Source organism: Lithobates pipiens, unplaced genomic scaffold (genome assembly GCF_037356315.1).
Source record: "Lithobates pipiens isolate NorthernLeopardFrog02 unplaced genomic scaffold, aLitPip1_a1.2 Scaffold_1, whole genome shotgun sequence".
Classification (NCBI taxonomy): Eukaryota; Metazoa; Chordata; class Amphibia; order Anura; family Ranidae; genus Lithobates; species Lithobates pipiens.
In genome coordinates this window covers 134,565,321-134,622,088 of record NW_027507685.1, presented here as the reverse complement: position 1 = coordinate 134,622,088, position 56,768 = coordinate 134,565,321, and the positions used below count along the sequence as shown (strand labels likewise).

At 43.6% G+C, this 56,768-nt stretch overlaps 1 protein-coding gene across 3 annotated transcripts; it reads right to left on the bottom strand.

Annotated features, from left to right (window-relative positions):
• Positions 1-15,799: 15,799 nt before the first annotated feature.
• UAP1L1 (UDP-N-acetylglucosamine pyrophosphorylase 1 like 1) lies at positions 15,800-56,419 on the bottom strand. Of its 3 annotated transcripts, none has more exons than XR_013272334.1 (10): positions 56,039-56,419; positions 46,393-46,597; positions 36,623-36,798; positions 33,290-33,462; positions 27,101-27,294; positions 26,612-26,752; positions 23,241-23,426; positions 23,063-23,129; positions 19,340-19,502; positions 15,800-17,456 (listed from the first exon to the last, which is right to left on the bottom strand). XR_013272334.1 is itself a non-coding variant. In XM_077477242.1 (9 exons), exons 1-9 carry the CDS (start codon positions 56,310-56,312, stop codon positions 19,434-19,436), a joined length of 1,485 nt encoding a protein of 494 aa, XP_077333368.1. In that variant the 5' UTR covers positions 56,313-56,419; the 3' UTR covers positions 15,800-19,433. The 3 variants fall into 3 exon arrangements, 1 of the variants encoding a protein (XP_077333368.1); XR_013272336.1 differs by having other exon boundaries at positions 15,800-16,810; XM_077477242.1 differs by having other exon boundaries at positions 15,800-19,502.
• Between the last annotated feature and the right edge of the window lie 349 nt (positions 56,420-56,768).

Here is a 56,768-nt window from a genome sequence, read left to right as displayed (position 1 = left end):
TGGGTACTGTACAAATGTCACTGGCAGGGAAGGGGTTAACACTAGGGGGCGATCAAGGGTTTAAATGTGTTCCCTCGTGTGTTTTCTAACTGCAGGGGGATAGGACTGCATGGGGGAGGAGACAGATCGTTGTTCCTACAGTGGTGTGAAAAAGTGTTTGCCCCCTTCCTCATTTCCCGTTCCTTTGCATGTTTGTCACACTTAAGTGTTTCGGAACATCAAACCAATTTAAACAATAGTCAAGGACAACACAAGTAAACACAAAATGCAATTTGTAAATGAAGGTGTTTATTATTAAAGGTGAAAAAAAATCCAAACCATCATGGCCCTGTGTGAAAAAGTGATTGCCCCCCTTGTTAAAACATACTATAACTGTGGTTGTCCACACCTGAGTTCAATTTCTCTAGCCACACCCAGGCCTGATTATTGCCACACCTGTTCACAATCAAGGCATCACTTAAATAGGAGCCACCAGAAGATCCTTAAAAGCTACACATCATGCCGAGACCCAAAGAAATTCAGGAACAATTGAGAAAGAAAGTAATTGAGATCTATCAGTCTGGAAAGGGTTATAAAGCCATTTCCAAAGCTTTGGGAATCCAGCGAACCACAGTGAGAGCCATTATCCACAAATGGCGAAGACATGGAACAGTGGTGAACCTTCCCAGGAGTGGCCGGCCGCCCAAAATTACCCCAAGAGCGCAGCGATGACTCATCCAAGAGGTCACAAAAGACCCCACAACAACGTCCAAGGAACTTCAGGCCTCACTTGCCTCAGTTAAGGTCAGCGTTCATGCCTCCACCATCAGGAAAAGACTGGGCAAAAATGGCCTGCATGGCAGAGTTCCAAGGAGAAAACCACTGCTGAGCAAAAAGAACATCAAAGCTCGTCTCATTTTCTCCACAACACATCTTGATGATCCCCAAGACTTTTGGGACAACATTCTGTGGACCGATGAGACAAAAGTGGGACTCTTTGGAAGGTGTGTGTCCAAGTATATCTGGCGTAGAAGGAACACTGCATTTCATAAAAAGAACATTATACCAACAGTAAAATATGGTGGTGGTAGTGTGATGGTCTGGGGCTGTTTTGCTGCTTCAGGACCTGGAAGACTTGCCGTGATAAAAGGAACTATGAATTCTGCTGTCTACCAAGAGATCCTGAAGGAGAATGTCCGACCATCTGTTCGTGTACTCAAGCTGAAACGAACTTGGGTTCTGCAGCAGGACAATGATCCTAAACGCACCAGCAAGTCCACCACCGAATGGCTGAAGAAAAACAAAATGAAGACTTTGGAGTGGCCTAGCCAAAGTCCTGACCTGAATCCTATTGAGATGTTGTGGTATGACCTTAAAAAGGCCGTTCATGCTCGAAAACCCTCTAATGTAACTGAATTAGGACAATTCTGCAAAGATGAGTGGGCCAAAATTCCTCCAGGACGCTGTAAAAGCCTCATTGCACGTTATCGCAAACGCTTGGTTGCAGTTTTTGCTGCTAAGGGTGGCCCAACCAGTTATTAGGTTTAGGGGGCAATCACTTTTTCACACAGGGCCATGGTGGTTTGGATTTTTTTTCACCTTTAATAATAAACACCTTCATTTACAAATTGCATTTTGTGTTTACTTGTGTTGTCCTTGACTATTGTTTAAATTGGTTTGATGTTCCGAAACACTTAAGTGTGACAAACATGCAAAGGAACAGGAAATGAGGAAGGGGGCAAACACTTTTTCACACCACTGTATATACTAGGAACACACTATCTGTCTCCTCTCCCCTGCCAGAATGTGGATTTGTGTGTTTACATACACACATCCCTGTTCTGGCTCTGTCAGGAGCATTCACGGGTTCCCGGCAGACATTGCGGCCGCCGGGCATGCACATCGCCTCCTGGGACACGCTGCAGGCGCCTGCAATATCGAGCCGACGTACCATGACGGCGATTCGTGCGGCGTTGCCAACCTGCCACAATACAACTGTGGGGGCTGGTCGGCAAGTAGTTAAGGGAGGACTCACGTGCAGGACATGTAGCCTCCAGGTCAATACAAAGAAGATATGTAGGCTTATTAGTAATAAGTGGCCATACTCCCCCTTTTAGAGTGTGGGCCACAGGCAGTGACATCTGATGGGTTTTCTATAGACACCTGGCTCCAATTCAGTCCTGCAATCCCAGTGCCTGGCCAGGAGAAGTCCTCCAACACCAATTTAATTTATAGCAGTAATGCTGGCCATACATTATACAATCTGCTAGTACAATCTCAGTGATCTCCCATAGGCTCACTATGCACATTACAATCTTACTCTCCAATCTTTGTGCAATCAGTTTAGAATTACTAAAACAGAGTATGAGTGTACCCTGTACTGTAGCTGATAACTGCTGCAAAGCTTCTTTCTTTGTTGCTTCTATATTATCCTTCTAGTGTGGACAGGGTAAAACTGAATATTTATTCATACAGAAGTGCAGCAGCCATCTTTAGGGAGACCACTTTGCAATGCTTGTCTAAGTAGTGTCTCCAGTGCAGGGGGCAGTTATCTTGGCTGGGTCTAGCTCAAACCTGGAGAACAGTGATTGGCTGATGCAACAAAGCAATGAGAAGTTGGGGGATTGTCCACAGAAAGCTAACAGGGGGTCAGAAAAAGACTACACTGCTGACTGAATGAAACCCTGCCATAGCTAACCACCACCGAATGAGACCTCAGAGAAGCAAAGAGATGGCTTATTCCACAGGACCTTGCCTCAGAGACCAGGAATCTTCTCCATGGGGAGGGTATGAGGCGTGACTTGGATGCCTGGTGTGATCAGACTGTACTGGAGAGCGCTCCTACTGCTTGTAAGGAGTGAAATAAGGAACTGTCTCAGGAGGATTGAAAGAGAGAAATCACAGCCACTTCTCCCTGTCTGAAGACTTGTACTGAATCAGAGCACATGTCCAGAGACCCAGAAGAGGGCAGCCTGGGTCCAGCAAAATTTAAAGGGACCCCAGCTTTGCTGGCCAACATTTTATTTCCACCAGTGGGATAACACATGGACTGTTATAGCAAGTTAGGACTATCTTTATATACAGTTACTAGGTAACACAATTCAGTTTGATTAATGACAGAATACTTTACTATACTTATAACCATATCTTATAAAGTAACGGTATTGTCTTATTGTATGTATAAGTACACTTGCTACATCTCTCTCCATTTAGGCTATGCTTTGAAATACCTCAAGGTGTGTCGGTAAGTCCTGGGTGAGAGAGTTATTGGGATTTTATGTGATAGACCAACACAAAGTGGCACATAATTGTGAAGTGGAAGGAAAACGATAAATGGTTTTCAACATTTTTTACAAATAAATATCTGAAAAGTGTGGCGTGTATTTGTATTCAGTCCCCTTTACTCTGATACCCCAAACTAAATTCTAGTGGAACCAATTGCCTTCAGAAGTCACCTAATTAGTAAATAAAGTCCACCTGTGTATAATTTAACCTCAGTATAAATAGAGCTCTCTTGTGAAGCCCTCAGAGGTTTGTTAGAGAACATTAGTAAACAAACAGCATCATGAAGGCCAAGGAACACATCAGATAGGTAAGGGATAAAGTTGTGGAGAAGTTTAAAGCAGTGTTGGGTTACAAAAATATCCCCAGCTTTGAACATTTCACAGAGCACTGTTCAATCCATCATCCGAAATGGAAAGAGTATTACACAACTGCAAACCTACAAAAGATATGGCCGTCCACCGAAACTGGCAGGCCGAGTAATGCCGCGTACACACGATCGAATTGTCCGGCAGACTTAGTCGGGCAAACAATCCGGCAAACAATCCGCCAGACTTTCTAACGAATGGACTTGGCCACACATGGACACTCCGAAAGTCCGGCGATTTCTAACGCGATGACGTACAGCACATACGAAGGGACTAGAAAAAGGAAGTTCAATAGCCAGTAGCCAATAGCTTCCTTCTTGTACTTGCTTTGAGCATGCGTCATTCTTAGTCTGCCGGACTAGCACACTGACGAACAGATTGTCTGCTGAAAGCCAAGTCCGGCGGACAAATTTTGAGTCAAAACTACTTTCTAAGTCCCCCGGACTTTACGATGAAAAAGTCGGCTGGAGCCCACACACGATCGAATTCTCCGGCGTAATGCGGATAATTCGGTCCCTTGTATGTGGCATAGGGAGAGCATTAATCAAAGAAGCAGCCAAGAGACCCATGGTAACTCTGGAGGAGCTGCAGAGAGCCACATCTCAGGTGGGAGAATCTGTCCACAGGACAACTATTAGTCGTGTACTCCACAAATCTGGTCTTTATGGAAGAGTGGCAAGAAGAAAGCCATTGTTGAAAGAAAGCCATAAGAAGTCTCATTTGCAGTTTGTGGGAAGCCATGTGGGGGACACAGCAAGCATGTGGAAGAAGTTGCTCTGGTCAGAGGAGACCAAAATTGAACTTATTGGCCTAAAAAGCAGAACGCTATGTGTGGCATAAAACTAACACTGCACATTACCCTGAACACACCATCAACACCGCAAAACCCTGGGGGGATAGAGACATCTGATCCCACATTCTCTCCCTTCCTACCAAGGCTGATTTGGAGAGGTTTGTGGGAGAAGGCCATGAAATAAGACATTGAGGCCTTGCAAGCAGACACAGTGCTCCTGGGAGGTAGAGTGGAGACCATGGAAACGCAGTGGGACGGGAATACCCCCACCCTGCAAGGCCTTACTGACCACAGCAAAATGCAAGACCGCAGGCTTGAGGTCCTGCTGGATCAAATGGACTGTTTTGAAAACAGGAGCCGCAGGGTTAACATACGCAACAGGGCTCTGCCAGAAGCCACAGGCCCGAGAGACATTGTACCCACCCTGCAAGGGGTCTTTAAGCAAATATTAGGCCGCCAGGCCCCTGAGCACATTGAGATAGACCGGGCCCTTAGAGCCCTGCGACCCCCCTCTGAAGATCCTGCTAAGCCCAGGGACATTATTTGTAAACTGCACAAATACTGTCTTAAGGAGCGCACCATGAACCAAGTCTGGGGAGTCGGACATGTAAATTTTGATGGAGCTAAATTAACATTCTTTCCGGACCTTTCCAGGCAAAAGCTTATGTAGCGCCACACTCTCAAGCCATTGCTGGCAGCATTACAGGATGCACAACTGCCTTACAGATGGGGTTTCCCATTTAGCCTATCCACTACTAAGGATGGTAAGCAGTCTACCCTGTTATGCAAAGCTGATCTACCCCATTTTCTGGAGTCTCTTGGACTGCCTCAGGTGGACATTCCAAATTGAAGGGCTTCTCCAGAGATACTTCTCCCAACTCGCCTTGAACCATAGCAAAAAGCTGCTGCAGACGCTGACGCGGATCCCCTAAGAGGCCAAACATCACACCCTCACTCTCCATGGAAGGAAGCCTGAACGGTGGTACTTTCTAAAGTTGGCATCTAAGACGATCCTGGACGTTACTTGATCCCCCCCAGTTGCTGTATCACCTTTTTTGATTTGGGGTGCACAATTTACACCTCATACTGATAGCGGGTCCCCAAGTAGACTCAATCCCCATGCCATATCACTTTCCCCCAATAGGTCAACTCCTTGGAGTTTTGTTCCCTTTTTGGGAAATGGTGCTGTTCGCTGGCCCTCACCATCTCCTCGTCTTGAGGGGGAAGTGGGGACTCCCGACCAGCTGGCACTTTGTTATGCCCTTTGGGCCCTTGGTTTTTTTCTGTTTTATAGTTTGTATGTCCTATGTTGTTTACACCTGCAATAACTATGGTTTGTCTTCTAGGCTCTTGCTCATGTGTGATATACTCTGTATGCTTCCCTCTGCCGGCCTGGTTGTGCTGTGGATCCCTCCTCCCCCCTACTGGCAGCCCAGTGACACCACCCTGTGACCCTCCACCATGGCAGCTTTGAAAGTCATGTCCTACAACGTGCGTGGCCTGGGATCTCCATGTAAATGTATTAAGTTGTGGCTTGAGATGAAACACATGGGGGCACACATAATTTTCTTGCAGGAAACGCAATTCAGCACTGACTCTGTCGCCCGCCTCCCCACACATCTGTACAACTCTTGGTACCTCAGTAACTCCCTCCATGCCAAATCTGGGGGGGGGGGTCGGTTGCCATAGCGGTCCACAAACACTGTCCCTTTGTCATAAAGGACCAATTAATTGACCCCGATGGACGGTTTGTGTTTGTTAAGGGCAGCAGACTGTTACACCCAATGGGCAGGGGCTATAGCTATTTTGCGGCCACACACAATGTCTATACTCATATAGACTTCCTGCTGATGGACCAATACTCCCTTGATTCCCTAGCTGGCGCCTCCATCGGCTCCATCACAATTTCAGATCATGCCCTGCGTTCCCTATTTATGGAGTCACGCACATGGAACTGGCACCTGAATGAAGGCATCCTAGATGACGCAGTAGCACATAAACGGGTTTCCGATACCATCTCCCAATATTTTTCAGAGAATAAACCAGGCGAGTTAGACATGGACTCGGTGTGGGAGGGACATAAAGCAGTAGTCCGAGGGGAGCTGATATACCGGGGGTGAGATTGAAGAAAGCGCGGGAGGGGGAATTACAGAACCTATTAACCAAAATGCGAGCGGCAGAACTAGTCCACAAACAATGCGTCACCCCTGCAATGGTGTCAAAGCTGCAATCCCTCAGACAGGAACTGGCCACATTGCTGGACACTAAAATCAGGGCCCGAATACGCCATGTGACACACAAATTATATGAATTTGTTAACAAATGTGGGAGGCTACTAGCAAGAGCCCTTAGACACCAATGCGATTCAGGACATGTACATAAACTCACCTCAATGACAGGAGCACCGGTCATTCACGCTTCGAAAATAGCCAACACTTTCAGGGATTACTATGCCCAGCTGTACCACCTTCCAGGTACCTTACCTGGCTCCGTGGAATCCCAACGGATCGACCGCATCCTACAATGCCTCACAGAGGCCCAATCACCACAGCTGGAGGCCTCAATTGGTGAGCAGCTGGATGCACCCATCTCCCTATCGGAAATTGAGGCGGTGATTAAAGCGAGGTTCCACCCTAAAGTGGAACTTCCGCTCTTCGGAACCCTCACCCCCTCCGGTGTCACATTTGGCACATTTCAGGGGGGAGGGGGTGCAGATACCTGTCTAAGACAGGTATTTGCACCCACTTTCCTGTCTCGGCGCGCTGTCTGCTGGGACACACACGGGTCCCAGAGACAGCGTGGACCATTCCTATTGCGCTGCACGACTCGCAACGCTTCACTTCCTGATTCTCTCACCGAGAATGGCGGCGGCAATGAGGCATTGATGGCACATATCACAGTCCTCCCAAAGGAAGGGAAAGACCACCCCATGCCGGGGAACTATAGGCCTATATCACTTTTAAACTCTGACATTAAGATTTTGGCAAAAATCTTGGCCAATAGACTTAAACCAATCCTCCCAACAGTCATACACCCTGACCAGACCGGGTTCATAATGGGAAGGGAGCCAAGGAGCAACTCCAATAGAGCGCTCCAACTGATTCATTGGGTGGAATCTCAGGCTACGACACACCCATGTATTTTGCTTTCCACTGATGCCCAGAAGGCATTTGACAGGGTGGACTGAACTTACATGAGAACGGTGTTGACCAGGCTTGGCCTAGCCTCCAACATGCTTGCATGGATATCCTCCCTATACAGTTCCCTGACCGCCAAGGTAAAAGTAAATGGATTACTCTCAGATACTTTCACGATTAGCAATGGGACGCGCCAGGGATACCCTCTCTCCCCTCTTATTTTTGCTTTGACCCTTGAGCTGCTGCTTGATAAAATCCGCCTTAATAAAGATATCAAGGGCTTTACAGTAAGGGCCAGTTCATACCACATGCAGTCCAGTGCGTTTTTTTTTTCTGCATCGAAAACGCATGGAAAGTAGGTTATAAGGTTTTCAATGGCATAGTTCACACCAGTGCGGTCAGTTCCAGTGCGTTCCAGTTCCAGAAAAGAAAAGTAGAACATGCTGCATTTTTTCTGCACTGGACTGTACTGGAATGCTGTAAAACTCATCAAAAATGCACCGGAACGCACCTAAATGCACCAAAAATGCACTGCAACACACTTGTCCTTATTTAAGGTTAAGAAAAAAGAGGGGGGGGAAAGAACTGGACTGCACCAAAAACGCACTGGAACGCATCAAAAACTTGCATGCAGAAAAGCACCTGGAACGCATCTGGACTGCGTTGCTATGGTGTGAACTGGCCCTAAGGCCGACTGAACATAAGCTGTCCGCCTACGCAGACGATGTCCTATTCTATGTCTCCGAGCCCCTGATATTGTTACCTAACATCATGGCAGAGCTGAGAGAATTCAACCTACTGTCCAACTTTAACCACTTCCCGACCGGCGCACGCCGATGTACGTCGGCAGAATGGCACGGGGCAGGCATATTGGCGTACAGGTACATCCATTTATATATGCCGCCCTGCCATCGCGTGCACGCCACCAGCAGCGCGCTCGCGCATCGGTCGGGATCCCCTTGAGTCCAGTCGCGGATCCCGCGGACTCGATCGCCGCCGGGATACCCGCGATTGTCTCACGGGGAGGCAGAACGGGGAGATGCCATTGTAAACAGCATCTCCCCGTTCTGCCTAGCAGCAAGTGACACTGATCTCTGCCTCATGTGATTGGAGCAGAGATCAGTGTTCACTAACACAAAGCCCAGCCCCCCACAGTTAGTAACACGCCCCTAGGAACACTTAACCCCTAAACTGCCACCCCCTGGTTAACCCCTTCACTTCCAGTGTCATTTACACAGGAATCAGTGCATTTGTATAGCACTGATTGCTGTATAAATGACAATGGTCCCAAAAATGTGTCAAAAATGTCCAATGTGTCCCCCATAATGTCACAGTCACAATAAAAATCGCTGATCGCCGCCATTATTAGTAAAAAAAAATATTAATAAAAATGCCATAAAACTATCCCCTATTTATAAACGCTATAACTTTTGCGCAAACCAATCAATACTCGCTTATTGCGATTTTTTTTTACCAAAAATATGTAGAAGAATACGTATCGGCTTAAACTGAGGGAAAACATTTTTTTTATTTATTTTTGGGGGAAAGTTATTATAACAAAAAGTAAAAAATAATGCGTTTTTTTCCAAAAATGTCGCTCTATTTTTGTTTAAAACGCAAAAAATTAAAACCGCAGGGGTGATCAGGTACCACCAAAAGAAAGCTCTATTTGTGGGAAAAAAAGGATGCCAATTTTGTTTGGGAGCCACGTCGTACGACCGCACAATTGTCAGTTAAAGCGACGCCGTGCCGAATCCCAAAAAGTGGTCTGGTCTTAAGCCAGCAAAATGGTCCGGTCTGAAAGTGGTTAAGATAAATTACAACAAATCTGAGATCCTGTCACTGAATGTTCCCCTGGGTTTACATAAGCAGCTGCAGACTTCCTTCTCATTTACTTTGTTTCAGATCCTAAAATATTTGGGGGTCTACCCGTGTAAATACATGCCATTGCTTTCTACTATCAGAGTGGACTTAAAAAACTGGGACCGATCCACTTTTTCGTGGATGGCCCGAGTCATTGTTCTCAAAATGAATGTGCTGCCCTGTATCCTGTTTTCCCTGCAGATGGTGCCTAGGACTTCCTTCTCAACCCTCAATAGCCTGCTTATACAATACATATGGAATGGGAAATGCCCCCGGCTGGCCCTCCGCACGATACAGTGCCGTAAAGCAAGGGGCAGTATGGGGGTCCCGGTAGTCAGCAGATATTATGAGGCTATAGCTCTACAGCACATCCTAGACTGGTATCAAGGTGTTCCTCTTAAACTTTGGGTACCACTTGATAAATTCCTGACTGGCCAGAACCTGTCACATGCCCCCTGGGTTCCCCGGGAGAACAGGGGTCTTTCAGTACTGGTCTCTCCCATGGCCTTCCATGCTCTGATAATCTGGGACGCTTTGAATAAGAGGGGAAGACTCGGTCCACCGACTTCCCCCCTGGCGCCCCTTGGCGACTTCCCCTGATTGACTCCAGGGGAACACTCATCCTTTTTCCAGACGTGGGTGGCCGATGGAGAGTCCAGATGTGGTAGATTTGTTCAGGACCAAGGCATTTTGCCGCTGGCGACACTGAGGGAACAATATGGCCCCTTCCCAATGGATGAGTGGCGCTATAGACAACTTCAGCAATTTATTAACAGCCTACCCCACCTTGTTCTCCCACCCTGGCATCACCTTTTGATCCCACCTTATGTCAACCTCCATTATTCCCCATACAATATCAGTATTATACGACCTGCTGCAATCCATGCATAGCGAGGGGAACCCGGGGTTCATTGGGAAATGGGAGAGGGACCTTCAGCAAGTCTTCACCGAGCCTCAGTTGGACCATCTTTACCGCCTCACACATTCAAGCACAGTGGATACAAAAAATGCAGGAGAATAGCTATAAAGTTTTGACTAGATGGTATAGGGTACCTTTCAAACTTGCCAAGATTTACCTGTCTCTTTCGGCCACATGTTGGAGAGAATGTGGCCTCAGAGGCTCATTCCTCCACATCTGTTGGGCATGCCCCAAGTTGAGGTCCTACTGGCTAGATATTCACGCTCATATCAAGATCATTTTAGACATTGAGCTCTCAGATCCCCCTATGGAATCCCTATTGCACTTCCCCACCATTCCTCTCAGCTGATACCGCAAATCGATACTGCCCCATCTGCTCAATGCTGCCCGAAGGCTAATCCCAATATATTGGAAGAAGCCTCAGGTACCCACACGCACCGAATGGATAACATTAGTCAATAATATCATGGCTGCAGAGGAATGGATGGCGAAATGTAAAGACAAATATGAGAAGTTTTACTCGATCTGGGCGACGTCCGCCCTGGGAGCCTCGCAGGCGACGGCCCCCGGTTGATGGGGCTGGACTGGGGAGGTCCCGATGCGGCACTACCTAATAAGCAAAGGTACAGACAAGCTCTGACAACCCTAATACAGCTTAAGTTGATTGATCATGCAAACAGGTGTAATACCCACCTTTCACTTTTTGTTTTTAGTTTATTTTGTTTCTATTCGCATCTTGATCTCCATGTATGTTTATGTTTTTATTTGGCCCTGGTACCTTGGATCGCTGTTTGATCCTTGCTTCTGATTGAGGGCCTTAACCCTCCTCAGCGATATCACAGAAGGGAACGGTAGGGGGGATCCATAGATGGGTGAATTCATATGATGTGATGGTAACATGATAAACACCCCTCCGGACACAATCCCACAAATGCGCATATCCCTGAGTAATGTTTTACCCTGAAAACGGCCCACTATGTAACATCCTTTCTACCTTTTATACGTTGTTTGATGGCCATTTGTATGTTGTTAATTGAAAATATTCTCAAAATAGAGATTACATAAAAAAAAGAAAGTGAAATTCTTGAGTAGAAAAAAAATGTTGAACACTTAAAGTGGAGTTCTGCCAAAAAGTCAGCAGCTACGAATACTGCAGCTGCTGACTTTTAAAATATGAACACTTACCTGTTCAGGGCGCCCACAATGTCCTCACCGGATCTGCAGGATCAAGCGGATCTGTCCCTCATCTCTCGGTAGGGAGGCGTCGCCATCTTCGGTAAGGGAATCAGGAAGTGAAGCCTTGCAGCGTGATCCCACTGGTCCCTGCTGTCTTCTGGGACCTATGTGTCCAGCTGGGGGGAGATGGGGGGGGTCGGACGGAGGAGGGATGGATATGGCATAGATATCCGCAGATGCTGCAGCTATCTATGCCTGGAAGTGGGAGCAAATACCTGGATTATAAAGGTATCTGCTCTGCCCTCTGAAAGGTGCCAAATGTGACACCGGAGGGGGGGAGGATTCCGAAAAGCGGAAGTTCAATTTTTTGGTGGAACTCAGCTTTAAGGTTTAAAAAAAACGAATAAATCTGAACGATTTGAAGTTTGTAAACTTTGTGAAGATCCCCACACATTTACTTCCTTGAATTCTGTGACATGTTCTCATTATACCCCGTGAGCAGGCAGGGCTGTGTCACAAATTTCATGGGTCAACCAATTTGTATATTGAATCCTCTTTATGTCTTGATGGAATACTAGTAGGGGTGCAATGGATCGTCACCGATCCATGATCCGAACGGGTCACCCTGTTCGGATCGGCAAACCCCACGATGCGCTGAGCGCTCCGTGGTCTCTGGCTTAGGAAAGGCCGTGGCTTCAGCCTAGCTCCAGAGCCTCAGCCATCTTGGTACACCCGGCGGCCGGTTACCACGTGATGGCTCTGTCAAATGACAAAGCGATCACTTGTAAACATGTTATGACGCCGGTTCCTCTCTCCCCTCTGTGTACTGATCTGTACAGTGGAGGGGAGAGATCAGATGGCAGCAGCGCTGTGGGCTGGATCTGTAGTGCCCACAGCGCTGCTCTGACAATTGCAGTCACAGCCATCCCTCCAGCCATACTACAGTGGGGGAGATGATGTGGATATTACAGTGGGGACTATATGGTGGTGGAATTTTCACAGGTTTTTGCAAATTCAATTATTATTTGCTGATCTGAAAAATGATCTGATCAGTGACTCTGATCCAAGGAACGGTCCCATTCGTGAGTTTTTTGATCTGTTGCACCCCTAAATACTAGTAAAGAAGATTGGATTTTATATCGAGTTGCCAGACCTTCGTATGTCTTCTATACCATGTTACAGATTGTGCAGTCATCATATGGACACCAGTAATTATTTTTCAAGAAGACTTATTACTTTACTTTGCTGATGTTATAAAATGAAAGTGTATGCTGTGGCCAGAGAACTCCTTCAACAAGGAGTAGATCTGTAAAGCTAAGTGTGCAGGAAGCAAAGTTAAATTCAAATACAATCTAGATTAGCCCACAAACTGGCCCTGTCCACTCTATGGTGTAGCTTGACACATAAATTATAAGCAAAAGGTAAACTTTTTACATTCGATAGTGAGGGATTAGAACAGTGGTGGTCAACTTTCTTGGTATGAGGGCCGCAAGTGTTGTTCTCAACATCACCAAAGGGTCACACAATAAAGTCAGTGAATATTCCAAGTCAGCGAAAAAGACACAAAAAGGATAGTCAAAGACTATAGGCATGATACAAGATAAGTTCAAAGACTTCGGGCATGGTACAGGTGATGATTAAAGACTGTGGACTGTGTATAGGAAATTTTCCAAGGGTTTGATTCTGCCTTTAACTGCCCCTCCCATCTTCTGTGTCCCCACTGCAGCCTGAGATTGTGTAGATCAGCTAGTGTCATCTACGGAGCATGCTCTATTTCATTTGCCTTCCAAGCTGTTCATTTCCTCCTTTTTATTTATCTGTGGAGCCCACATGACTATAGAGTCACACATGTAGGCGTACACAGTGATAAATTACACTCCCCCTCCTCTTTTCTCCTCCTCCATGTCCTCCTATTGCTAAACACTTTGGAAGTGGAATATAGTAAGCTGATTGATTACATGCACTAAAAAACTCACAAAATGCTTAATTTTAATATAAATCAGTAAAGATTGAATGTAATTACTAATACCTGTAAAGTTAAAAAAAAAGAGCCTTGGATGCAGATGCTGTCTGAACAAAATGAAAGCTAGTGTCATCTTTGACTCTGCCCATACCAAAATAATGCACAAAAAAAATACACATTTGGCATTCAATAAAGATTTATAGGGAGTTGTAAAACAATTATCTGATATTTATAATCTAATTTGAATTTCTATTCTAAAACAGTTTTTTTTGTCACTTGACTGGCACAGCACCAACCAGAGCTGGCCAGATACTTAAACTGTACAGCACATACATCAGCAGAATAACAGAACCCCCTCCCATAGATCTTTCTCTGCAGATGTCAAAGAACAGGGAAAGATCATGTGATCACAAGACAGCACTACAGGAATAAAGATTTAAAAAAAAAATACAGTGGCCTGATATATATGATTTATGAGAATAGATTATGGCAATTAATACTTCTCGGTTTAGTATCACTTTAAGGCTGGGTTCACACCGCTGCGGGGGGAGATCCGGATGTGATTCGCACAGCAAATCACATCCGATCTCCGTAGCGATGCGAGTTCAGCCATACAGATAGTATGGCTGAATTCGCAGCGCTCCCGCAGCAAACTCGCACGGGACCCTTTTTTGGGTCCGCAACAGAATCGGATCGCATGGGGGTTCACACCATGCGATCCGATTCCTGTGCGAGTCGGCAGATCGCACTGCGATATGCCGACGGATCTGGGGGTGTCATTAACATAACATTGACACTCCCAGCCGTCCGCATAGGGCAGTGTGAACTGCCGGCGGGAGGTGTGCGATGCGGGTAAACGCCGCGGATTCGCGGCGTTCCCGCATCGCTATAGTGTGAACCCGGCCTTAATGTACAGGGCAGGAAAGCTAGGAACATCTCCTTAACCACTTCCCGACCAGCGCACGACGATGTACGTCGACAGAATGGCACGGGCAGGCATATTGGCGTACATGTACGTCCAATATTCAATGCCGCCCTGCCGCGCTGGTCGGGGCCCCCGTAAGTCCGGTCGCGGGACCCGCGGACTCGATCGCCGCGGGCATCCCCGCTATCGTCTCACGGAGCGGCCGAATGGAGGAAATGCTGTATAAACAACATTTTTCCATTCTGCCTAGCAACTAGTGATGCTGATCTCTGCTCCATGTGATTGGAGCAGAGATCAGTGTACACTAAATGAAAGCCCAACCCCCCCACAGTTAGTAACACACCCCTAGGAACACTTAACCCCTACACTGCCACCCACTGGTTAACCCTTTCACTGCCAGTGTCATTTACACAGGAATCACTGCATTTATATAGCAGTGATTACTGTATAAATGACAATGGTCCCAAAAATGTGTCAAAAATGTCCGATGGGTCCCCGACAATGTCGCAGTCACAATAAAAATCGCAGATCGCCGCCATTACTAGTAAAAAAAAAAATAATAAAAAATTATTAATAAAAATGCTATAAAACTATCCCTATTTTGTAAACGCTATAACTTTTGCGCAAACCAATCAATAATCGCTTATTGCGATTCTTTTTACCAAAAATATGTAGAAGAATATGTATCGGCCTAAATTGAGGGAAAAAAATGTTTTTTTATATATTTTTGGGGGATATTTATTATAACAAAAAGTAAAAAATAATGCGTTTTTTTTCAAAATTGTCGCTCTATTTTTGTTTATAGCGCAAAAAATAAAAACCGCAGGGGTGATCAAATACCACCAAAAGAAAGCTCTATTTGTGGGAAAAAAAGGACGTCAATTTTGTTTGGGAGCCACGTCGCACGACCGCGCAATTGTCAGTTAAAGCGACACAGTGCCGAATCGCAAAAAGTGGTCTGGTCTTTGACCAGCAAATTGGTCCGGTCTGAAAGTGGTTAATGACACAGATGGCAAAAAGAGAGAAAAAAAAAAGCGGTTTTAACCCTTCCCTTCTCTATCCAAAATATGTATATATTATTATTATTATTATTATTCAGGATTTATATAGCGCCAGCAATTTACGCAGCGCTTTACAATATAAAAGGGAGACAATACAGTTACAATACAATTAAATACAAGAGGATTAAGAGGACCCTGCTCAGAAGAGCTTACAATCTAAAAATATATATATTTTGGATAGAGAAGGGAAGGGTTAAAACCTTTTTTTCTCATTTTAATGTGGAACCAAAAGTACAGCCCCAGAGTTCCTGGTCTTCTGGTCATGCGAAGTGTAAACTCAGCAACCTACCTAATCTGTAATGTGGACATCTTTAAAAATACAAACAGACACGGTTTGTTAAACACATCTTTATTGAAAAGTCTTCCCACTAAAGTGCATACTTGCATAAAGAAACAAGATCAGCATTACATAAATCAAACTTCAAGTTAAAAAAGTCAGAATAAAAAAAATAAAAATAAATTGCATACAAAATATGCTTTGGTTTTATATATGGTGGGCTTATCGCCTTGTGTGTTGAGATACTGCCAAAAAGCTAACAGGTTTAGAGATTATATTTATATATATATATATATATATATATATATATATATATATATACTGCCATATATTTATTTATTTATATAGATGTATTTCAAGTATGATCACTTGCTACTTTTTCATTAGAAAAGCAGAATCCTATGTCATTATTGTGGCAGTTGAGGCAGGCGAGTGCAATCCTCGGGAGAGCCTTGGCATTAGAGAAGGACAACTCATCCTAATTAGGTAAAATCCCTTGTTCTATTCTGCATTAGATCAGCACAACTGTATACTATATATGTATTGTGTTCTCTTCACATAAAATTCTTGTATGATCCAATCTGGCTAAGCATGTTCACAAAATGATCTCGCAATTAAGAAACATGCCAGATGATCACATGGATAGTTTGGAAAACATTTATTTTCTACCTAATAATGTAGATAAACCAGCACTGCTCAGTATTCCCCGTGGATAATTTATCTGACCAACAGAGTTGCATGTCAGATGGAAAAATAATCCCTGGGAATTCTGATCACTCCTCGTAGATCAATCGGAACCCTTGTGTTTCATTGGAACCCTGTAAATATACAGATGAAAATGGTGGCCTTTTGACCATCACAGTACAAATTAAATCTTCAATAGTTCCCAAGAGCCGTCCCTTTCCTTAGTGTGACTAATCAATTATAGTAAAGGATTTATGGTTGAAGGGGACGGTCACATGCCAGGCTAGGTGTTCGCAATGTTGCTGTGGTGTAGTTTTCTGCTTGTAGGTAAAGACTTCTACATCAAGAAGGTAGAGGTTTGGGGTCGTACACAAGTAAACATTCTGAGGTGAGGTGAGAGAAGGGTTGTTAGGTAGACTTCAAGATTAGATATATAAAAGTTTCAGGAGATTATTACAGTTGGAGGTATTTAAAACCCAGGTGACATAGTTGTGAGCAATATGTTCCAACACATAGCTGGCTTTCTGCCCAGTAATCTCAGAAATGGTCGGTTCACACCAAAACGCGGTTTAGGAAAAGGAGAGGACCATGTTCAAAACACACTACCTTTGTGATCTGCTGCAGGTGCTAATATGTTGTTAACGGCACCCCAAATGCAGTATATTTACGGGCACCAGATCACATGGTACCGCAGTACCATGCACTTTTGTGTGCCGTATATTTCAAAAGTAGTACATGCATGACTTTTTGTGAATCCCTAAGTGATTTGCACGCAGTAATCACAGAGAAGCATGGCCTATGTTTCTGTGCGATTCTGATATGAACCAACCCTAAAAGAACAATGTCATTTTTCTTGTCTCATACGGCAGCTTACTCTGTAGTTTCTGCAGTTCCTTTAGTATTCAACACTTCCTGGGAATGTTGTATGTCTGTTATCTGCAATGCAAAGTAGTTCTATCCTTTGGTTTTTATGTCACGGATGAGTCCTGTAGTAAAATAGCCTTCTTAATAAATTCCAATACTGTTGATCTAGAAGAAGACAAAATAAATCCTGACTGAGACAGTTTCAGGCTTTGGCGCCATTCTCATTCAAGCCAAAATATGTAACCAAACCTGCTTCTCTAGTGACTACCAAAATCATCCTGATACTCTGCTCCCTCAGGGTGCCTAAATACTTGGTGTGCTAAAATGTGTGTGCTTTAAAGCAGACTAGTATTTAAATACTAACATAAAGCACCATTAAAGTAGAACTCTACCCAAAAGGGAATGTTCTGCTTTAAGTCCTCCTCCCCTGCCACAATCAATATACACTTATATTGATTGGGGTCCTTCACACACACACACACACACACACACACACACACACACACACACACACACACACACACACACACACAGGTTAAACGTTAATTAATCAGGATAGTCATATGCTGCAAACGCTAAAAACAGTCATTTGTTTAAACTGTTGCATCACCAAGATCTTTTCTGAAGAGGAGGGTCTTATACATGCTCAGCTTGAAAAGTCAAGTGTGGGATAGGTTTTCAATTTAAAGAGGTGGTTCGCTCAGTAAAAAAAAAAAAAAAAAAAAGTCAGCAGCCACAAATCATGTAGCTGCTGACTTTTAGTAAAGGGACACTTACCTGTCCAGGGATCCAGCGCCATCTTCACCCAGGGCTAGTTCTTCCCTAGCCTTCGGGTTACTGGTGCTGTGGGTAGCTGGCTATGCCGTGCCCGGCTCCACAGCAGGCTGCAAGCTGTGAATGCAAGAGCGGAGCTGATCTTTGTGAATGGTCCCCCAACCTTCTGGGACCTGTGACATGTCCCAGAAGCCTGTGGGGAGAAAGGGGGAGAGGGGAAACTTCTGCTCAGATCTCCTAGGCAATCCAAGGGGAAGTGGGAGCTGGGTACCTGTCAAAACTTGGTAGAAGACTTGCCAAATGTGGTAGGGGAGGACTTAAAACAGAACTTTCCCTTTCGGGTGGAGTTCTGCTTTAATGGTGCTTTATGTTAGTAATTAAATACTAGTCTGATTTAAAAAAATTTTTTTATCACGTGTTCATTTTAGCACACCAAGTATTTAGGCACCCTGAATATCAGGATGATTTTGGTAGGCACTAGAGAAGCAGGTTTGGTGACTCAGCAGTGCCATATGGGTCAGAGGATAGAACTACTTTACATTGCAGGTGGCACAGAGATACAACATTCCCAGGAAGTTTTGAATACTAAAGAAACTGACAGAGGTGACAATGATCAAAAAAAAGGGGAGATAAGAGACACAGGCAGCCAGTGAGTGATTGCAACGCCTATTATTTTACAGAAACCTTTAATCTTGATATTTCTTTAGATGACAGGGTCGTTTTAATTTTCTCAGGGTAACTAAGTTGCCTAAAAGGATTATCCTCCACCAGCCTTTTCCATGGCAGAAGACAGCAACATGTTCAATGACCAAAATAGCTCTTTGCAATTTCAGCACACAGGTGATAATTTATCATTCCAGATGACGCATTTCAGACTGAAGAAGTTATGTCCAAAATGCGTCGTCCTGTATACTCACCTGTATGCTGAATTTGCTATGCTTATTTTGCCAATTGGACATGTTGCTGCCTTGTGTCATTTGGAGGTTGGGTGTAAACAGGAGGGCTGTTTGGCAGCTGATTTGATTGGAACAAGTTTGTTTCAATAACAGAACCCTACATTGAAGTGAAAAGACAAAGGCTATAGATGCGTTTTATTGTTTCTGGCAAAGATTCGGCTAATCTGCATTGCCGATCCTGAGAAGACATCGTCCTTTCATGGATAGTCCCTTAATATTTAATACCGAATTATGAATAACTAAGAAAGTTGGGGTATAGCCAAGTGCAATTGATTCTAAACTGAGAAAGTAAGGCACTTCTGGTATCAGTCTGCTAACCTGGAGTGTTTCACCAGTGAGAATCCATAGGCATGTAGCAGCAGGGAGTATTCAATGCTGTAGATTTTCTTAGGGATATGACTTACAAATCCCTCTACAGTCTCTGGATGTCCAGTATGAAGGGAGAGGAGATGTCCTTATTATTCAGGTGCAAGTCCAAGTCCTAGAAGTAGAACATATTTGTATAAATTTAAGTCATATATAATATAAATAACTCACATTATGTTCCCCAGTTCCAATAAGCTATCCACAAAGCTAGAGATAAAAGAACATCTGTGTGAAAGCAACATTGGGATCCTTTCACATTAATGGTCAGTTTCACCTCTATGGTGCCTGTTTACACCCGCTTACCTCCAATCTAAAAAATAAATAAAAAAAAGGAAGAAGATCAATCCCCTTCCTTCTGGGTGGATGTAATTGGAGGGCCCACAAAGTAGAGCTGGCTGTGTCCATTCTGCATATTTAGAGTGGACACGGACCTGTCATCCGATCGCTCAGCTCATTGTGGCCCGCAATCAGTTTCCAAGTCACTCAAGTGGTCCTCGCTCTTCAAAAGGTTGAGCACCCCTGCTATACATGATATGAGCATCTGAAAGGCGACTGCTTAAAACATTACCAGTGTACATGCACTAAGTAAATGGCGACGGGCGGTTTCTGCATGGCTTTGATAACAAGCAAGGAGAATACTATTGCCTCTCATGTACTTTACAAGCATTGCTTGGTGTTAAACGAACCATCAATCATAGCAAACAGGGTCACAAGCTGTCAGGCCGTTGCTTCATATCTCCCCATAGATGATGTAACAGGCAATAACGCAGGGTACAAATAAACAGAACAACAGGCTTGCTTGTGTGTGTTACATAGCAGATATCTCCACAGTTTCAGTGATACCACAGGTCCTGTGAAAGGCAGTCTTTTTTTCAGTCTAGCAGCCTTTCTAATGCCCCATACACAAGGTCGGACATTCCGACCACAAAATCCGTTGGATTTTTTTCCAATGGATTTTGGCTGAAACTTGCATACACACGGTCGCACAAAGTTGTCAGAAAATCCGATCGTTCTGAACGAGGTGATGTCAAACACGTACATCGGGACTATAAACGGGCCAGTAGCCAATAGCTTTCGTCACTCTTAGTTTATTCTGAGCATGCGTGGCACTTTGTCCGTCGGAATTGTCTACACATGAATTTATGCGATCGGATTTTGTTGTCGGAAAATTTTAGATCCTACTCTCAAACTTTGTGCGTCAGACAATCCGACGGAAAACGTCTGAGGGAGCCCACACATGGTAGGATTTTCCGACAACATGATCCGATCGCACATTTTCCGTCGTAAAATCTGACCGTGTGTACAAGGCATTAGTCTAGCAAATATACCCACACAGGATGCTATGCTATTGGGCAATTTTGCAAGATTTAAATAGAAGGAAATAAATAGTTTACTGCTGTCTGTCTAAGTGCAGTCTGTTGACATTGCAGTTATGCTGAAAAAAAATGCTTTCCTTAGCCGTCAGGCGGGGTCAGCTGATAGCACCTGCATATAAGGTAGATTTGTAATATCAGGATGCAGCGCATTCCATATCCTGCACATGTAGCACAACACAGGTGCTTTACTCTGCAGGATGCAGACACGCAAACTAGATGCTAAAAGCCCTGACGTGGGAACTTTAACTGGACTTTTCTATAGTAAATCTTCTGATTGCAGTAAGCAGTCATCAGCAGGACTGGCAAACAGAATGTTTGGCATGGGACCTGTCTGGGCAACTGGCTTACAAGCTCAAAGTACAGAGGTGGGTCAGATAACAGAACAAATGCATGCAACAAGTATAATCAACTTTTCTAATGCCCCCCTGGTAGTACTGCAACTGTACTTTACAAAGTCCATTCAGTTTACCTTAAAATGAACCTGAACTTAAAAAAATAATCCTCCTAAAAAAATAAAATAAAATAGTGTGCTTCCGGTATGTAAGGGTGTCTAGGTACTCATGTGTCTATAACCTCAAAGCTGTATATCTGCAGTGTGAGCTCTAATGCTTTCTCTGACTGCTGGTCTCAGTAGCTTTGGAGTGAGATTTGGTGAAGTTACTACTGTGCTGTTCACAGTTCTTTGCTTGAAATTCTGATATAATGCCAAGCCCTTCCTTTATGAAGATAGTGGTCTCCATGACACCATGCAGAATGAGACATTGTAAGGAACAGGTAAAAGATCAGCTGCAGGGAGACCACAGGTAATACTGGTGACTTGTATTTTGTCCTATGCCTTTTTTTTTTTTAAAGTAATTTCCCGTGTATGGAAATGGTTCCCCTCCCCACATCCCAGTTATACATACCTTACCAGTGCCCCCTCAGAGATCCTGCCTTTACCGCATTTGGCCCTGAAATCCAAGTTGTTACCTGTGTTGTAGGCTAAGGGCAACAGTGGTGTTACCCTTTCCATCATATAACAGTGTTCAGGCATGGTCACATGGCAGGATATCACATGCTCCCCCATTCCCAGTACTGATAAGGGGTGTACAACGCAGGCAAGGGGTCCCATTACAAAAACACTGTCATTTTGCTCTGAATGGGCAGGGTTACAGTTTCTCCATAATCCGAGGGGTCCATTTATATGGCAGTGATGTGTTTACCCCTTTTGCTGGCTTTAAGACTCCAAAGCCATAAGAGCATCATTAAAGCAAATGGGAGTGAAAAATAAAAGCGAAAAGAGAGAGAAAAGCTTGGTCACATGACCTGTCAAAGTCATGCCCAGCCTATTCTCTATTCACAAAGTTCTCTGCTGCATTAAGCCAAAAAGATCTATGTGAGACACTGCAGGCTCCACACTGTGGTCTGCACTTTATGAATGAGTGTTATAAAAAGCAGGCCACGGTGTGGACAATTATTGTGGTGTATAGCAATATCTGCAGTCTATTATGAATTGGTCCCTTACTATACATAATGCACTATAGCCAGCAGATCTGCAGTCTGTACTATGAAGCATCCTTCTCAAGCACCAGTGTGTATACATAAGACCGTAGTGTTGGAGCCATTAAAATCACTGGCCGAACTTCTGGGAGCTTTCAGTTCTAAGTCAATAAGAAAAAGGGGGACAATAACAACTATAGGTATATAAATAGTGGGAAAATAAGGAATATAGACATCAGGTGGAAAAATCAGAGCCAAGTCGAACAAACACGGAAAAAAACAAAAAACAAAAGAAAAAACCTCTTGTTGGTGAGGTGCAGGCAAGTTTCAGCACTACAAGGAAGCTTTGCTCAATTAGACCAGCTCAACACTCAGCAGCGTGTGGACTGAAAGCTGCTGAAATTACATGCAGGTACCTACAAGATAACTGCAATTTATACCTGCTAACAGCACATTAAGATTCCTTAAAAGGGGCTGTAAACCCTCATTTTTTATAAATAACAAAAAACCTCCACTGTGAAGCTCGTTTTTCACAGAGTGGCCCCGAACACCATCTTCTGGGGTCCCTTGGTGGCTCTTCCCCGCATCAGATAACCCCCTAGGAAGAAGTGCTCTCCTGGAGGGGGGGGGGTGTTACCTTGCTAGCGGAGAGAGGGAGAGTGCATCTCCGCCAACTGAATGAAGGGGCTCAGGTAAGTAAAACAGTGGTGGGGAGGTGGGGCTGGTAACTGCCAGGTGTTTTTTCACCTTAATGCCCTATTAAGTGGCCAACACAGCATGCTGGGAAAACCTACCCATGCTCACAGTAGAAACTACTTACCTCACCAAAATAAGACATTAATGGAGAAATTTCACACACAGCTGGCGGGTCCTCTAGTTCTGGGTTTCTGCAGAGTAAGTAAAGAAATAGAGATATGAAAGGGCTGACAAACTGTTGTATCCCCATTATGATCATTTGTTTATTGTTCACCCAATTAATGTATAAATGAAGGACTAACCTTGAACTTTGTTCTATTAAGTGGCCCCTGGCATCTATAAACTTGGCCCCAGCTTTTACTGCCCAGCGGTAATGCTGCCATAGGAGCGAACGCCTTGCTGTAGTCGGGGTGTCTTTCTCAGCTGTGTCTGCATTCTTCAGAGGGGAGAACTCTTCCTCCCTGATAACTTCAAAGGCCACAAAGTTTCTGTATCATGGAAAAAAAAAAGAACTGTTTTAAATGCAACTCAAAATTCGTCTCATGTATAGAGTGGTGACTACAACCTGTCATAACACATTCAAAAGCACGTCATTGCCTATACAGTCAGGGGCATCACCACATAACATGGGGGCTAAAGAGTATGTTCTGTGAATGAAACCAAAAATTCTGACAACTTCCATACCATTGTCCAAGAATACTGCTTCAGTGTCATGTTAGGGAACTCTCACTAAGGGTTCTTTAACACGGATCAGTTTTTCTTCCGAAAGAAAGAAAGATGCATGACCATTAAATCCTATGGAACTCTGTATACCAGTCAGTCGTGTTTTTAAAAGTCCTGCATGCTGCATTTTTAGTGCAAGATTGGTGAGTGTAAAAAAAACACACACACACACACACACACACACACACACACACACCAAAAAGACACTTCCCCATTGATATGGCTGGAAAACGCATTAACAATGTGGCAAAAATGCAACAAAAACACATCCAGAGAAGTGCAAAACACACTGGAAATGCAGCAAAAACATGTTTTTTGCAATGGAGCAGTGTGAACGCATGCCATAGATGAAAATTGCAGCTAGTGAAGCTTGATGTTATGTTGCCCCTGGCAGGTGCCGCAAGCTGACCCGATGTGCAGCATCTAAGTGACAGCTAGTCTTTACCAGAGCTTATGATGGTGGAGATGGCCTGGAAACCTTACCAGGTCACGCCACTCAGGATTACTCCACTAGGACTGTGGCTGGAATGGAAAGGCTATGGTGTGAAGACTGTTCACAGGCTTGCACACAAAATAGCTGAGTTTGACCAGAGGTCTGGGCAGCCATCTGGAGCCCCCCCATAAGCTCTTTGAGATCCATAGAGATAAATTTTGGGACTGTTAATACTTATTTTTGATTTTAGTGGACCTTTTTACCAATATCATCTGTTTGTTTTCTTTAAATGCATATTTTCACTTATAGATATAGGTGCCTTTAAGCGCTGCACTTATTTATATCTTGTATCTACTCTTATGTCCCATACACACGGTCGGACTTTCCGACAACCAAATCCGTCAGATTTTTTCTGCCGGATTTTGGCCCAAACTTGTATAGCATACACACATACACAACTTGTCGCACAAAGTTGTTGGAAAATCCGATCGTTCTAAACGCGGTGACGTACAACACGTACAACGGGGCTCTAAACGGGGCCAGTAGGCAATAGCTTTAGTCTCGTAATTTATTCTGAGCTTGCGTGGCACTTTGTCCGTTGGAAATGTCTACACACGATCGGAATTTAAACGATTGGATTTTGTTGTCGGGAAATTTTAGAATCAGCTCTCAAACTTTGTGTGTCGGAAATTCCGACGGAAAAACTGAGATGGAGCCCACACAAGATCAGATTTTCCGACAACACGATCCGATCGCACATTTTCCGTCAGAAAGTCCGACCGTTTGTACAGTGCATTAGAGAGGACATTTACTTTTAAAGGTTTCAGTGGTGTACCAGTTCACTTTAAAGTTACTAGCCTTGCTCAAATACATAACAATAAAACAGTGGTTGTCAACTCCTCTCCTCAGGACCCACTAACAGGCCAGGGTTGCAAGATAACTGAAATACATCACAGGTGATATAATTTGCTGCTCAGTGATTGCAGTATTCTAGTCTGCATCCCCCAAGGTAATATTTAAAATCTGGCCTGTTAGTGGGTCCCGAGGACAAGAGTTGAGGACCACTGCAATAAAAAGGACTAAAATACCTACTTTTCCCAAAGAAATGTTTTTTTAACAATTTACAGTTCTTGTAACCAGAAGCCTTGATATTTGAACATGCGATTTCTTCTCCAGGAGGATCAGTCTATAGTCTGAATTCCGATAATTTCTTCAGCAGAGACCACATGACCAAATGTCAAGCTTTTATTTAACAGCACCAGAATGAGCCTGTTAAAGCATTGTTTTAACATCTCAGTATAGGTGCTCTTTAACCACTTACAGACCGGACCATTTTGCTGGCTTAAAACCAGACCACTTTTTTGCAATTCGGCACTGCGTCGCTTTAACTGACAATTGCCCGGTCATGCGACGTGGCTCCCAAATAAAATTGACGTCCTTTTTTTCCACAAATAGAGCTTTCTTCTGGTGGTATTTGATCACCCCTGCGTATATTTTTTGCGCTATAAACAAAAATAGAGCAACAATTTTGAAAAAAAAAATAAAAATTATTTTTTACTTTTTGTTATAATAAATATCCCCCAAAAATATATAAAAAAAAACAATTTTTTCCCTCAATTTAGGCCGATACGTATTCTTCTACATATTTTTGGTAAAATAAAAAAAAAAACGCAATAAAGCGATTATTGATTGGTTTGCGCAAAAGTTATAGCGTTTACAAAATAGGGGATAGTTTTATGGCATTTTTATTAATAATTTTTTTTTTTTACTAGTAATGGCAGCAATCAGCGATTTTTATTGTGACTGCGACATTAGGGCGGACACGTCGGACATTTTTGGGACCATTGTCATTTATACAGCAATCACTGCTATACAAATGCAGGGATTACTGTGTAAATGACACTGGCAGTGAAGGGTTTAAGCAGGGGGTGGCAGTGTAGGGGTTAAGTGTTCCTAGGGGTGTGTTACTAACTGTGGGGGGGGGGGCTGGGCTTTGTTTTAGTGAACACTGATCTCTGCTCCAATCACATGGAGCAGAGATCAGCGTCACTTGTTGCTAGGCAGAACGGGGAGATGCTGTTTACAACGGCATCTCCTCGTTCAGCTGCCCCGTGAGACGATTGTGGGTATGCCCACGGCGATCGAGTCCGCGGGACCCGCGTCCAGACTCACGGGGTCCCGACCGGCAGCGCGCTCGCAATAGCAGGGCGGCTTTTAAAATTGGACATACCTGTACGCCAATATGCCTGCCCGTGCCATTCTGCCGACTTACATTGGTGTGCACCAGTCGGGAAGTGGTTAAGTTGTTTTGAGTCTGACTTCAAATGCATGTGATGACTCCAGAGACCCCCAATTCCAAGTGTTTAATAAGCACTGCAAGAACTGCCAGTACAACTCCTGGTACTCCGTGAAGGTTGCCAGGTCGGACACAAAAATAAAGCGTTCCCCCAATGAAGCTCTTCATACGATATAAAAACCTTACTACCCAAGTGCAGATTGTAAGGAATAAGCACTAACTTGGCAAACTGGAAGACGTCAAACACAAACTTCTCCATTTTAACTCCATTGGGCTGTACTGGTTTAACCAAGTTTCCCTCTTTGTCCACATATGGTATTTTTTTTATGGCAACGTGATATTTCAGGTGAGGCTCCAGTGTCCTGATAAAGAGAAGGCACACGTGTTTAGTAATGGAAATAAACTAGTGGTGTGTTCATACATTTTACCAAAGCTGAGCTACGGTAAGTCTATCAAACAAAACACACAAGAATTGGCGCACCTACTGTGGCACAGACTAGGTCTACTACGCGTTTCATCTGTAAGGTCATTGATGTACTATTACTATTATAACGACAGCTTTTTAAGGCAGGGTTGATAGCTGCATGGTACTATGCACCCAGTGAAATACAGCAAGCTAACATGGTAGTATATAAACAAGCATAGGGCAACATTTTTTAAACTTGCTAGTGGCACTCTATGGCACACAGTCTGTGAAACGTTTTACATACCTGGCCACTCTTTTAAGGAAATCTAGGGTAAAAAAATGGTTGCAGATGTTTCCAGCATTGTATGTTAGGCTGCCATCAGGATTCCTCTTCTCTGCAGTGTCTGGATTAATCTCACTATATTCCACCACCTGATAGATGCCATCGACTTGGCACACCACCCCTACAGGCTCAGCTGGGTATGCTTTCTCCACCACCTGAAACACCAAGAAGGGAACACTTTCCATAATGCAGGATACCAGTATGAATCTTTGACATGTTCCCATTTCTTTTATGATATTGTTCAAACGTTCCCCCAGCTTTAGCCAGCTGTTTTAATGTAAAGGGAACCTGTAGCTTTAGTCCCCTTTCATGAGGGCGCCTCTGTTTTTTGCATGAACGCTTACTCAGCATGGGCTCTGCTGATCCCCGCTGAGCAGGCGGATGACAGACACCATCCCATTCTCCACTATGGAGAGATCAAGTGAATATGGACCAACTGTCCGTTTTCATCCGATCTGATCTGCCAGATGGATGGAACATAAGACCACCATCCGTTTGGATTTTGCGGCCCCAATTCATTTTTTATGTTCATGTGAAACTTATAAGTTTAATGGAAATAATCTTGTGATGTAGAAAAGAAAATGCTTTTGTTTTCATTACAGTTTGTTCTCATGTGTGCAAAACACGGAGGCAGCCAGATTTGCACATCAGTACAGCTAATACACATTAAATTAGATGGGAAACATACAGACCTGCATTAAATGAATCAGCAGCCATTGCTGTCCCTCAACAAGAGCAAACTTAAAGAGGAAGTAAACCCTGATGGGTTTTACTTCCTCTTTGTTCCCATGCAAAGTAAAAGCATAATGGGTTAGTATGCATTGCATTGCATACTAGCCCATTATGTGCCACTTACCTGAAACCAAAGCACGCATTGTCCCTGCTGTGGCCGCATCCATCTTTGCCCCTCTTCCTTCAGGGGCCAAGGACTCTGGCTCTGTGACTGGCTGGAATCACGTGAGGTCACTCCCGCATCTGCATGTGGGAGCCCTCAGTCACGGCACTTGCTAGTGAAGAAACGGCACAGAGGGTAGATTCTTGACAGCACATGTGCTGATGACATCATCAGCACACTACAAGGTGAATATATCCTAAACGGCGCACATTTAGGATATATTTACAGTAACTATAGGTACAGTGCCTTGCGAAAGTATTCGGCCCCCTTGAACTTTTCAACCTTTTGCCACATTTCAGGCTTCAAACATAAAGATATAACATTTTTATTTTTTGTGAAGAATCACCAACAAGTGGGACACAATTGTGAAGTGGAACGAAATCTATTGGATTTTTGAAACTTTTTTAACTAATAAAAAAATGAAAAGTGGGGTGTGCAAAATTATTCGGCCCCCTTGCGTTAATACTTTGTAGAGTCACCTTTTGCTGTGATTACAGCTGCAAGTCGCTTGGGGTATGTCATGTCTCTATCAGTTTTGCACTTCGAGAGACTGAAATGCTTACCCATTCTTCCTTGCAAAACAGCTCAAGCTCAGCGAGGTTGGATGGAGAACGTTTGTGAACAGCAGTTTTCAGCTCTTTCCACAGATTCTCAATTGGATTCAGGTCTGGACTTTGACTTGGCCATTCTAACACCTGGATACGTTTATTTGTGAACCATTCCTTTGTAGATTTTGCTGTATGTTTGGGATCATTGTCTTGTTGGAAGAAACATCTCTGTCTCAGTTTCAGGTCTTTTGCAGACTCCAACAGGTTTTCATCCAGAACGGTCCTGTATTTGGCTGCATCCATCTTCCCCTCAATTTTAACCATCTTCCCTGTCCCTGCTGAAGAAAAGCAGGCCCAAACCATGATGCTGCCACCACCATGTTTGACAGTGGGGATGGTGTGTTGAGGGTGATGAGCTGTGTTGCTTTTACGCCAAACATATTGTTTTGCATTGTGGCCAAAAAGTTTGATTTTGGTTTCATCTGACCAGAGCACCTTCTTCCACATGTTTGGTGTGTCTCCCAGGTGGCTTGTGGCAAACTTTAGACGAGACTTTTTATGGATATCTTTGAGAAATGGCTTTCTTCTTGCCACTCTTCCATAAAGGCCAGAATTGTGCAGTGTACGACTGATTGTTGTCCTATGGACAGACTCTTCCACCTCAGCTGTAGTTCTCTGCAGTTCATCCAGAGTCATCATGGGCCTCTTGGCTGCATCTCTGATCAGTCTTCTCCTTGTCTGAGCTGAAAGTTTTGAGGGACGGCCAGGTCTTGGTAGATTTGCAGTGGTCTGATACTCCTTCCATTTCAAAATGATCACTTGCACAGTGCTCCTTGGGATGTTTAAAGCTTGGGAAATCTTTTTGTATACAAATCCGGCTTTAAACTTCTCCACAACAGTATTACGGACCTGCCTGGTGTGTTCCTTGGTCTTCATGATGCTCTCTACACTTTCAACAGAACCCTAAGACTATCACAGAGCAGGTGCATTTATACAGAGACTTGATTACACACAGGTGGATTCTATTTATCACCATCAGTCATTTAGGACAACATTGGATCATTCAGAGATCCTCGCTGAACTTCTGGAGTGAGTTTGCTGCACTGAAAGTAAAGGGGCCGAATAATTTTGCACACATCACTTTTCAGTTTTTTATTTGCTAAAAAAGTTTAAAATATCCAATAGATTTCGTTCCACTTCACAATTGTGTCCCACTTGTTGGTGATTCTTCACAAAAAATTAAAATTTTATATCTTTATGTTTGAAGCCTGAAATGTGGCAAAAGGTTGAAAAGTTCAAGGGGGCCGAATACATTCGCAAGGCACTGTAAGCCTTATTATAGGCATAGGAAAAAGGGGATATCACCGCTCCAGGAAAAACAAACATATAAAGAACCTTTCTCTCGGTTCGGAAGTCATAGGTGCTGGCAATTGCTACTAGCAATAAACAGGAACAGGATTCTGGACAGCCACACTCTTAAAAAGTAGCCTTCTTTTATTGAGAAAAATTCACATCAAAAAATCAAAGATGGAAATCACAGCAGACAAAAATTTCTGACAACCACTTCAAAGCGGCGTTCCACACAATTTCCAAAGTTCATCTTATTAACATGCTGGCATTATATACATTACCAAATGGAAATATTTGTTTTCCTTTTTTTTGTACAAAGGGTTACCTTTTTTAGCCTTTATGTTGTGTTTCCTGTCCTAGCACCTGTGGGTATCGCCGTCATATCAAGCGGCGCATTGTTTCCTGGGAGCTAGGAATCAATATTCCCAGGAGTCAGTGTGACTAGCCTCCGCTAATTATTGCGATCTTCCGAAGCCAGAAGTGACACGATGACATATGCTTTGTGTGCTTTTGTTTATATTCGTTGCCATCACGATGGGACGGGCACTTCAGACAACGACGCAAAGCTTACGGCACTGCGCACAGTACATAATGCGTATGCGTGGGAACGGGCGGTGCATGCTGGTAGCTCAGCATGCACCATATCCGGAACGGTCTGCTTGTGGGCTTCATATGCCCACAGGCAAGATGACAACTGCCAAGAACATATTATATGAATTTGTTTTTTAGAAGAAACCGGACATTGGGTGATATATTGGAAAAAAACAAGTGAGTGGAAACTTCAGAATTGATAAAAAAAAAAAATTGATTTGATGTTGGAACTCCGCTTTTTGACCGCTCAGGCCAATTCTGATTTCTCACACATTTGTAAAAATCTATTTATTTTTTTTTGCTGAAAAATTACTTATGATCCCAAAACCTTATATTTTTAGAGGCCCTAGAGAAGAATATGACTGTTTTTGCAATTTTTTGTCACATGATATTTGTGCAACTGTTCTTTTAAACGCACATTTTTAGTAAAAAAAAATATTTATTTTTTTAGGAATTTGAGTGAACTTTTTCATAACATAATAAGAACCAATTTTTTGGTAGAATATAAAAGATGTTACACCAAGTAAATTGCACACGCCCATTAAATGGCAACAGACTACCGTACATTAAAATATCCATAGGTGACACTTTAAAAGCCTTTACAGGTTACTACTTTAGAGTGACACAAGTCTGGTGCTAGGATTATTGCTCACAAACCCGTGTTTTACAAAGAAAGAATAAGCAGCTAAAAGAAATTGATACCCGGATCATGGTTGTAGCTGTAACCATGATCCTGGTATAACTACCTCAATATGAGGCCGTATATATACATATGGCATTACTGACGTGGTTACAGCATAACCCCCTCCATTTTTTACATTTTGTATAAGAGTGGGGAGAGTTATATTTTATGTCATATTTTTCTGTGACCTTTTTCCTCACCTCCTGTATCTTTGAGAAATGAGGGGAAAGGTTGTCACCGGGACAGAAAGGCACACTCAGCAAAAAATAAAATGTGTTAAAAGCTCGGACTCTGCTCTGCTTAAAAAAAAAAAAAGAAGTTTTTCTGTATACTGTGAGCAGTAGGAAAGATTTCCCAACACTTTTTGCCCTGCCAAAAATGCAGGGGACAAAGACAGCAATAAAAACCTTGCAGATGCTTTAAACTTTTCCTGCTCTAGACAAATGATAGAAGGTTTTGAACAGAGTTGGAAGCTAAAACTAGGAGGAATTCATGAAGCTGCAACACTAATTTAGTTGTGGTATATGAAAACGAATATCATGTGTTTATGTTGCTAGACTACAGAGGATGAAGGGAGAGGAGACTGAACTCTGCTTAAAGTATAATAAAATGCAATAAAATTAAAAGTAATATATTGCAGTTTTACAGTATTTAGATGTGGCGGCTACATTTTCAGCAAGTACAGGAAATGTCTGTTGATCCAGTCCGAAAATTTAGTGTCTTTCAGTAGCGTTGCTAGGTGGGGGCGGGGGGTGCGGGCCGCACCCGGGTGACACCCACCAGAGGGGTGACACCTGTGGATTGCGGGACCGCTAACACCGCCACTGCCCTGATGATCTGCGCCTCTCTGTCTCTGTGTCCCCAGTGGAGCAGACTGAAGCCGCCTCCTCCTCCTCTCTGTTTACATCCAAGGAGGAGGAGGAGCCTGAGGGACACACCGCTGTGTGTGTATGTCCGTGGCCGCGTTGTTCTGAGGTCTGTACTGTACACTTATATGTCTACTTATAAGTAGATGTCTATACTGCGGGGGTCTGCACTAAGGGGGTTTCTATATTGATGGGTGGTCTGCACTAAGGTAGGATTCTATACTGATGGGGGGGTCTGCACTAAAGGGGGATTCTATACTGATGGGGGGTCTGCACTAAGGGGGATTCTATACTGATGGGGGGTCTGCACTAAGGGGGATTCTATACTGATGGGAGTCTGCACTAAGGGGGGATTCTGCACTGATGGGGGGTCTGCACTAAGAGGGAGGATTCTACACTGATGGGGGTGTCTGTACTGAGGGGGGACAATAGTTGGTGGAGGGGGGGGTGACACCAATGTTTTCCGCACCAGGTGACACCAACCCTAGTGACGCCACTTGTGTCCTTGTCACTTCCTGTAAGCTGAACTGAAGACAAAAGTGTGATAGTTTATGTAAACTACCAATCCCATCAGCTACCTTATAAAAGGCAATGAACAAAGGCAGACAAATTTGTAGTGCAGCCTGGGTGGCTTCCTTCATAGATACACAGGAGGAATTAAATGTAGCCGCCCAGGGAGCAGGAAGTGTGCTATTCACAGGATTACCAGGTAAAAATAAAGCAAAATTGTCATTTGTATGACAAGCTGTATCCTGCACAGTTCTATATTTATTAACGAATTCAAGATAAAATTACAGGCAGAGTAAGCCCCCGTTCACATTGAATGAGGCTTTGAAATTGTGCAACTTCAATTGAAATCGCACGATTTCAAAGCCGCATGTCAGTGCAACTTGGCTGACATCTGAGCAACTGCATGCATGGATGTCTCTACAATTCCCCAAAAATAGTGCAGGAACTTCTTTTTCAAAACTCAGTGCACCACAAAGTCGGCGTCGCACTGATTTGAACAGTTCCATTGCTGACAATAGGGTGCAACTTGTCATGGAATTTGGACCTGTCAAATCACACTGGTGTGAATGGGGGCTAAATCCCCAATAAAATGGTATCAAACTAAACCTCCAGCTGCTGTGGGGCTCCCTCATACCCTGCCAGCAGAGGTTTCTTATTCCATAACCTAAACTTGGAATAGGTTTCTATTTACTAGATGTCTTGTCTCACCTTAGCCCCGCAATCAGCACCTTTGAACACGCAGAAGCCCACAAAGACAGGATCGGCCATCTTCACCAGAATGTTGTCCACACAGTATACATGAATGTACAAAATGCCTCGTGCCTCCATGTCCTCCAGAATGTGGTTGTCGGCTAGCGCTTTGTACAGTCCTCCATTGCCATCTAAAATAATGCAAACCTTCAATGCCAAACTGCCTGTGTCTTTGAAAGCTTTGGGCATGCAGACCACCATCAGTGCCAAAACAAAATAACTAGACTTGGTGGTTACAGTAAATAGCTGCTTGGATAATCAGTGAAATGTCTAGTATAATATGATCAACAACTACACAACTACTGCTTACAGGAACCAGACACATTCACCTTTTCACAATTCTAGGGCAGCAGATATGAGTACAAGGAAGATGGATGGTTGGCTGGCAACAAGAATAAGTCCCTTTTCTGATACTTTCAGCCATAAGTCTTTATAACATAATAAACATAAGATTTCAAAATATAACATAGTTGGGTTTAAAAATAAATAAACACATCAAGTTCAACCAACTGAAAAACAAAAAACTGTTGCATAAAACACCTCTTTTCAAGGGATACATTAAGTGAAGTGAATTTTTCCTCAAAACTGAGCTCCATACCTCTTATTAGTTTAAAGGAGAAGTTCCAGAATATAAAAACACAATCAATTACTCACCTAGGTGGATGCAATATCAGTCCGATGCTGCAGCTGTCCCGTGCCGCTTCCAAGACCGAGAACTGAGCAATCAAACATCACTGATCACTCAGCTCTCGGTCTTCAGCCTGCAGAGAGCCAGTGACTGTCAGTCACCGACTCTACTGTATGCTCTGTGCCCCCAGCTGTTACTGGAGAGCCAGACTGTGGAGGTGCTGGGCATGGCAGGCTCAGGCTCCCAGCGGCCCACTGAGAGGCAGAGCCAGCTGCCGGTCCAGGCATCTGGGTGGATCCCAACTTTAAGGCTCAGTGACGTCAGCCGACAGCAAACTTCAGCTCGCTGTCAGCTGAAACAGGTCATGGGAGTGCAGAATGCAGTGATCCATAGAAGTAGGGCAAAAAGGGCTATGGCCATACATGGATCAGTTTTTGCTTTCTGCCAGCCGAATAAAAAATAAAAAAACTGAACTGATTCCCCAATCCACATATTCAATTTGAATGCAGGAATCCTCCCCTCTGTGTAATTGCATTTTAACAGCAGGACTCTCCCACTAACAGAATACACTGATCAGCGCTGCAGCTGATTGGCTGCATTCACGGATCGAGCGAAGGATGGGAACAGGCTATACATGGATCAAAATTCGATCCATGTATGGCCAGCTTTAATTGCCCTTCTGTGTTAACTCCTGTGCACTGACAGGAGGGAGAGAGCAAAGCCCGCACCTCCTCCCGGCTCTCTTCTCCTCCTTGCTGCTATTTACAATCCACAGATCACTTAAAGCTGCCTTACAAGCTACATTTTATGGTGTGTAATTCAGGAACACATGAAAATTTGAGTTTTCCTGCACTGCACAAAACTGTGCTGCGTTTTGCAGATGAGGGCGGATGTCATTAATTCTTAATGGCCCCCCTATCCATCTAGCAAATATGCATATGTTGGCACCCACTAAAATGCATGGTACAGCAGTACCATGTGTTTTGGTGTGGTGCAATTTAAAAAATCATGGCAGCACCTTTTTGTGTGCGTTTCACAATCATAGAGCAGCCCGTTAAAAAAACGTGCAAAAAAGCAACTGTGCTCCACTGTATGCAAGCTATAAAACTGATGGAGGATACACCATACCATCATGAATACCATGCATATTTTCAACCATAAATGGGAATATTGGTCTGCCTATTAATCACCATCTGTTTCCTAAGGAGTTCTGTTTTATATGGGTTGTTATAACGATAAAGTTCTATCAAGATATATTGGGTTCCAGTAATCTATTTATGCTGCCTTATTGAGCTAGGAAATTATATGCAAGCTGCAATCTTTTTTGTAGTTATGATTCTAATATTTGCTAGCCATACGTTTGTTTCTTTTTTATTATTTCTATGTTTTTGCCCAACAGAAATGTATTTTGACTATTCAGATTTAATCTAAGATTTCTCTGTCCTCTTTCTTGTATAGGTTGATATACTTTAAAGTGGAGTTCCACCCAAAAATGTACTGGTGACCCCCTAAAATGCCACATTTGGTATGTAATTTTTTGGGGGGAGGAGCGGGTACCCCGTTTTTACAGGCACCCGGCGCCAGAAGGAAGTTCACTTCTCACCCCTCCCTCCTTGCAATCTGCTGGGACACGTCACAGATCCCAGAAGATTGCCTGGCCATTCACAGGGTGGCTCATGCATGCGCAGTACGCACCCAGCTCTTTAGCCACAGCCGGGCACCCACAGTTAGAATGCCGGCGCCTCAGAGAGGAGCGGGGCTTCGTATGCCCGCATCTCTGGACCATGGGGTAGGTGAGTGTCTGATTGTAGCCACTGACTTTTAAATGGGTGGAACTCCGCTTTAATAAAAAAAAAGGCCAACACGCACACATACACCTTCTGGTATGCACGAGCCCTCAGATTGGTATGCCCCAGATTGTGTGCTAAAGGGTACCTTGACTGGAAAAAAAAAAAAAAAGGTTGAAAAACACAGATATATACCATATTATATCTCCTGGAAGCTGGAAAATCACTATAGTAAACACTGCTACTCAAATTGCTTCAAGGTCCATTCTGAGCAGCTGCCATGCTGCATTTTGAACACAGGAAGTCATCAGATCAGTATGGGCACCATTTAGAGAATGCTTTGCGTTCTCTGAATGGTGATCCTGCAGAGCGGCCAACCTCCTGTGTTCACAGGGCATTAGGCCAGTGAACACAGGATGGGACACAAGCTAATGGAGATCTTTGAAGAAGTGGTGTAATATAGTATAGCGATTTCCTGCTTCTACGGGGATCCCGATGTTATGATATATGCATAGTTACATTGATCCAATGTAACCAGAAGTCTTATGCCCCATACACACTATCAGATTTTCTGCTGGATTTTTTTCTTTCAGGTTTACCAAAACCATGTAGCAAGGGCCATAAAAATCTAAACTTGAAAGGTTTGACCTCATTATATGGTTTTGGTAATCTGAAGGAAAAACTAAGCAGAAAACCTGATAGTGTGTATGGGGCTTTAGGGTTTTTAAATGTTTGCACAAGTGAGGCTTTTACAGGTGAATAAATGCACATATAACCTTATGGGAACGTGGTTTTTAAAATTAATGGTCTGGCAACAATCTCTCTTTAATTACATGAAAGTAAAGAGATAAAAAGCAGACTTTAACCAGCATGTACCTGGAGCCATTGCGATCTTATCCTTGCGTTCTAAAATAGCTTTTCCATCAAAGTCAACAGCAGGCAACATCCTCTGCTCAAACATGACCACATTTGTCTGTTCCACGCCAAAGTAGTTGTTTTCCTCGAAAAAGGTCTGTGTGGGGTTCAAGGTGAACTCACTTGTCATGATGTACCTAAGAAGAAGAATACAGGCTATACGATCACAGTTACCAGCTTTTATCAGTCACCTGGGTTACACAAATTACATGGAGACTCCAGGTGAACAGCTAAATACATAACTGAATTTCCACACTGTAGAGCCAGATATATGACACACACAGTCCGGGTTTAAGGAATTCATCTTCCTGGTTCACCAATTCTGCACCAGCTGAAGAGGTGAGCTGATCCAGAAGAGGCCCTTCTACACCAGAAAGCGGTGAAGGGTGTGAGCATTACAGGAATGGCTAGCAGATTCCAAATCTAGTTCTATTCAAGAAAGTCATGTGTATGAACACATCCAACCTTGAGAAAGTTTATTCAAATCAACAGACACATATCAGCTGTCTTCTACAGAATACATTCCTATGCTTGGATGTGAGCATGCAGACCTTATTGAATGGTACTATTACAGCTGGGCAAAGCTGTGGTCATACACACTGAGAGATGGGTGTTAGATAGATTTTCAAGAAGCAGATGTTTATTTTTTGCATTTATATGTACTGTATGTATTTTATTCATGGATGTTACGGTATGTTTGGATTTCAAATTTAAACCATTTAGTAGACCACACCACACACTAGAGAGACTAGAAGAACCTCTGTCCTCATCAGAAAAGGCTTTGGTATATCTGGAAGGTGCCGGAGGCTATAACCTGCTAGAGGTGTATTGGTCTGGCCTGCTCTGCCCGGTGATTCCACCTTGCCCCTTCCCCATAAGGTTACACTATAAGCCGACTGATCATTTTATATTAGGCTAAACGCAGGATAACAATCTGAAGACATGTACAGTACCTTGCAAAAGTATTCACCCCTCTTGGCATTTTTCATGTTTTGTTGCCCCACAACCAGGAATTAACATGGATTGTTTGAGGATTTGCACCATTTAATTTACAGAACATGCTCACAACTTTGAAGATGTTTTTTTATTTTTTATTGTGAAGCAAACAACAAATAGGATAAAATAACAGAAAAAGTCAATGTGCATAACTATTCACCCCCTAAAGTCAATACTTTGTAGAGACACCTTTTACGGCTATCACAGCTCCAAGTTTCTATGAGCTTGCCACATCTTACCACAGGGATTTTTGCCCATTCCTCCTTGCAAAACTGCTCCAGCTCCTTCAAGTTGGATGGTTTGCTTTTGTGAACAGTAATCTTTAAGTCTGACCACAGATTTTCTATTGGATTGAGGTCTGGGCTTTGACTAGGCTATTCCAACACATTTATATGGTTTCCCCTTAAACCACTCAAGTGTTGCTTTAGCAGTGTGTTTGGGGTCATTGTCCTGCTGGAAGGTGAACCTCTGCCCTAGCCTCAAATCATACACAGGTACAGGTTTTGCTCAGGAATATCCCTGTATTTAGCACCATCCATCTTTCCCTCAACTCTGACCAGTTTCCCAGTCCGACTGCTGAAAAACATCCCCACAGCATGATGCTGCCACCACCATGTTTCACTGTGGGGATGGTGTTCTTTGGGTGATGTGATGTGTTGGGTTTGCGCCAGACAGTGTTTTCTTTGATGGCCAAAAAGTTTAATTTTAGTCTCAGACCAGAGCACCCTCCTCCATACATTTTGGGAGTGTCCCACATGCCTTTTCGCAAACTCAAAACCATTTTGTTTTTTGTTGACAGTAATGGCTTTCTTCTGGCCACTTTGTCATAAAGCCCAACTCTATGGAGCATACGGCTTATTGTCATCCTATGTACAGATACTCCAGTCTCTGCTGTGGAACTCTGCAGCTCCTCCAGGGTTACCTTAGGTCTCTGTGCTGCCTCTCTGATTAATGCCCTCCTTGCCCGGTCTGTGGGTTTTGGTGTGCAGCCATCTCTTGGCAAGTTGTGGCATGTTCTTTCCATTTGGTCATGATAGATTTGATGGTGCTCCCAGGGATCATCAAAAATTTTGATTTTTTTTTATAACCTAATCCTGACTTGTACTTCCAACAACATTGTCCCTTACTTGTTTGGAGACTTCCTTGCTCTCCATGGCAGTGTTTGGTTAGTGGTGCCTCTTGCTTAGGTGTTGCAGCCTCTGGGGCCTTTTGAAAATGTGTGTATATGTAACGACAGATCATGTGACATTTAGATTGCACACAGGTGAACATCATTTCACGAATTATGTGACTTCTGACCCCCCTTGCGGGATGGCTGTCTACTCATGGCTTCAGAGACGTCTGGCGTTTCCATCATCCTGATATCAGGGAATACTCCTGCTATTCGGAAACTCATAAGTCGCTCTGCAGGATAGACACTATCCTGAGGGGGACGGTATGGAATTGGTCAAGGGGGTCTCATACCTACTGAGAACCTGTCTGATCACTCTCCCATGATACTAGAACTTAATTTGGGGCCAAAGCCAGGCTTACGGATATGGAGGATGGAGGCCAGCTGGCTCCAAGAGGAATATATAAAGATTAAATGTACAGAGGCCATTAAGCATTTTTGGGCTGCAAATGGTACTTCAGGATCCTCTCTTCTCCAATGGGAGGCCTTTAAGGCCACACTGAGGGGAGTGTTCATAGCGGAAGTACAGGGGTTTAAGAAACAGTTGGCCTCCATGGTCCAAGTAAAGGAGACTGAGGTGACGTTAGCGAAATATGTCAGAGACCCCACTAGAAAGAAACTGATAACTTTATGGGCCAGAACCAGGGAGTATAAGACAGTTCTGACAGATCGTACCACCAAACTTAACCTTGCACAACGTAGACGAATCTTTGAATTTGGCGAAAAGAATGGCAGGCTACTGGCATACTTGGCGCGTCCCGGTGTACATCAAATCAGTATATGATAACTGCAAAATTGAAGTCTGTGACTTGACTGACATTCTGAAAACGTTTGCTCGATTCTGTGAAGAACTATACAGGTCTTGTACCCCACTGGGAATGGATAGATTGGTAGCTTACATGAAGGACATTGACTTACCTAGACTATCGGAGGAGGACAGTTAAATTTTGGAAGCGGGTATTATGGTCGAGGAGGCGATTGCATCCCTTCCTCCTAGGAAGTCTTCTGGACTAGACGGCTTCCCTTCCGAATACGTTTCGGTTTGGTATGGCTCCACGCTTAAAGTATTTAATGCGGCTAGGTCGGACGGTAGATTACCTCCTTCTATGAGGGAAGCCTTGGTTGTCCTGATCCCAAAAGGGGAGAAGGACCCCCAAGAGTGTGACTCCTACCATCCGATCTCACTGATGAATGTTGACACAAAAATTCTAGACAAAATACTGCCGGGTAGGCTACAATCAGTAATCCAAAAGCTGGTGGATGCGGACCAAACGGGCTTTATTCAGGGAAGGTTCGCACATATGAATATCAGAAGACTGTTTATGAACCTCCAGATGGCTCACGACAACCCCGGGACTAGAATAGTGGCCTCTCTAGATAAAAAGAAAGCTTTTGATTCCATGGGAGTGTGCATATTTGTTCCTCCTCCTGGAATTTTATGGTTTTGGCCCTACCTTCATTTCCTGGGTACAGCTCTTATATACAGACCCATTGGTGAGGTTGAGGATAAATGGCATTATTTCTGACCCCTTTCCTATTTTTAGGGGCACCAGGCAGGGGTGCCCACTCTCACCCCCCCTGTTTGCCCTGGCCATAGAGCCCTTAGCGGTCAAGCTCCGAACTTCTCCAAATCGGATAGGACTCGGATTGGGGGAGTTTGAAGAACGTGTCTCACTCTACGCAGATGATATGCTGCTATAGCTGCAAGACCCGGGGCCTTCGCTCTCAGAAGCCTTCAGATTGATCCAGGAGTTCGGTGATTATTCCGGGTTTCGGATCAATTGGAAAAAATCCTCTCTCTTTCCTATTGATGAGGATGTGGCAGTCCCCTTAGACTGCCCCATCCCATTGTCTACCTCTTTTAGATATTTGGGGATTGAAATTCAGCTTCCCATCTCAAGGTTTCTGGAGACAAATTTTACGCCAGTGGTGGTAAATTTTCGGGAGAAGGTACAGAAATGGCGAAACTTACCAATCACTCTGCTTGGGTGAATTAATCTATTTTAAAATGTTTTTTCTGCCTAAGTTTCTTTATATTCTCTCGAATTCCCCGGTTTTTGTGGCGCTTTGGACACATTGACTCCATTATTGTGGGCTTCTTGTGGGGATCCAAGGCACCCAGGTTATCTTTGACAGTTTTAAAGCTGCAGACTACAATGGGGGATGGCCCTTCCTGACCTGCGATCCTACTTTATGGCTTTATGACTTTTTCCACAAACGCCCAATGCCACTACCCTGCTAGAGGTGGCGGTTGCCACCTCACAGGAAACTCTCTAAAACCTGCTGTACAGAAGAGGGATCCCAGGGAGGAAGGGGGATCGGTAATGACACTCCCAGGGAAAGTCTTTCATCTATGCTCACAATGGAGGATGGACGATCCCCTGTGGTTGTCTCCAAATAGCCCCCTATGGTATAACAAGACCCTTGGGGAGTTTCAAAAAAATACCGGATGGGCATAAAACCTGGGCTACATATGGTATAAAGTATTTACATCAAATTTGTCAGGATGACCATCTCTGTACTTTTGCACAACTAAAGGAACAATTTGGAATACCTAGGACCTGGGGTTTTCGCTATGCACAGCTCTGCTATGAAGCAGCACGCAGTTTGGGGGAGGTGTGATTAAAGAGGGATTCCACCAAAAAAAAAAAATATTAAAAGCCAGCAGCTATAAATACTACAGCTGCTGACTTTTAATAAATGGGCACTCACCTGTCCCGGGTTCCAGCGATGCCGGCTGCTGCCGCCACCATTCTAGGTGAGGGAATCGGGAAGTGAAGCGAATCGGCTTCACTTCCCGGTTCCCTTCTGAGCATGCGCGAGTCGTGCCGCGCAATAGGAAATCTCCGCGCTGTCACTGGGACCCGTGTGTGTCCCAGCAGACAGCGCGGCAGGGCAGGAAATCGTGTAGACTCCCACGGGAGTCTATGCCCGGAAGTGGGTGTAAATACCTGTCTTTGACAGGTATCTCCACCCCCCTCCCCCCTGAAAGGTGTCAATTGTGACACCGGAGGGGGGGGGATGGATCCGATCAGCGGAGGTTCCACTTTAGGGTGGAATCCCGCTTTAAGGTGCAGAATACGGACTTGGAGAGGGTGCTGATTATCCCGGAGCCAGCTAAGCGAATCTCTAGGTACTATGGGGCAGTAGGCCCGGGAATAGTGAACACAAACTCTAAGCCCATGGCTCAATGGGTGGCGATAGTCCCGGAGCTGTCGGAAGACCTGTGGCAGGAGGTATTGGACACGTATTTGGTGTCTGTTATCTCCTCTATGGACAAAATGATTCAGTTACGCTATTTACATCAACAGTATTATACGCCAGCTAGACTATCGTATGCAGAGGAGGTAGACGGCAATCTGTCACAAATGTGAGGGGGCAGAGGGCACTTTTCTTCATATGGTTTAGGAATGTGAAAAAGTAAGACCAATATGGTTGCAGGTAACCGCTTTTATTTCAGACCAGTTTGATCTACCTAACATTTGTTCCCCCCAACGATGCCTTCTTGGTGTCTTTGATCAACAGGAGATAAACACATACAAAAAACTGTTCCTTAGGATTCTGTTTTTCGGTGTGAGGAAACTCATTGCCAGAGGCTGGATTCATGACGAACTGCTGACGCAGGGAATGTGGATAAAAATAATAAATACTGACATGCTGATGTATAAAATGGCATACAAAGCTAGAGGGGCTCCCAAGAAGTTTAAAAGGGTATGGTTTCGATTAGGGCTGCAACTAACGATTATTTTCCTAATTGATTAGTTGGCCGATTATTGTTTCGATTAATCGGTTAATAACCTTAAAAAAAAAAATGGGTCACATTGACATTCATTTTCACCCACAGTGACAGGAAAATTTAGAAATAATGGAAAACTTCTTAGTCAAAGTAATTTTCAGGCAGTGTTGGTGGTTTTTGTTCAGAAATTACATTCATTTTAAAAACAGAATGTTAAAAACAAGTGAAAATTTCAAACAACATTCTTTCATTCAGCGAATGTACAAAGATTGTTGGTCTGAATATTCTCATCTGAAAATTGATCGGTGTGGCCAGCATAAGGCACCTATGCAGTTTGCTTTTGATCTGTTTCTGCAGTGCTTTTTGCTGTGCGTTTTGATTTTTGCGCACGTGATTTTACTGCAAATGGCATTTTTGCCTTTTTCTTTGGGCAGATTAAAAAACACAAATTGCTGCAAAAACGCATTACATGCTTTTCTGCAGCTTCTCCATTGAAGTATATTTAACCAATAAAGCACCATTTTGCGTTAAAAGTCCCTGACCCTTTCAGATGTGAACATGTCCCATAGGAAACCATGTAAATGAACTGTAGTGCGTTTCTGCAAAAAGCACCAATAAACACATAGATGTGAACCAGGTCTAAAGACGTTTAGTAACATAATGGGGTTAAAAAAACGAAAATTAGCCCTTTATAGTAGAAAAAAGCAGATAATCACTGCTGTAGGGGTTCATTTTTTACTGTAGAACAGTGAAAGTAATATTTACAGTAGCGATTATTTTCTCTTTTTGTACTATAAAGGGCTCATTTTAGTTTTTTTTTAACCCCATTATGTTACTGGCCGATTAATTGATTATGAAAATAGTAATCGATTAATTTCATAATCGATTAGTTGTTTCAGCCCTAGTTTCGATGGCTAGACTCAGAGGATACACTGGAGGAGGAGGCAGACACAGATAAATAGGTTAATAACACGCTTGTGTCAAATCCACTTTTGCTTCAGTGATAAGGGGGGGTAATGACTACAAGTTCTTCATCGGGACGGTGTTTCCCTGCATAGTACCACGCATAACATGTTAAGCAGATACCCCTGGGGGGGGGTGGAGGGGAGAGCGAGTTCTTTTTTTATGGTTATATGGTTGTGGGTGGTTAAGGGTTTGAGAAAAATAAAAAAAAACACTTGTTTGTTGACATATGATGGGGGAGGAGTTGTCTTACCTCCGAACCTCACCAAATACGCATGACTATGTGAAATGTATATGGTTAATGAGGGATGCTGGATCTTCAGTTGAATCTGATGTAATCTTGTCTGTCATAATGTATGTAAAATTCAGTGTGCAAAATAAATCTTTTTGAAAAAAAAAAAAATGATGTGACTTCTGAAGGTAATTGGTTGCACCGGAGCTTTTTATAGGCTACATAACAGGGGGTGAATACATACGCACATGCCAATAACAGGGGGTGAATACATACACACATGCCAATTATCAGTTTTTTTATTTCTGAAAAATAGTTGTATGTATATATTTTTCTAATTTTACTTCACCAATTTAGACTATTGTGTTCTAATCCATCAGATATAATTCAGATAAAAAAAAAACCATTGAACTAAAGGATGTAATGTAACAAAATAGGTAAAAAGCCAAGGGATATGAATACTTTTGCAAGGCACTGTATGATCCTAAGGCTATCATAATTTTTATCCTTTCCCATGTAAATTCAGCCATCTTACACCTTTCCTGTATCAGGATACATTTTTTTTTTAATAATCTGCTGCTGGGCAGAGTACAGTTTGAAAATATGGACTTTATCCACCAATAATTGTTACTTCATTGTGTAAAACAGCAGTGTGGAGAGGAGTACTGGAGAACATTTTGGACTTTAAAGGGTTAAACAGCAAAGGAGGCCACAGTTGTACTTGAAACGTTTAAAAGAGAACAAAAAACAGCGCTCTAGGTCTGTCCACTGTTCCCCCTTCACTGACAAACTGTTGGGTGCTGGTTCTGTTTGCAGCAGTCTTCTTAGGTGTCCTTTTATGAAGCAGTGAAATCTATTCACTGCTTCATTCTCCGGCATTCACATAGGAGATCTTTCTTCTCTGTATGCCAGTTTATAAAGCGGAGTAGATCGCTTCACCCTTGGAGGAGTGAATCGATCTACAAACGCTTCTAACACTGGAGAACGGCCCCTAATACTGGAATCTCGTGAGACTTTACGAGATTACAGTACTAGAAATTCACAGATACACAGAGATGTCAATTTATTAAACAGTGATAAATTATCACTGCTCTATACACTGACACACGGTGTGATTAAGGTTAGTAAAATAAAGCGCCCCCCTACATAATATATACACACACAGACATTATATATACACACACATGTATATATACACACACACACACACACATTATATATACATTATATATATGTATACATATAAATATGACAGGGGGACATGGTTACAGTGTTGGGGGGTCTGAACGAGACATAAGAAAGTTAATTATCTTCCTCTTTCCTCCTCAGATCCCCCCACAGTCTCTCTTCACTCCCTGATTCTCCACCTCTGAGCTGGTGAATCGGGGAGTGTGAATTCTGACACAGATCGCCAGTGAAGCGCTGAGATCGCAGCTTCATAAACTGGCCGTTACTGTGTCATTCAATGAGGATTCTCAGTGTGTGGAGATATTCGGCGGGAGAACAAGTTCAAACACTTTTCTCCCCCTGATTATCTCTGGCTTATAAACTGTTTATGGGCTGTGATCAGTGGCGATCCTCTGGACCTCCACTGATCACTGCTTCATAAACGGACACCATAGTAGGAAAAGGGAAAGGATTTGGCCGGCCACACATCTAAAACATCACCTTAATTGTAAAGTCCTCATAGCTATGATCTTGTTGATGCATTTTTCTTTTTTGAAGACTTTACAATAAAGGGGTTAAGGTAAGTTAAGATTAGGAGGGACAGGTAATGCTGCGTACACACGACCAGACTTTTCGAGGGACTAGGTCCGGTGGTCTTTCCGACTGAGTCACGACGGACTTTCCGAATAACCGGACTTGGCCACACACAATCAGTCCGGCGGATTAGAACGTGATGACGTACGACTGGACTAGAATAAGGAAGTTCATAGCCAGAAGCCAATAGCTGCCCTAGTGTCGGTTTTTGTCCGTCGGACTAGCATATACACGAACGGATTTCTCGGTCCGGCGGAGTTCCGGTGGAAAAAATTAAAACATGTTCTATTTCTAAAGTCCGCCTGATTTTTGGCAAGCAAAGGTCCGATGGAGCCCACACAAGATTGAATTGTCCGACGGACTCGTTCTTGCGGACCTTTGCTGTCAAAAAGTCCGGTCGTGTGTACGCGGCATAAGATGGACCAGTGCACTTATCTGTTATTGTTTTCATGAGTTTATGTGTGGCCTTCTTATGCCGCGCACACACAAGCGGAATGTCTGACAGAAAAAGTGCGACGGGAGCTTTTCATCGTATATTCTGATCGTGTGTATGCCCCATCGGACTTTTTACATAGAGAATTCTGACGGACCTAGAAATAGAACATGTTCTTAATATTTCCGATGGAACCAATTCCTGTCGGGAAAACCAAGTCAGCAAACTGTAGAACCTTAATTTACATTCTAAAATGGTCAACTATTTGGTAGCCAGCATCAAACTAAAATGTTGGCCTGTCTATATACTGTCTATATAACTACACCGGTCTATGAGGAATCATTTAGCTTTTTTTTTTTATATATAAAAGGTTTCCCCTTTCCTAGATATCAATACCTAGGTCCCCGAGTCTGAATTAGATATACTATGTAATACTAACCACGGCACAGAGCAGTTGGTACCATATTTCTCTCCAGCCAATTGCTGCAGTCGGATGATCCTCTCTGCCTGGATCTGATACAAAGTTTTTCCGCTTGGCAAACCAACTTTATACATTCCTTTGGGGTACGTCACTCCAAGACGTGTACCTTGACCCCCTGCAAGCAGCAATACCGCCACTTTATTCTGTGCTATTTGGTGTAAACCTGAAATAAACAGACATAAATGGTATATCAACAGCAGGGCAAGCTTTTCTTTTAATAGCGTCATATTACAAAGCGCTTTCACAGCAGAAAATACAGTAAGTGAACATACATAGAAAACAACTAGGGAAATAAAGCAGAACAGGGAAGATTGCTTTCTTTCATTCTTATAGGAAACCTAGAATGACACAAAAGGCATATAAATCCCTTGGGTGGGCTACCTTCCCCATTCCAGCAGCATATCTCCTAGGGTTCCAGACACACTCACTTTTGACTGATTGTTGGTCCCGGTGTTGCAGCGAGAGCCATGTCAAGTGACTAGAGAAAGTACAGGCTGGCAAAAATATTTTAAAGAAAAAAGGCGCCTCTAAGTGCAGAATTAAAACTTTTAATATCCCCAAACAAGATTAAAAACTCTTACAGAATCAAGGATATGAAGAGGCATAACATGGATGTATGAAGCAGGTGATGCGGTATCAGGAGGTCACAGTGTATCATCACAGCTTTCCAGGGATAACGATATGCAGCAGAAGGTGCCAGGATAACCAGCAGGTGAACACCCCAGGCTCCGGGAACACTGGTAAAGCAATCACGCCGTCTGAGTCAGTGTGGAGAATGAATCCCAGAAATGGCGTCAGCGGAAAGGGGCGACAACCAGCATGGACCGCAAACAGGAAATATGTCATCAAAATGGGACGGAATGTTTCAGGACTACTGATTGGTCATTGGCTTGAGGAAATAACCAATCAGTAGTTCCGAAACGCATCCCATTTCCATGATCCCTGGAAAGCTGTGATGATATACTGGGACCTCCTGATGCCGGAGCACCTGCTTCATACATCCATGTTATGCCTCTTCTTATCCTTGATTCTGTAAGTGTTTTAATCTTGTTTGGGGATATTAAAAGTTTTAAATTCTGCACTTGGAGGCGCCTTTTTTTTTCATCTGTTTTCTATTACAGATTGATCCCCTCTTTGAGTGCAGCCCTAAGTGTTTGAAGACCACTTCATCCGTCCAATAAAGACAATATCTGCCTGGTCCTGACATTCTGAGCGCCCTTGACATACGTTTTATCCGGCAAAAATATTTATTTAAGCATTACAGCAATAACATCATCCAAAAATTCTGATGCGTTTTGGCCTTCATCAAAAGCATAAAAATATATCTATGTGACTGCTGCCTTAAAGGGGTGGAGTACTCTGGGGACAGACTGGTGGTGATCTTCTGCTCTGAGCTCCTGGTTCCTGTACCTGTCCGCAGCCACTACCTCCATGTTCACTCCATCTGGTGCTCCTAACCATTGGCATAGTTCCTGGTACACGCTCCAGTCACTCCAGGGAGCTGGCATTGTCCTTGGTACACTTGTTTGCTCCTGGCCACTGGCATAGTTCCAGTGTTAATTTTGTTGACTAAAACATTTTAGTCGACTAACTAAATACCATTTTAGTCAACTAAAATACGACTAAAACTAAAATGGCATTTTAGTCAAAAGACTAAGACTAAAACTAAATTGAAATTTGACGTCAAAATTACCACTGGTCTGTAGTGCATGTTCATACCTCTCAATACCAATACTAAAATATTTGATTTTTCACTCCAACAGTATATAATGAGTTTGGAAATGGTAGAGAAATGCTTAAATAATGCATTACAATTTTACCCATTACATTTTAGATGACTAAAATGAGTTTTAGTCGAGTAAAATAATTTTAGTCGACTAAAATGTCCTGGAGATTTAGTCAACTAAATACGACTAAAACAAAAACAATTGCAGAAGACTAAAATGGGACTAAAACTGAAATGCCATTTTAGTCCTAAGACTAAAACTAAATAGAAATTTGCTGCCAAAATGAACACTGCATAGTTCCTGGTACATACCACCAGTGATTCCTGGCTGCTGGCACTATCCCTGGTACACTCTGTCTATCTCTCCTATCCTCTGTTATTACTCCTGATACACTCTACCCATCACTCCTGGGTGCTGGCACTGTTCCTGGTTCACTTTGCCAAACTCTGCTCCTCTTGGACCTTACAGCTAGGCATTGTCACCCTGGTATACTACATTGCCAACACTGCACCTCCATGCCCTTGCTGCTGGGACAACCAACCATTGGTCAACTTTAACCCAGCGCCAACAGAGGCACAGCTCCTCCTCCTCCCTCCTGGAATTTATTGGCAGAGCGCTGTGGGTGGCTCAAAAAATTCCATCACACACGTTTACATCTTAGTTTATGTCTCAAGTAAGGAACCTGGTAATGACCTGGCAGCCAGAGCTAAATTCTAGCATTGTCAAAGTCAGCAAGTTCCCAGCTATGACCTCTTTTGAATGCTACCTGTCCCTCAGACTTGTCTCCTAAGTGAACAGTGATAACAGGGTAGGGTCTGGCCAACTCCACGTCATGACATCCTTGGAAGGACCAAACTTACCCAAATAAAAAAAATAATTTGCATGCATCCTGTAGGGGAAAACAAGCCTGTCCATCCTCTTACCAGCATGCTTCTTGTCTGCTTCTTGCTCTCACACTCCAGCCCTGCTGTACAGGGACTGCAGGAGGCAGATACCAGGTCATATTCAGGTACTCACACTGCTTGTATTTAAAAGATACATCTAGAGCCTGTTCACTATATGTGGGGTGACTGGTATTTTTCTGCAAATGATCAAAGCTTCAAGAGTCACCTCAAGAGCACATAGAAAGAAAAACAGTTCACAATGCTGGTGTAATATGCGGGCATTGGATGGCACTGCGGGTCACCGCAATGCAGAGCGGCTCAATGCGTTACAGTGCAAAGACCTGAGTGTAATGTAACTTTTACACTCTTAATAAAGTAAAAAAAATTTAAACTGTGAGCTGCCTCCTCACCACCTGGCAAAGCTGACATCATCCCCACATAAAACAGAGTGTTTTACATCATGGCCAGTGTAATGATGTATGAAGGATTACAAGGCTGCATTCGTTTGTCACATTTTGTGTACATTATGCATCTCTAGAGATTGGCTTTAACCACTTTTAGAATAATAAAAACAGTGTAGCGCTTCAATAATAATAAGTGTAATCAACACAAATTAAAAAAATAACAGGACAAAAAATCGCACAGAACTAGATGCCTGAAAGTAAAAGTCCAACATAAAGCACTCATTCCACTATGTTGATGGCATAGGAGTGGCCAAACCGTCACATGGAAGGAGAATGGTGTGCTAGACGAATATGTTCATGCAGGTAGACTTGATTGTAACAATAGTAGATAAATACTTCTTACCGGAACAGTTGGACTCACGCAATCATATGACGGCTGAGTCTAGAAGGCTTGGGGTCACAGTCAAGGACCAAAGAGTGTGAAGAGAGAGGTCAGTTGAGCTGGTGATGGAGCTCCAGGCGGTTGTAGGCTCAAAGATGGGTCCTTTCAGATGGAACATCAAAGGTCGAAATGGTCAAGCTCAAACGCAGCCCGTTGGACCAATACTCCAGCCTCCCCCGAATGGGGAGGGGGGTGTTTGTGAGGTTTTAAACCAAAACCATAGAAAGAAGGGAAAAGAAAAAAAGGCTCCACATGGTGCGGGTCAAACGATATAAAAACGTTGGTTTATTGAAGTCAAGAGGTAACAAATGACTTAGTGATCACATAAAAAAACAAAATGAACTTAAAAGCAATGTGGGGTACCAACAGCTCGCCCGACGCGTTTCGACATATGTGTCTTCAACTGGGGCATGCCCCAGTTGAAGACACATATGTCGAAACGCGTCGGGCGAGCTGTTGGTACCCCACATTGCTTTTAAGTTCATTTTGTTTTTTTATGTGATCACTAAGTCATTTGTTACCTCTTGACTTCAATAAACCAACGTTTTTATATCGTTTGACCCGCACCATGTGGAGCCTTTTTTTCTTTTCCCTTCTTTCTATGGTTTTGGTTTAAAACCTCACAAACACCCCCCTCCCCATTCGGGGGAGGCTGGAGTATTGGTCCAACGGGCTGCGTTTGAGCTTGACCATTTCGACCTTTGATGTTCCATCTGAAAGGACCCATCTTTGAGCCTACAACCGCCTGGAGCTCCATCACCAGCTCAACTGACCTCTCTCTTCACACTCTTTGGTCCTTGACTGTGACCCCAAGCCTTCTAGACTCAGCCGTCATATGATTGCGTGAGTCCAACTGTTCCGGTAAGAAGTATTTATCTACTATTGTTACAATCAAGTCTACCTGCATGAACATATTCGTCTAGCACACCATTCTCCTTCCATGTGACGGTTTGGCCACTCCTATGCCATCAACATAGTGGAATGAGTGCTTTATGTTGGACTTTTACTTTCAGGCATCTAGTTCTGTGCGATTTTTTGTCCTGTTATTTTTTTAATTTGTGTTGATTACACTTATTATTATTGAAGCGCTACACTGTTTTTATTATTCCATCTGTTGAACTTTGTTTGTTTTTAGTGTTGGCGGCTGTTTTGGCTGTTGTGGCCATTTTTTACAAACCATAGCGCAGTGTTTTCCCCTTTTCTATTAACCACTTTTATCCCGGACACTTTTACCCCTTTCCTGCCCAGGCCAATCTTCAGCTTTCAGTGCTGTCGCACTTGGAATGACAATTGTCATGCAACACTGTACCCAAATGAAAATTGTTGCATTTTCTTGAGACAGATTAAGTAATTTTTCTCCTTCACTGATGTCCGCTGATGAGACTGCACTGATGGGAACTGATGCGGCTGCATTGATGAGCAGCACTGGGGAGGCGGCACTGATGTGCAATGAGGTGGCACTGATGAGACTGTACTGATAACCAGGGCACTGATGAGGTGGCACTGATGGGTCTGCACTGATAATCAGGGCATTGATGAGGTGGCACTGATGGGTCTGTACTGATAATCAGGGCATTGATGAGGTGGCACTGATGGGTCTGTACTAATAACCAGGGCACTGATGAGGTGGCACTGATGGGTCTGCACTGATAACCAGGGCATTGATGAGGCTGTACTGATAATCAGGGCACTGATGAGGTAGCACTGATGTGTCTGCACTGATAATCAGGGCATTGATGAGGTGGCACTGATGGGTCTGCACTGATAATCAGGGCATTGATGAGGCTGTACTGATAATCAGGGCACTGATGAGGTGGCAGTGATGCGTCTGCACTGATAATCAGGGCATTGATGAGGCTTTACTGATAATCAGGGCACTGATGAGGTGGCACTGATGGGTCTGCACTGATAATCAGGGCATTGATGAGGTGGCACTGATGGGTCTGTACTGATAATCAGGGCATTGATGAGGTGGCACTGATGGGTCTGCATTGATAATCAGGGCATTGATGAGGTGGCACTGATGGGTCTGCACTGATAATCAGGGCATTGATGAGGCTGTACTGATAATCAGGGCACTGATAGGTCTGCACTGATAATCAGGGCATTGATGAGGTGGCACTGATGAGGCTGTACTGATAATCAGGGCACTGATGAGGTGGCACTGATGAGGCTGTACTGATAATCAGGGCCTGATTATCTGTGTATATGTCCCGGGTCACACTTGCCAGTTCCTGGCTCTCCTCTCCTCACTCTGTCACAGCACGTCAGCAAAGGACTGCTGATAACCAGCAAGTTTGTTTACATGTGATCAGCTGGGACTGGACACAGCTGATCATGTGGTAAAGGACCACTGTGATCGGGAGTGTAGTTCTGGGAGGACATCCATTGATGCCCTCCCAGAACGAGAGAGCCACGCTGTAGCTGTCTTTCAGCTATAGCACGAGTCTGAAGTGGTTGAAGCAGAACTAAACTCCCTATACTTACCTTCTCTCTATCAGTCCACAATCTGTGAGGGGTTCCTCACTAGCACCAGCATCTTCTCCCCAGCTTATTCTGGGTGTCAGTCTTCAGGCCTCTTCATTGGTCAATGTGGGATGATGTATCTCCTGCACAGGACACATCACAAAGACCATACAGGTGATGCTGCCCAGCTTGGTTTGCATGCCACAGAACACAGTGAGCAGGCAGGTAGGTGTATTTTATTGCAGAAGGGACAGTGCATGTCTCTGCTGCAATAAATAGCTCCCTTGCTTGTACATTTTTTTTTTAAATGCCTTCAGCTCCACGTGAACTGAATTTCCGCATATACACAAGATATGTGACCATCGCCAGGCATGTTTCATCCACACGCATATCCCACTTGTTCTATTGCCTATACACAATGCGGACAGTACTTGGAAACAATTACAGGAAGGGAGATTGAGGGAAAACAATGGGCCGGCCACAGGGAGCTCATTCTATGTTTTACAAAGCCGCTTTTTTTTTTATTACACGAGTATCAACAAGGACAGCACTGAAAGTATTTCAATGCCTTATTATTCTGGTCAGTTTAACCGGTTCCCGACCGGCGCACGCCAATGCACGTCGGCAGGATGGCACGGCTGGGCAAATGGGCGTACCTGTACGTCCCTTTAAGTTTGCCACCGTGCCATGACGTGCGCGCCGGCCGGGACCTCCCTGAGTTGGGTCGCGGGTCCCGCGGACTCGATTGCCACAGGGAGAGGAAGAACAGGGAGATGCTAATGTAAACAAGCATCTCCCCATTCTGCCTAGTGACAGTGTCACTGATCACAGCTCCCTGTGATCGGAGCAGAGATCAGTGACGTGTCACATGTAGCCACGCCCCCCACAGTTAGAAACACTCCCCAGAACACACTTAACCCATACACTGCCATTGTCATTTACACAGGAATTGGTGCATTTGTATTGCACTGATTGCTGTATAACAACAATGGTCCCAAAAATGTGTCAAAAATGTCTGATGTGTCCGCCATAATGTCGCAGTCACGATAAAAATCACTGATCGCCACCATTACTAGTAAAAAAAAAAAATAATAATAAAAATGCCATGAATCTATCCCCCATTTTGTAAACGCTATAACTTTTGCGCAAACCAAACAATAATCGCTTATTGCAATTTTATTTTACCAAAAATATGTAGAAGAATACGTATCGGCTTAAACAAAGGGAAAAAATAGTTTTTTTAATATATTTTTTGGGGCATATTTATTATAGCAAAATGTAAAAAATAATGCTTTTTTTTTCAAAATTGACGCTCTATTTTTGTTTGTAGCGCAAAAAATAAAAACCGCAGGGGTGATCAAATACCACCAAAAGAAAGCTCTATTTGTGGGAAAAAAGGACATTCATTTTGTTTGGGAGCCACGTCGCACGACCACGCAATTGTCAGTTAAAGTGACGCAGTGCTGAATCGCAAAAAGCGCTCTGGTCAGGAAATTGTAGTTATTCCTGTAAATATGAAACGATGCCTATCCACTTTGGCTGTACAAGGATAATGGCTGCAGTTATCATCCTGGTTCCAAACTTTAAAGCCTTTACCGAGCTCTCCCGTGCGATCGTTCAGATCGGTGAAGCACTAGGAGGGGAGGAAGGAACATCTGTACCCGCCCCCTCTCTGTGATGTAAGAGACTGGAAGCGACAAGGATTTTCACTTCTGGTTTCAGTTTGTTTACAAACATTTCCAGGCTTGTACAACATGTGATCAGCCGCATCTCAGTTTCATCAGATGCCTTGGAAGCCAGATGAGACATCTGATGAGACATCTGATGAGACATCTGATGAGACATCTGATGAGACATCTGATGAGACATCTGATGAGATATCAAAGACCCCCCAGATCTCCCCAGAAAGAGGACCTGTCACTGTCCATGATGTCACAAATGATGTTGTTCATCCCTCGTGATAGCAACAAATTTGATAAAACAAACGGAACAGTGTAAAAAAAAAAAAAAAAAGAAAAAAAAAAAAGACGCTTTAAATAAAACTATTTTAAAAAGAATTTTAAAGCGCCCGTCTCCGTGTTAACGCACAAAATGCGATCGCATATGTTGGTCCTGCACACATGTAAACGGCGATCAGACAACACATGGGAGGTATCACCGTAAATATCAGAGTGACACAATAACACCAGAACCAGATCTGTTCTGTAAATCTAAAACTTTTCAATTGTCCATTTTTGGGTACTGTAGTTACCATTCCACGGGCATACGCAGTTTTAAAGTGTGACATGTTGGGTATCTATTTACTTAACATCATCTTTTATATTTTATCAAAATATTGGGTATTATATTGTGTTTAAAAAATAAAAAAAAATCAATAAAGTGTATTTTTTTTCAGAAAATTTGTTTTAAAAATGACTGCACAAATATTGTGTGCCATAAAAAACAAAAAAAAACATTTGTAACATCCACCATTTTAATCTCCAGGGTCTCTGCTTTAAAAAAAAAAATTATATATATATATATATATATATATATATAGTGTACGGAGATTGTACAGTGTATGGAGATTGTACCGTGTATGGAGATCGTACAATGTATGGAGATTGTACCGTGTATAGAGATGTACAGAGATTGTACAGTATATGGAGATTGTACCGTGTATGGAGATTGTACCGTGTATGGAGATTGTACCGTGTATGGAGATTGTACAGTGTATGGAGATGTACGGAGATTGTACAGTGTATGGAGATGTACGGAGATTGTACAGTGTATGGAGATTGTACAGTGTATGGAGATTGTACAGAGATTGTACAGTATATGGAGATTGTACCGTGTATGGAGATTGTACCGTGTATGGAGATCGTACCGTGTATGGAGAGATTGTACAGAGATTGTACAGTATATGGAGATTGTACCGTGTATGGAGATGTACGGAGATTGTACAGTGTATGGAGGTGTACGGAGATTGTACCATGTATGGAGATGTACGGAGATTGTACAGTGTATGGAGGTGTACGGAGATTGTACCGTGTATGGAGATGTACAGAGATTGTACAATGTATGGAGATTGTACAATGTATGGAGATTGTACAATGTATGGACAGGTACGGAGATTGTACCTTGTATGGAGATGTACAGAGATTGTACCGTGTATGGAGATTGTACAATGTATGGAGATTGTACCGTGTATGGAGATGTACAGAGATTGTACCGTGTATGGAGATGTACGGAGATTGTACAGTGTATGGAGGTGTACGGAGATTGTACCATGTATGGAGATGTACGGAGATTGTACAGTGTATGGAGGTGTACGGAGATTGTACCGTGTATGGAGATGTACAGAGATTGTACAATGTATGGAGATTGTACAATGTATGGACAGGTACGGAGATTGTACCTTGTATGGAGATGTACAGAGATTGTACCGTGTATGGAGATTGTACAATGTATGGAGATTGTACCGTGTATGGAGATGTACAGAGATTGTACCGTGTATGGAGATGTACAGAGATTGTACCGTGTATGGAGATTGTACAATGTACGGAGATTGTACCGTGTATGGACAGGTACGGAAATTGTACCGTGTATGGACATGTACGGAGATTGTACTGTGTATGGAGATGTATGGAAATTGTACAGTATATGGACATCGCACCGTGTATGGTCTCTTTAGGATCTCACCTTCCTCCTCCCAGGCTCTCAGCTCCCCCGGCCCGCTCCTCCTCACACTGCCCAGGAACTCCTCGGGTACCGGGCACATGTTGTGGTCCAGGCGCTGCGGACAGCTCTTGTCCCGGACATAGGCCTCCTGTGCCCGCTGGCAGTGCTCCCTCAGTTCCCGTGGCTCCAGCAATGCCAGCTCCCCCTGCAGGGACTGCCTCTGCCCGGCCGTCAGCTCGTCCCAGAAGCGCAGCAGCTGCTCCTGCCCGGCCTCCTGCACCCGCCACCGCTCCATCTGCCCGCCGTTACTATGGGAACCGCACAAGCCTCCGCAGCCCGGGTACCCTCCGCTCCGGGGTCACTATGGAGACCGGAGCCCAAGGCTGAGGTATATGAACAGAGGGGGGCGGGACTGAGCGCGTGACTGCTGGGAGGCGGGGCCGGGAAGGGTCAAGTGCTACAGGGATGCTGTATAAAAGCTCTGAGGCGGCTCAGATGAGGCAATGTGGAGTGGCTGACCACTGCTCTCCAAAAAAACAAAAAAATAAAAAAAAAACAGTAATAATAAAAAAAAGTGCTGTTTGCGATAGAATATTTTTTTTTGGGGGAGCAAATAAACTGAAAAATTCAGAACAAAAAAACATTAATTGCAGCCACTGTGCCATCAAACGCAACCACTGTGCCTATCGAACGCAACCACTGTGCCATCAAACGCAGCTACTGTGCCATCAAACGCAACCACTGTGCCATC

Bases quoted from the DNA above. Each gene is read 5' to 3' on its own strand.
- UAP1L1 (XM_077477242.1), bottom strand. From the start codon at position 56,312: ATGGAGCGGTGGCGGGTGCAGGAGGCCGGGCAGGAGCAGCTGCTGCGC. The intron at 33,463-36,622 runs GTACATGCTGGT...GCATTATTTTAG, and splicing joins TAAGATCGCAATGGCTCCAG to ATGGCAATGGAGGACTGTAC. The intron at 23,427-26,611 runs GTTAGTGCTTAT...TCCATGATACAG, and splicing joins GACGTCTTCCAGTTTGCCAA to AAACTTTGTGGCCTTTGAAG.